The following is a 72,089-nucleotide window of genomic DNA, read 5'->3' as shown; positions in this document are numbered from 1 at the left end:
GCAGAAGGGATACAAAATGATTTAGATTTAGAGGATGATAGACATGCAGTATACGAAGGAATGAATAGTGACAGCGAAGAGGACTTCAAAGCCACTTATGAAGCTGGCAACGAAGACAAGGATGGTGATGTGGAAGTTGAGATAGCAGCGAAGAATGTAGTGGTTCATCCCTCGAGAAGTCAACCGATGAATGTGCCACCTTTTATGCATGAGTTGGATCTCAACGCCATGCACGCACAGGAATTTTCGGAATATGCAAACATAGGTACGTGATGACTGAATAATAAGGTTTTGTTAATTTAAACTTTGGATTGATTAATGAACGATGATTTCTGCTTTTTGTAGGCGTTGTTGATCCTGAGGACGGAGAGTTCCGGATTGAAATGGAATACAGTTCTAGAAAGTCGGTCGTCACAGCCATTAGAAGTTACACTATCTTTAGAGGAGTTGACTACGATGTGTATGAGTCTGAGCCACAGACGTTCTATGCAAAATGCAAGATGTATGGACTTGGGTGCGTCTGGCTTATCCGAGCTAGTTTGATACGGAAAAAAAGTTGTTGGGAGATCCGCAGATATAACGGTAAGCACACGTGCACAATGGGAATGATTTCATAGGATCATTCAAAGTTGGACTCGGATATCGTTACTGAGGTTATAACGCTATTGGTCGAGACTGACCCGTCCATCAGGGTGAAATCTATAATAGCGGAAGTCCAGTCAAGGTTCAACTATACCATCAGTTGCCGAAAGGCTTGGTTGGCAAAGCAGAAGTCCATAGCGAAAGTTTTCGGTGGTTGTGAGGATTCTTACCAAGCCTTGCCATGGTGGCTCTCGGTCATGGTTCAGAAGATTCCTGGTTCAGTTGTCCAAATAGAAACACGATTACTGTACAACGGGAATGAAGAGGCGCACGGTGTAAAAATACTTCATCGCGTATTCTGGAGTTTCAATCCATGCATAAGGGAATTCAGGCATTGCAAGCCCCTAGTTCAGGTTGACAGCACACACCTATACGAAAAATACAAAGGTGCACTTTTGGTCACTATTGCACAAGATGGGAACCAGAACATTGTGCCTATCGCTTTTGCCTTGGTGGAAGGGGAGACAGCTGATGCATGGCACTTCTTTCTCAGGAATCTGCGAATGCATGTTGTTAGAAAAGACGGTGTGGGTATGATCTCAGACTGGCATGAGTCAATCCGGGCAGTAGTAAATTGTTTCAGAGGCGACTGGAAACCTCCAAGAGCGTGGTGGATGTTTTGTATAAGGCACATCGGCAGCAACTTCCCGAGGGCATTCAAAGTCCCTCACTTGCAAAAGCTTGTTATCAACATAGGGTATTCAAGAACAGTGGAGGAGTACAACATCAACTATAAGAGGTTGGAAGAGCGAGGCGAGGCATATGCCAGGTGATGCGATGCCATTGGACTTAGACATTGGGTATTGGCTTTCGACGAGGGACATCGATGGGGCCATATGACGATGAACCTTGTCGAGTGCATTAACTCAGTGTTGAAGGGTGCCCGTAATCTATCTGTGTTGGCGCTGGTCCGAGCAACATATTATAGGTTAAATGAACTTTTTACGCGGAAGAGTGCCGAGACTCATGAACGCAAGCGTGCTGGATTTACTTACTGGATCCGCTCGAAATCGCGAAGCATCGGTAGATACTTCGCGTGGGCATATTCGGTCGACTTATCCATAAATAGGGTCAACTCTAACAAACAGAAGATCTGACATCTGACGTATCTCCTAATGGACTCCTCAGTGTCCAATGGCTCTGCGTCTCTGATACGTTGAACAACTGATTTCTGGTTCACGATCAAATATTGCGATGCTCTGGCTTTGTAGGAAGTCTTTACTGCTATCTGTCCATCCACTCACAGACTCTCCATCAATGGGTAGGCCAAATATATGAGCGACATCTTTCAATGTCACTGTAACCTCACCCACCGAAAATACAAAGGTGTGAGTTTCAGGCTTCCACCTTTCAACAAACACAGCTAGCATGGGGTGAAATCCTCGTATCACCCCAATCCTAGAGACGTGGTAAAATCCCGTGGCGCGACCATTAGATTCCACGTCTGTGGCGGATCCAGTTTACGCACCAACAAATTCTTATTAGGCTACATCAAAAAAATATATTTGTTAGTTTAAATAAATAATAATACTTACAAACAATACATCAACATCAATATAAATAATATGGCAATTAATATTCACCTTTTTATTTTAATATCTTATTTATTAAAGTATTTATTAATATTCAAATTGTTAGTTACACACACGGATAAATAATTGCATTCTAAGAAAAGTAATTAAAAAAATTATATATTAACATTTATTTATTTCTTTAACTATTATAAATAAATATTTACTGTCACACTTCTTTTTTTAAATAAATAAATATAAATATTTTTTTTCCAAAACTAAATAAAATTTTCAATAATATTTATTTGTCAAAATATTTAGTTTTTCATTATTTAACAACAATATATATTTTATATATATATATATATATATATATATATCTATTTATTATTATTAATATTTTTAAAATACATGTTCGCATAGTTTTCCTTAAAAAGATCAAAATATTTGTTTATTCATTACTTTAATCATAACAAAATTTTTATATATTCAAAAATAAAAATAAGACATAGGATACTAAAAAAAAATTATATCTAAAATAAGATATAATTATATTTTACAAATGAAAATTTTATTTTAACATATTCGTAAAATACAAAAAAAAAAAAAATTAATCCTCATATATGTTTATAACATACTAACGATGACAAAATTTAAAAAACTTTAGTACATAAAAAATTAAAATTTATCAACTTATATAAATTGAATACTCCAAATAATTGATAATATACTTCTCAGGCGTCGAATAATTATGTACCATTTTTTTTTAATTACTACAAATTTTTTTTCAATAATTTTTTTTCCTTCTAAACCACTACTCACACTACACTACACACTCCTACTTTTTTTCAAACTACCACGTTACACTCTTTTTTAACACTCAAACACTTCTTTTTTTGCTCTCTTGGTTAAATACCTTCACCACACTCTTTGTTTGCTTCAATTCAATGGAGGAGAGGGGAAGAAGACTAAATTTATAAAGGATGTTAGTGTTAGGGTGCTGGTTACCGGGATGGGGGTGTTCCCTGCATGCAAGCAAGCCTGCAATACGCCTCCCGCGTGATGCTGCTGCAGCCTTGGAACCTAGCAACAACCTGCACTGTTTCACGGGTTCCACAGCAACACGCCTCCTGCGTGTTGACTGTGCTCTGTCTCATTGCCACATCAACACGCTCCCTCCGTGTTGACTGTGCTCTGTTTTGTCGCCACATCAACACGCCCCTGCGTGTTGACTGTGCTTACGCCTCCGACGTGTTGACGGAGAGCTGTCACACTTTCAGGCACCACGTCCCCGGCGTATTGTATCTGACACCACCCTCCAGCAAAACACCTCCATCACCCATATTCGACCAATACACCAACAAGAATTTTATAAAAAAAATAATTTCTGTAAATTATATATATATAAAAATGTATAATAGCTAATTTAATAATTAATTTTTTGTGTACACATAAATTTTTTAAAATTAAATGTTTTACTTTAATAAATACATAATATATGAATTAAAAACTTAAATTCTATATATGTTTTATTGAAAAAAATTTAATTGTTAATATTAACTTGTGCTATTAAAATACATGTTAGTTAAATCTTTTTTATTATATATTCTTTTTCTTTAATTATTTATTTGCGATCATAAATTAATGCAGAAAAAATTACTCTTTCTTCATAGCGTATATGCGAATTTTTCTTAAAACAAAAAAAGAAAAATGGTAGGAAAAAAATTCTATTTAGAAAGGGATAACAATAAAATAGTATTGGATCTAAATGGATTTTTTCGTCAAAAGGAATCCTAATGACACTGTTCTTAGATATAAAGCAAGATTGGTGGCATAGATACAATCATCAAATTGAAGGAGTGGATTTTTATGAGGTCTTCCGTCCACTGATTAAAATAGCTTTTATTAGAGTAATTTTAACCTTAGCTATTTTTTCTAATTGGCCTATATATCAGTATGATTTTAACAATGCATTTTTGAATGAAAAATTAAACAAAACTATTTACCTTAAACAACCACCAGTCTTTGTGAATGACAATCCTCAAGTATGCAAATTAAATAAAGCTATATACAGTCTTTGCCAAGCACTTCAAGCTTGGTACATTACTTTATCATCAATCCTTGCACAATTTGGTTTTAAGAGTACTCGATCTAACCCCTATCTTTTTGTTCATCATTCATTGTCTTCTATATATATTTTTATGTATGTAGATGATGTTTTGGTTACAGGCAATGATCAAAAGCTAATAGCTCAGCTCATGCAAAAACTCAACAGTGTTTTCTCTCTAAAAAATCTACGAATATTCAACTACTTCTTGGATATTGAAGCAGTAAAGTTTTTCTTAGGAGCTTACCATCTATCCCAAAGCAAATACATCAAAGATCTCTTAGTGAGAGCAGAAATGAGTAATGCCAAACCTGCCCCAACATCAATGATCACATCAGAGAAGCTTTTTAATCATGGATATGAAGCATATGAAAATCCAACTCATTACCGTTCCATAATGGTTGCATTGTAATATTGCACTCTACCAAGACCTGAAATTGCTTTCTCAGTTAACAAACTGAGCTAATTCATGCAAACACCTCTGCTAGCTCATTGAAAATCAATGAAGCGTGTTTTTCGATATCTAGCTGGGACATTGGATCGGATCAAGGAATTATCTTTCATCCATGCACGGACTTAATAAGAATTTTCTCCTTTGCAGATGTGATTGGGCGTGAGACATTGATCACCGTAGCTTAACTTCTGGATATTATGTAGGGAGATAAAAAATACAGTCAGAACTTGTTTTATTTAGCATTCATTAATTATCGCAACAATTAATAAATATTAAATAAGATAAATTATGACTGTTTTATACTAATTTTTTTAGTTACCAAATATTTTCGTATGTATATTTAGGATCGAAAATTGTGTCTTGGACAAGTAGAAAACAGCATCGTGTCAGCCACTCTAGTGCAGAGGCAGAATTTTGCGCCCTGACTGATTAACTACTAAGATCAGATGGCTCAAAAATCTTCTAGTCAAATTGCATTTTAACCTCTCTGAAATTCCAACAATCTATTGTGATAAATCGTGCAGTTAATCTCTCAGCAAACCCAATTCTACGAACATTTTGAGATAAATATTCGCTTTGTTCGAAACTTAGTCACTCAACATAAATTTAATATTGTTCATATTCTTGGAGTAGACCAAGTTGCAGACATATATACTAAACTATTCTCTCTACTAATATTCTCTAAGTTTAAATCCAAAATCAAAGTGTTAGTCGAAATAATTATCTTCGAAAGATTAAGTTGATTCGAAACGTTAGTGAAGGGTCAAGAAGGAAGTAGAGTTCGAAATGACGCACGTGCAGGCATTAAATAGAAGTTACTTGACACAGATTCGACTTAGATACCTTGTTAAATCGAACAAGCATTCGAATGAGAAATCGAATAGTTGTTCGAATAGAGAATCGAGCGATTATGTAAGTAGAGAAGTTGAAGGCTTTCTCTAAATGAGGAGTTTATAGGTAACGTCTATGGGCAAAAAAGTGGAACAGCTACCTAAGAATTTGCATACAAGGCAGCGTCGTGTAATTAATGGTCGGTTACAGATATGGGTTATAAATATTAGTAAGTTTTAGGAAATAAGGGTTGGAACTTTTCTTCAGAAATACACTCAAGCATACTCACATCCCCAGAAAATTTCTGAGTCTACATTCGAGTTTGATTTTTGTATGGTTCCTTCCATTGTCTCTAATTTTCCATTTACAATTCCTGCAAACTTTACTTTTTCTTGTCAGATTTATCTTCAAAGCATTCTTTAATTTTATTGTCAGATTTACATTCAAAGTTTTCCTTACTTATTTGCCCAATTTACATTTCAGTACCATTAAGTTTTCTGTCAAAAGCCCTTTGATCAAATCGAAGGCATTTTAATCGTTTTCTTTATAATTCGGCACAAGTCATTTCGATTTCAGTCAAGTTTATTTTTCAAACCTTTTTCTTTTACACTTCTTTTATCCTTCTTGCACTTTTCGAACTTATTTCTTATTTTAATACTCGTCTAATTCGAGCACATTTGATGCACTTATAGAACTGGTACCCGCAAAAGAGGAGTATGTTTCGCTATCAGACCATTAGAATCAAACCACCATTGATTTGTTTAAAATTGACAAAACAAATTGGCACGCCCAGTGGGACAGTTTTAAACTGAAGTGTGTCAAAAGATTAATTTTTTGGTGTCATTTGGTGTATGCAATTGAGAAGTGGAAGGATCCTTCACATGGCTGATGAAGTGTTAAATGTGAATGGTGGTTGTCCACCAATGACAGTATACCAGTAACTATGCAATCTTCGGACGTTACTTCACATTCGGAAAGTTTTGGATGTAAATGAAAGCATAGTGGTTACTAGTGTTTAAACTGGAAGTGTTGGACGTAATATTCATCCACGTGGTAATTTACCACCAGTCCAACCTCCATTAACCACTAGACGGCCTCCTTATGGCCTTCCTCCTGGTTATACTCCACCAGTGAATGGTTTTGTTCCTCCTGTTCGCTTTGGGAGTGTAAGTGGAGTAAATAATTCTCAAAACTCACAACAACATTCTGAGTTCTCTCGTGATTATAATGTGGGCTCTACATCGAATACTTCTAATTCCATTTCGGTATTTCAACAATATGTAGAGGAAAGTCATCATAATTTAGTCAACTTATTGACTCAACAAATGACTACAATTCTAAATTTTATGATGACTGATCACGAATCGAAATTCGAACGTCTTGCTAGACAAGTCGAACGGATTGCTCGAATCGTTGATTATGATGAAGGTGAAAGGCATGAGACCATGGGGAATAATGAAGGATTTGAAAATATATTTCAAAATGAAAACAATGTTTTAAATAGAGAAAATCCTCAGATAATTTCCCGTGGTCAAAATGCAGATGATGTTCTAGCCCGATTACGTGCTAATCATGGTGGTGAACGTTATCAAGTCACAAGGATTCTAGAGGAAGTGCTCAATCGAGTTGGTTTTATGAACCGACCTCATTTTGTGTCTGCTTTCCCTCAAGTTGTTCAAATGGCTGAAGTGCCAAGAGGGGTAAAAAATTCAAAGATAATCACAAAATTTGCAGGGAAAATTGGAGAGTCAACCACTGAACATGTCGCTCAATATTTGGTCGAGATTGGGAATTTAGTTAATGATGAGAATTTGAAAATGAAGTTTTTTCCTTCTTCGTTAATGAAGAATATGTTTACTTGGTTTTCAAATCATAGACCAAATTTGATAACAACATGGAATCAGTTGGAAACTACTTTTCATGCTCAGTTTTACCAAGGAAAATTGAATGTAGCAGTTACTGATCTAGTTGCTTTGAAACGGGAAGATGGTGAAACCATTGATGACGATATGATACGTTTCAAAAATACTAGAAGTAGATGTTACGTGTCATTACCCGAAAGTGAAGTGGTAAAAATAGCAGTTATGGAGTTAGGATTTTATATGTGTCGAAAGCTACTTAATGTGCATATCCCTGACTTAGCCCATTTGGCTGAAAGGGTTCGTCAAGTCAAACTTATGAAAAAAGAAAAGGTGAAATATAGAAATGAACAGAAGTTAAAAAGTAAACCTTTTACTCGAAAGGAGAAGGTTGCTTATGTGACCATGGAGTCCTCAGAGGAGGAATTCGATCTCGAAGCAGAGGTTGATTTGGTTGAACTTAAGAAGGGTCCTCCATATGTTTGCTCCTTACTTAAAAAGCTCCCTAGTAATGAAAAGTCGAATGATTCAAAACTAAAGAGTGGGAAAAAATATAGTTTTAATATTTCGAAATCTTATCAGATTTTCAATGTGTTGCTTAAAGATAAACAATTAATTCTGCCTGAGGGTTGATAAACCCCATTTTTAGGGTTTATCTTATAGTGATTTTAGGGGATTTTATGACCTTTTACCCACATTTATTCAATGAAATAGCATGGTTTTGTGATTGTCTCCTAATTTGTACTTGAGTGTGAAAACATACTTTTTAGGCCCTTAATTGCCAATTTTGACTCATCTTTGATTCCACTAGATGCCTTGATATGTTTGTTAGTGATTTCAGGTTGATAAGGCTAGGGATGGATCAAAGGGATGTAGAGAAAAGCATGAAAAGTGGAGAAATCATGGAAAAGCAAGGATTTGGGATGAGATCAACAACGCGCACGCGCATCAGACGCGCACGTGTGGATTGTAAGGTCGCATGGCGACGCGTACGCGTACGTGAGGCGTACGCGTGGATAGTAATTTGTCAAGCGACGCGCACGTGTGACGTACGCGTACGCGTCGGTGCTCGCACGTGACTCACTTAAAGGCAATCCGCTGGGGGCGATTTCTGGGCTTCTCAGGCCTAAATCCAACTCATTTTTGATACTATTTAACCCATAGAATGAAGAGGGATCACACATTAAGTCTAGACACACTAGTTTCGTTTTTAGTTTAGTTTTGGAGGGAAAGTTAGTTTCGCTTCTCTCTTCTCTCTAGAATTAGGATTAGGTTAGATCTAGATTAGAATTTCTTAGATCTAGGTTAATTTCATGCTTAGATTTACTTTTCCTTTTGTAATTCTTCTTCTTCTACATCTCCTCTCTCTAGTTTAGCATTTAATTCTTGTAATTCTCTACTTTTATGTTGATGCACTTTGTTTCTTCTATTTCTCTTTTAATGCAATTTATGATTCATGTTCCTTTATTGTTGAATTGCTTAATTCATTTTACTTTTCTTTTATGCCTTCCATGTGTTTGATGAAATGCTTGGTTGGATTTTAGTATAGCTTTTTCCCCTCTTGGCCTAGGTAGAGTAATTAGTGACTCTTGAGTTGTCTAATTCCTTTGTTGATTGATAATTAGAAGTTGCTAATTGACTTGAATGCCACCAAAGCTAGTCTTTCATTATGATTAGGATAGGACTTGTGGAATCCACTTAACTAAGTGGGAGCAATGGACAATTGTGGTCACAATTGAGAAGGATAACTAGGATAGGACTTCCAATTCTCATACCTTGCCAAGAGCTTTGTTAGTTGTTAGTTTATTTCCTTTGCCATTTATACTTGTCTATTATCTCAAAAACCCCAAACATACTTCATAGCCAATAATAAGAATACTTTATTGCAATTCCTAGGGAGAACGACCCGAGGTCTAAATACCCCAGTTTATAAAATTAGGGGTTTGTACCTGTGACAAACAATCTTTTGTATGAAAGGATTATTTGTTGGTTTAGAAACTATACTTGCAACGAGATTTCATTTGTGAAATTCTAAACCGTCAAAAATCCACTCATCAAAATAGCGCCGTTGCCGGGGAATTGCAATGGTGTTATGTTATTGGTTATTGTATATATGTGAATATTGTGAATAGCTTGATTTTTGGATTTCTTGTTAGTTTTTGCTAGTTTTAGGACTTTGTTTCATTATTTCTTATTAGCTTTTGTTTCTTATTTTCTCTTTTCATTATGAATTCTCACTTTGGCTATGATTTTGGTTCTAACTATGTTGTAGGAAATGGAAGCTTCAATGAAGATGTGCATCAAGGATGGAACAATCAAAGGTGGCAGGAACCTTATGTATATGATCAATCTTCATGGCAACAACCCCCACCAATACACTATGAACAAGAGCCATTCTATGATGCATACTAATCAAATGGCTATGGTTAATCTCCTTGTGACTTTCAAGAACCACCGCCATATGCTTATAAGCCATACCCTCAACATAACCCTCAACCATACTCACAAGCCCCTTTTCACCAACCACCTTCGTATGACCCTACTCCGTACACACCATACCAACCAATTTTTGAGCCATATGAGCCACATATAGAGCCACCACCATTCCAACCTCAATACTTCCAAGAACCACCTCTTCCATACTATGACCAAGATGAGCCACCTCCAATGTACACGAATTTTCAACCTCAAGATAAATTCTATCTTCCACCACAACCCTCCATGAAAGAATATCAATGTTCATCTCTCAAGGAAACCATGGATAGGCTTCAAGCAACCGTCCGTCAAAAGTTAGATGCATGGGACTCATACCGTATGTCCATGGATGATTGTGGAAGAGCAACCGAAGGGGTAGTTGATGAGCAGATAATTTATACGCTTTTTGGCATTGTTTTTAGTATGTTTTTAGTAGAATCTGGTTACTTTTAGGGATGTTTTCATTAGTTTTTATGTTAAATTTACATTTCTGGAATTTACTATGAGTTTGTGTATTTTTCTGTGATTTCAGGTATTTTTTGGCTGAAATTGAGGGACTTGAGCAAAAATCAGATTCAAAGGTTGAAGAAGGACTGCTGATGCTGTTGGATTCTGACCTCCCTGCACTCAAAATGGATTTTCTAGAGCTACAGAACTCAAAATGGCGCGCTTCCAGATGCGTTGGAAAGTAGACATCTAGGGCTTTCCAGAAATATATAATAGTCCATACTTTGACCAAGTTTAGAGGACGCAAACTGGCGTTCAACGCCAGCTCTCTGCCCAATTCTGGCGTCCAGCGCCAGAAAAGGATCCAAAACCAGAGTTGAACGCCCAAACTAGCACAAAAGCTGGCGTTCAACTCCAAGAAGGACCTCTACACGTGCAACACTCAAGCTCAGCCCAAGCACACACCAAGTGGGCCCCGGAAGTGGATTTATGCATCAATTACTTATTTCTGTAAACCCTAGTGACTAGTTTATTATAAATAGGACATTTTACTATTGTATTAGACATCCTGAGTTTTATCTTCGGATCATCTTTGATCCTGGATTGTATTTTTGATCCTGTGATCACGTTTTGGGGGCTGGCCTCTCGGCCATGCCTGGACCTTCACTTATGTATTTTCAAACGGTAGAGTTTCTACACTCCATAGATTAAGGTGTGGAGCTCTGCTGTTCCTCAAAGATTAATACAAAGTACTACTGTTTCTATTCAATTCATCTTATTTTGCTTCTAAGATATTCATTCGCACTTCAACCTGAATGTGATGAACGTGACAATCATCATCATTCCCTATGAACGCGTGCCTGACAACCACTTCCGTTCTACATTAGATTGAATGAGTATCTCTTAGATCTCTTAATCAGAATCTTCGTGGTGTAAGCTAGAATGATGGCGGCATTCAAGAGAATCCGGAAAGTCTAAACCTTGTCTGTGGTATTCCGAGTAGGATTCAATGATTGAATGACTGTGATGATCTTCAAACTTGCGATTGCTGGGCGTAGTGACAGAACGCAAAAGGATAGTAAATCCTATTCCAGCATGATTGAGAACTGACAGATGAATAGCCGTACCGTGACAGGGTGCGTTGACCATTTTCACTGAGAGGATATGATGTAAACCGTTGACAAGGGTGATGCCTCCAGACGATTAGCCATGCCGTGACAGGGCATTTGGATCATTTTCCCGAGAGAAGACCGAAAGTAGCCATTGACAATGGTGATGCATTACATAAAGCCAGCCATAGAAAGGAGTAAGACTGATTGGATGAAGACAGCAGGAAAGCAGAGGTTCAGAGGAACGAATGCATCTCCATACGCTTATCTGAAATTCTCACCAAGGATTTACATAAGTATTTCTATCCTTCTTTTATTATTTAATTTCGAAAACTCCACAACCATTTTATATCCGCCTGACTGAGATTTACAAGGTGACCATAGCTTGCTTCATACCAACAATCTCCGTGGGATTCGACCCTTACTCACGCAAGGTATTACTTGGACGACCCAGTGCACTTGCTGGTCAGTTACACGGAATTGTGAACCAGGGTATTGGCACCATGTTTTTGGAGCCATTGCCAGGGAAAGAAAGAGTGATGAATTCTACATGACTAAAGTGTAATCACGATTCCGCGTACCAAGTTTTTGGCGCCGTTGCCGGGGATTGTTCGAGTTTGGACAACTGACGGTTCATCTTGTTGCTCAGATTAGGTAATTTTCTTTTTGTTTTCTTTTCAAAAATTTTTCAAAAATCTTTCAAAATTTTCTCACCTGTTTTCAAAAAAAAAAAAAAACTAAAAATAATGTTTTCAAAAATAAATTATTCTATGGCTTCAAAATTTTTAAGAATGAATTCTAGTGTTTCATGAAGCATGTTGAAGCCTATCTGGCTGTAAAGCCATACCCAAACTGCTTTGGGATTGGCCTTCAACTAATCACCTCAGTGGAGCCATGCCCAATCCTTCTGGATAGGGTATGTCAGGCATGTCATGTCTGAGTTACATACTAAAGCTTGGCTGGCTATTAAGCCATGCCTGACCCTTTGATTGGAGCTTTAGAGCATAAGATTCCTGGAATTCATATTAAAAATTTTGGAATCCTTATTTTTGTTTTTCAAATAATTTTCGAAAAAAAAAATACAAAAAATTATAAAATCATAAAAATCAAAAATATTTTCATGTTTATTGTTTGAGTCTTGAGTCATGTTATAAGTTTGGTGTCAATTGCATGTGCATCTTGCAGTTTTTCGAAAATTTCATGCATTCATAGTGTTCTTCATGATCTTCAAGATGTTCTTGGTAAGTCTTCTTGTTTGATCTTTGCATTTGCATGTTTTGTGTCTTTTCTTATTTTTCATATGCATTTTTGAATTCTTAGTGTCTAAGCATTAAAGAATTCTAAGTTTGGTGTCTTGCATGTTTTCTTTGCATTAAAATTTTTTTTTTTCAAAAATGTGTTCTTGGTGTTCATCTTGACATTCAAAGTGTTCTTGGTGTTCATCTTGACATTCATAGCATTCTTGCATGCATTCATTGTTTTAATCTAAAAATTTCATGCATTGCATCATTTTTCTTGTTTTTCTCTCTCATCATTAAAAAAATTCAAAAAAATCAAAAAAAAAAAAATATCTTTCCCTTTTTCTCCCATCAAATTCGAAAATTTGGATTGACTTTTTCAAAAAAATTTTTAAAATCAAGTTGTTTCTTATGAAGTCAAATCAAATTTTCAATTTGAAAATCTTATCTTTTTCAAAATCTTTTTCAAAAATCAAATCTTTTTCAAATTTCATAGTTATTTTCGAAAATTCCAAAAATATTTTTCAAAAATCCTTTTCTTATTTTTATCACAAATTTTCGAAAATAACAATAACAATTAATGTTTTGATTCAAAAATTTCAAGTTTGTTACTTGCTTGTTAAGAAAGATTCAAACTTTAAGTTCTAGAATCATATCTTGTAATTTCTTGTGAATCAAGTCATTAATTGTGATTTTAAAAATCAAATCTTTTTCAAAAAACTAATTTCTATCATATCTTTTCAAAAATATCCTCTTATCTTACCTTTTTCAAAAAATTGATTTCAAAATATCTTTTCTAACTTCCTAACTTCTTATCTTTTCAAAATTGATTTTCAAAATTTGTTTCAACTAACTAACTAACTTTTTGTTTGTTTCTTAACTTTTTCAAAACTACCTAACTAACTATCTCTCTCTCATTTTCGAAAATATCTTCCCTCTTTTTCAAAATTTCTTTTTAATTAACTGATTATTTTTATTTTTAAAATATTATTTTCAAAAATTACTAACCTTTTTCAAAAACCATTTTCGAAAATCACTAACCCTTTTTCAAAAATTATTTTCGAAAATTCTCCCTCTCCCATCTTATTCTATTTATTTATTCATCTACTAACATCTCATCTCACATCTCTGCTCTCCTCACAGTTGTGTTTCTTCCATTACATTACATTCTTTGTCTCCCTCTTTTCTTCCACCCACAAAGGGATCCCTATACTGTGGTATAAAGGATCTCTATTATTATTATTTTTCTGTGCCCTCTTCTTTGTCATATGAGTAGGAGCAAGGACAAGAATATTCTTGTTGAAGCAGATCCGGAACCTGAAAGGACCCTGAAGAGAAAATTAAGAGAAGCTAAATTACAACAAACCAGCAAGCACCTGTCAGAAATTTTCGAACAGGAAGAGGAGATGGCAGCCAAAAATAATAATAATGCAAGGAGGATGCTTGGTGACTTTACTGCACCTAATTCCAAATTACATGGAAGAAGCATCTCCATTCCTGCCATTGGAGCAAACAATTTTGAGCTGAAACCTCAACTAGTTTCTCTGATGCAGCAGAACTGCAAGTTTCATGGACTTCCATATGAAGATCCTTTTCAGTTCTTAAATGAATTCTTGCAGATCTGTGATACTGTTAAGACTAATAGAGTAGATCCTGAAGTCTACAGGCTCATGCTTTTCCCTTTTGCTGTAAGAGACAGAGCTAGAATATGGTTGGACTCTCAACCCAAAGACAGCCTGAACTCTTGGGATAAGCTGATCACGGCTTTCTTAGCTAAGTTCTTTCCTCCTCAAAAGCTGAGCAAGCTTAGAGCGGATGTTCAAACCTTCAGACAGAAAGAAGGTGAATCCCTCTATGAAGCTTGGGAAAGATACAAACAGTTGACCAAAAAGTGTCCTTCTGACATGCTTTCAGAATGGACCATCCTGAATATATTCTATGATGGTTTATCTGAGCTATCAAAGATGTCATTGGATACTTCTGCAGGTGGATCCATTCACCTAAAGAAAATGCCTGCAGAAGCTCAAGAACTCATTGACATGGTTGCTAATAACCAGTTCATGTACACTTCTGAGAGGAATCCTGTGAATAATGGGACGCCTATGAAGAAGGGAGTTCTTGAAGTTGATACTTTGAATGCCATATTGGCTCAGAACAAAATATTGACTCAGCAAGTCAATATGATTTCTCAGAGTCTGAATGGAATGCAAGTTGCATCCAACAGTACTCAAGAGGCATCTTCTGAAGAAGAAGCCTATGATCCTGAGAACCCTGCAATAGCAGAGGTAAATTACTTAGGTGAACCATATGGAAACACCTATAATCCATCATGGAGAAATCATCCAAATTTCTCATGGAAGGATCAAAAGCCTCAACAAGGCTTTAATAATGGTGGAAGAAACAGGTTTAACAATAATAAACCTTTTCCATCATCCACTCAGCAACAGACAGAGAACTCTGAACAAAATACTTCTAATTTAGCAAATTTAGTCTCTGATCTATCTAAGGCCACTGTAAGTTTCATGAATGAAACAAGGTCTTCCATTAGAAATTTGGAAGCACAAGTGGGCCAGCTGAGTAAAAGGATCACTAAAATCCCTCCTAGTACTCTCCCAAGCAATACAGAAGAGAATCCAAAAGGAGAGTGCAAGGCCATTGATATAAGCACCATGACCGAACCTGTAAGGGAAGGAGAGGACGTGAATCCCAAGAGGAAGACCTCCTGGGACGTCTAGTGGTCAATAAGGAGCTTCCCTCTGAGGAACCAAAGGAATCTAAGACTCATCTAGAGACCATAGAGATTCCATTGAACCTCCTTATGCCATTCATGAGCTCTGATGAGTATTCTTCTTCTGAAGAGAATGAGGATGTTACTGAAGAGCAAACTGCCAAGTTTCTTGGTGCAATCATGAAGCTGAATGCCAAATTATTTGGTATTGAAACTTGGGAAGATGAACCTCCCTTGTTCACCAATGAACTAAGTGATCTGGATCAACTGACATTGCCTCAGAAGAGACAGGATCCTGGAAAGTTCATAATACCTTGTACCATAGGCACCATGATCTTTAAGGCTCTGTGTGACCTTGGTTCAGGGATAAACCTCATGCCCCTCTCTGTAATAGAGAAACTGGGAATCTATGGGGTGCAAGCTGCTAAAATCTCATTAGAGATGACAGACAATTCAAGAAAACAGGCTTATGGACAAGTAGAGGACGTGTTAGTAAAGGTTGAAGGCCTTTACATCCCTGCTGATTTCATAGTCCTGGATACTGGAAAGGAAGAGGATGAATCCATCATCCTAGGAAGACTTTTCCTAGCCACAGCAAGAGCTGTGATTGATGTGGACAGAGGAGAATTAATCCTTCAACTGAATGAGGACAACCTTGTGTTTACAACTCAAGGATCTCTCTATGCATCCATGGAGAGGAAGCAGAAAAAGCTTCTTTCAAAGCAGAGTCAAACAAAGCCCCCACAGTCAAACTCTAAGTTTGGTGTTGGAGAGTCTCAACAATGCTCTGAACATCTGTGAGGCTCCATGAGAGCCCACTGTCAAGCTACTGACATTAAAGAAGCGCTTGTTGGGAGGCAACCCAATTTTTATTTATCTAACTATATTTTTCTTAGTTATATGTCTTTATAGGTTCATGATCATGTGGAGTCACAAAATAAACAAAAAATTTAAAAACGGAATCAAAAACAGCAGAAGAAAAATCACACCCTGGAGGAACATCTGCCTGGCGTTCAACGCCAGAACAGAGCATGGTTCTGGCACTGAACGCCCAAAATGGGCAGCATCTGGGCGCTGAACGCCCAGAACAAGCATGGTTCTGGCGTTCAACGCCAGAAATGGCAGCAAATGGGCGTTGAACGCCCAAAATGGGCACCATCCTGGCGCTGAACGCCCAGAGTTGTGTGCAAAGGCATTTTACATGCCCAATTTGGTGCAAGGTTGTAAATCCTTGAACACCTAAGGATCTGTGGACCCCACAGGATCATCTCAGGATCTGTGGACCCCACAGGATCCCCACCTACCTCCACTCACTCTCTTCTCTCTTCTCAATCATCCACTCTTCCCCATAAACCTACCTCATAAACTCCACCCACCTTCAAAATTCAAAATCAATTTCCCACCCAAACCCACCCTATATGGCCAAAACTTAACTCCCCATGCCCTATATAAATCCCTCAATTCTTCTTCATTTTCACACAACACAACCCTCATATACCCTTCTTGGCCGAAACACAACACCTTACCCCTTTCCTCCATATCTTCTTCTTCTTCCTCTATTCTTTCTTTTATTGCTCGAGGGCGAGCAATATTCTAAGTTTGGTGTGGTAAAAGCATAAACTTTTTGTTTTTCCATTACCATTGATGGCACCTATGACCGGAGAATCCTCTAGAAAAGGAAAAGGGAAGACAAAAGCTTCCACCTCCGAGTCATGGGAGATGGAAAGGTTCATCTCCAAAGCCCATCAAGACCACTTCTATGATGTTGTGGCAAAAAAAAAGGTGATCCCTGAGGTCCCTTTCAAACTCAAGAGGCGTATGAAGCTCATCACCATGAGATCCCGGAGATGCCTCAAATGCATTTTACTCCACAAAATTTTTGGGAGAACATCAACACCTCCCTAGAAGAATTAAGTTCCAACATGGGACAATTAAGGGTGGAACATCAAGAGCACTCCATCATCCTTCATGAAATTAGAGAAGATCAAAAAGCAATGAGGGAGGAGCAACAAAGACAAGGAAGAGACATAAAAGAGCTCAAGAACATCATTGGTTCCTCAAGAAGGAAACGCCACCATCACTAAGGTGGACTCATTCCTTGTTCTTACTTTCTCTGTTTTTCATTTTCTTATGTTATGTGCTTATCTATATTTGTGTCTTCATTACATGATCATTAGTAGTTAGTAACTATGTCTTAAAGTTATGAATGTCCTATGAATCCATCACCTCTCTTAAATGAAAAATGTTTTAATTCAAAAGAACAAGAAGTACATGAGTTTCGAATTTATCCTTGAACTTAGCATAATTATATTGATGTGGTGATAATGCTTCTTGTTTTCTGAATGTATGATTGAACAGTGCATATGTCTTTTGAAATTGTTGTTTAAGAATGTTAAATATGTTGGCTCTTGAAAGAATGATGACTAGGAGACATGTTATTTGATAATCTGAAAAATCATAAAAATGATTTTTGAAGTAAGAAAAAGCAGCAAAGAACAAAGCTTGCAGAAAAAAAAAAAAGAAAAAAAATAGGCGAAAAAAAAAGAAAGAAAAAGAGAAAAAGCAAGCAGAAAAAGCCAAAGCTCTTAAAACTAAGAGGCAAGAGCAAAAAGCCAATAACCCTTAAAACCAAAAGGCAAGGGCAAATAAAAAGGATCCCAAGGCTTTGAGCATCAGTGGATAGGAGGGCCTAAAGGAATAAAATCCTGGTCTAAGCGGCTAAACCAAGCTGTCCCTAACCATGTGCTTGTGGCGTGTAGGTGTCAAGTGAAAACTTGAGACTGAGCGGTTAAAGTCAAGGTCCAAAGCAAAAAAAGAGTGTGCTTAAGAACCCTGGACACCTCTAATTGGGAACTTTAGCAAAGCTGAGTCACAATCTGAAAAGGTTCACCCAATTATGTGTCTGTGGCATTTATGTATCCGGTGGTGATACTGGAAAACAAAGTGCTTAGGACCACGGCCAAGACTCATAAAATAGCTGTGTTCAAGAATCATCATACTGAACTAGGAGAATCAATAACACTATCTGAACTCTGAGTTCCTATAGAAGCCAATCATTCTGAACCTCAATGGATAAAGTGAGATGCCAAAACTATTCAAGATGCAAAAAGCTATAAGTCCTGCTCATTTGATTGGAGCTATGTTTCATTGATAGTTTGGAATTTATAGTATATTCTCTTCTTTTTATCCTATTTGATTTTCAGTTGCTTGGGGACAAGCAACAATTTAAGTTTGGTGTTGTGATGAGCGGATAATTTATACGCTTTTTGGCATTGTTTTTAGTATGTTTTTAGTAGAATCTGGTTACTTTTAGGGATGTTTTCATTAGTTCTTATGTTAAATTTACATTTCTGGACTTTACTATGAGTTTGTGTGTTTTTCTGTGATTTCAGGTATTTTCTGGCTGAAATTGAGGGACTTGAGCAAAAATCAGATTCAGAGGTTGAAGAAGGGCTGCTGATGCTGTTGGATTCTGACCTCCCTGCACTCAAAATGGATTTTCTAGAGCTACAGAACTCAAAATGGCGCGCTTCCAATTTCGTTGGAAAGTAGACATCCAGGGCTTTCCAGAAATATATAATGGTCCATACTTTGGCCAAGTTTACATGATGCAAACTGGCGTTCAACGCCAGCTCTCTGCCCAATTCTGGCGTCCAGCGCCAGAAAAGGATCCAAAACCAGAGTTGAACGCCCAAACTGGCACAAAAGCTGGCGTTCAACTCCAAGAAGGACCTCTACACGTGCAACACTCAAGCTCAGCCCAAGCACACACCAAGTGGGCCCCGGAAGTGGATTTATGCATCAATTACTTATTTCTGTAAACCCTAGTGACTAGTTTATAATAAATAGGACATTTTACTATTGTATTAGACATCCTGAGTTTTATCTTCGGATCATCTTTGATCCTGGATTGTATTTTTGATCCTGTGATCACGTTTTGGGGGCTGGCCTCTCGGCCATGCCTGGACCTTCACTTATGTATTTTCAAACGGTAGAGTTTCTACACTCCATAGATTAAGGTGTGGAGCTCTGCTGTTCCTCAAAGATTAATGCAAAGTACTACTGTTTCTATTCAATTCATCTTGTTTCGCTTCTAAGATATTTATTCGCACTTCAACCTGAATGTGATGAACGTGACAATCATCATCATTCCCTATGAACGCGTGCCTGACAACCACTTCCGTTCTACATTAGATTGAATGAGTATCTCTTAGATCTCTTAATCAGAATCTTCGTGGTGTAAGCTAGAATGATGGCGGCATTCAAGAGAATCCGAAAAGTCTAAACCTTGTCTGTGGTATTCCGAGTAGGATTCAATGATTGAATGACTGTGACGAGCTTCAAACTCGCGATTGCTGGGCGTAGTGACAGAACGCAAAAGGATAGTAAATCCTATTCCAGCATGATCGAGAACCGACAGATGAATAGCCGTGCCGTGACAGGGTGCGTTGACCATTTTCACTGAGAGGATATGATGTAAACCGTTGACAAGGGTGATGCCTCCAGACGATTAGCCGTGCCGTGACAGGGCATTTGGATCATTTTCCCGAGAGAAGACCGAAAGTAGCCATTGACAATGGTGATGCATTACATAAAGCTATCCATAGAAAGGAGTAAGACTGATTGGATGAAGACAGCAGGAAAGCAGAGGTTCAGAGGAACGAATGCATCTCCATACGCTTATCTGAAATTCTCACCAAGGATTTACATAAGTATTTCTATCCTTCTTTTATTATTTAATTTCGAAAACTCCACAACCATTTTATATCCGCCTGACTGAGATTTACAAGGTGACCATAGCTTGCTTCATACCAACAATCTCCGTGGGATTCGACCCTTACTCACGTAAGGTATTACTTGGACGACCCAGTGCACTTGCTGGTCAGTTACACGGAATTGTGAACCAGGGTATTGGCACCATGTTTTTGGAGCCATTGCCAGGGAAAGAAAGAGCGATGAATTCTACATAACTAAAGTGTAATCACGATTTCGCGTACCAGTAGTTTGAAGGGGGTTGTAGAATCTCAACTTGAGAACAATGGATTGGAGTGTGTTGGGAAACAAGTAGAACAATTGGAGAACATAGAACCACCACATCCTTACTATGATGAACCACCTTCATACTATGAACCCTTCCCCCAAGACAATGAGCCCTCTTATCCACCCCAACTTCCAATGGATGACATCTTTGGTGTTCTTCTTCAAGGGCAAGAGGAGATGAAAAGGGATGTACAATAATTCACGGCCGCCTTGGACGAAGTGGTAAACCGGTTAGCATCCCAATGCTTGGGAACCCAAAGTACTCCCATGGCTACATGTGAAGAATCCAATGAAGAGCATAGCAAGAGGGAGAGGTTGGATACTCCGGTGAGAAATGAGGGAAGTCACTTTGTATTGGAAAAATTGGAGGAAGCTACAATTGTTGAAGACAAGGAAGAAGTGGTTGAAGACTTAGGAGATGCGGAACCTCCATGGGAATCTAGAATTGATGAAAATCCCTCCAAGAAGATTGAATTTGATGCTAAGGAAGAATGTGCACAACCTCCAAGGCATATTCCATATGAAGAATTGGATGGGATAGAGCAAGAATTGAGTTCCCTTGCTGATGAAGATCAAGCATAAAGTCTTAGTGGTGAAAAATCCTTTGAGCATGAAGAATCTTCTCCCGTTGGATTTGAAAGCGTTGTGGAGGTAAATTTTTCTCACCCTCCCAATTATGACTTGAGTAAGGGAAAAGGCTTAGATAAAATTGTTGAACAAAGGATTACATTTGAGAAAACTTGTGAAGAGGTGAAAGTCCTTAGAAAGAGAAGGACGGGAGTTGGATATGCTTTGTCAAGACCCTTGGAAGCGTCTTTGCCTAGGTTGCCATCTACCCCTTCATTTGAGTGGGTGAAATTCATTTCTATTAGCTTTATTACCCCACTAAAATATGGCTTGCTTGAAACGGATGGCCAACTTAGGAAACTTTATGGGATGAAGCGTAAGCGAAAAATGTTTTGTGGTTGGCGTTGCAAATCAAGGCTCATTAGGGTTGACACATCAAACATGAAATATAAAGGTTGGAGTAGTGCTCAACTAGATGGGTCTAGGAGGATTGTTAGTCACTTTATTGAGAATTCACCTTACTTGCCGCCCGGATGGATTAATAATGATCAACTTCAAGACAGGTGTGAAAATAAAGTGTGGGATCCCGGACTACAAGAAGAGGATCGACTTTGGGAGCCCCAAGCTTGTGAAGAACCCCATCAAGACTTGGTCCAATCCATGAGAAATCTTGGGGTAGGAGAACCAAGCATTGGTGGGAGTTCCAAGAAGAATTCAAGCACAAGCCACCTTGAGAGGAGCTCCCCATAAGTCCAACTTAAGGACAATAAACAAAAGTGCTAGGTGGGAGACACCCCACCATGGTAAACTCTTTTCATTTTTTCTCTTTTGTAAATATTGGTAAAATAGGTTTAATTTCATGTTTTAATTGCTTTGTTGAGTATTTGGTAGTTTAGTATGTTAAATAAGGTTTTATGGTGTTTTGGTAGCTGTTTGGAGGTTTGGAATGCGTGGATTGGTGCAAAAACATAGCAAAATTTTGAAAAACAGGGCACCAACCCACGCGTACGCACACATCACGCGTACGCGTGCCCCAAGCATTCTCGCCCATCCACGCGCACGTGCAATGCACGCGTACGCGTGGATACCAGATTTCCACCTCCCAACCAAGGACCCGAGAGTTACGCCTGCACTGTGCTAACGTTGTGCCTGAGGCACAACTATCAACCCACACGTAAGCGTGATGGACGCGTGCGCGTCAACTCTCTGGTTTGCCATGCACGCATACGCGTGAGCCACGCGTACGCGTTGCGTCCATTTCACCACCACCCACGCGCACGCGTGATATACGCATACGCGTGGATGTCCTTCCTTCACTACACTTTTTTTCTTCTCATCTTTCCATTTCTTTCCTTTTTCTCTCCTCTTCTCTTCTCCTACCCATCATCCTACACTACCAAACACCATTTATAACCATTTAAGTAGTTAATTAGTTAGTGTAATTTTTATTTAAATTTATATTTTTCATTATAAGTGTTGAATTGTTAATCTTGTTTCCCAATAAATGTTGAGTATTAAAAAGGATGTTATCTTAACATCACTATGCTTATAATCTTTGTTGGATTCCTTGATTGAGGTCATATTTTGCTACTTGGTTTTGAGTTCTTCATGCTTACCTTTTGTGAACACCAAGTGATGAGAATTGCCTTCGAGCTTATAAATCCTTTTGAATTGCATGATTTGGCCACCATGCAATTTGAATCCCTCTCCGATTAGGCGAGTTCACTACAACAAATTCGGGCTGAGGCAACCCTTTAAAAACGTTGCCTATAATAAGGAAAAGTGTTGTCTTTGATCAAAAGCAACACTTTCCGACAAAACGCAATGCTTTTTGGGGGGTTGGCTATACGGCCGTTACCTTTGGTCTAAGACAACGCTTTTGTGTATCATAGGGAACCCTTTTTATGGCAACCTTCAAAAAGCGTTGCCTTTTCTACAAAAAAAAAGCAACTCCTCATAAGAGTTGCCTTAGAGGACCCAAACACAACGCTTTAGACAAAATTTTATGGCAACACATTTTACAAGTTGTATTTTCTAATACATAAAGCAACACTTGTCCAGGTTTTTTTATGTTGCCTTTTCATATACTTAAAGCAACACTTGTCCAGGTTTTTTAAATTGCCTTCTTCGTATACATAAAGCAACACTTATCCAAATTTTTTTAAGTTGCCTTTTTCATAGACCTAAAGCAACACTTATCTAAGTTTATTTGCAGTTGTCTTTTTCTAATACCTAAAGCAACACTTTATTGAGTTTTTCTTAGATTCTCTTTTTTTATATCTAAAGCAATATATTTTTTACCTTTGTTAATGACAATTGAAGGATATATAGCACACACTAATAATATTTAAAAATTTAAATTCAATTTATTTAATATAGGGAGAATAGGCTAATAATATATATTGCATGTATATAGAAAAGTGTTCCAAGTATCAATTAACATATACTTGCTAAGTTACCAAGTCAAATAAAAATTAAACATAAGCAAATAAAATACATGTTTTTCTCATGATGAACTTGAACAAAAAAAAAACTAATTTTTTCATTTGAAACCAAAAGGACTTTGTGCTTCACTATTGTGCCAAGAATCTCCTTTATCTCTTCAGAAAACTTCATCCAACTATAAGCAAGTTGTAGCCAAATCTAAATCGACAAAAAACAATATAGTCAAAACATCAGCTTAACAATAACAAGTATACTCAAGTGTTACAACAATTTAGCTATACCTAATCATGATTTGGTATATGAGTCGATGGAGATTGGTCCAGATTCTTAAAATATTAACATGTTTGAGAAAAATATGAATACATTTATTAAACATCCCTCTGAAAAGGAAACTAAGAAATCCTCGAAGATTATAGGATATGAAATAGAGGATTTCCATCTATTTTGTAGTGGGGTGTAAATTGTTTAGAGTTTAGTGGGAAAGGCTCCATGTATGTGATTTGTCTAATAGTTTATTGGATGGCAGTTCACAGCCGCTTGTTTATAGTGTCACCACAAATGGATGCCTCAGTAACATAAAAGAAATCAAAAGAAAACTCTTAGGAGAGACACTCACTGCTGAAGAGCCAAGAAATGGTTAGGTTTTCCTATCTGTATACTTTGTGTACACAAACATCCACAATAGTACGAAACTTATTTTTACCTTTTCAAAAACTATGGCCATAAAGATCTACTGAGCTATAATTCTAAAATTTCTCCAACCGTTCAGTTTTGGTGTATTTCCTTATCCTATTCAGTAATCAGTACTATGTATGTAAGTATGTTAAATGAAAGTAGTAAATTTCAGACAAACCTCGAGTTCAAATGGCATTGATAGCCCTCCGTTACTGTTCTTGGGGTTCAACCTGGGCAACAATGACTCCAGAAAAGCTTGCCCTCCTTTACTAATAAATATCAACAGAGGCAGAAGTTTGGCTTTAGTCCACTCAAATAACTTTATCCATGAAATGATGACAGTGATGTAACCATAATGTATTAATTTGGAATTAAGACATTACCGATTATATTCAAATATAAGTACACAATCTTTCATTGATATTGCTTGAAGGGAGCCCAGATTTAGAAGTATCGCATACTCATGAACCTAACTCAAGACAAAGAAACTGAAAATTAATTGATATAAAAGGCAAACTGCAGTGACATCTAAATTGACAAAAAAAATATAGTCAAAACATCAGCAATAATATGTTTGAGAATCTAAATTTCTCATTTGGAGGGTGTACATGATAAATAAATGTAACACTCAGATTCAAACATTTAAAACCAGGAATGAATATTACATACAAATATAAATCAATGTATCAAACATTTATGGAAAATGAAAAACATCAAACAGATCCAATCCCACAGGATAAAACAGAAAGCATAGTTATATCACTAAGATTATGCCTTGGAATTGGCATAGAACAATAATAGCACATGTTCAAGTAATCAACAAGTTAAAGCAATAGTCTAATCTTGGTACCTGAGTCCACCAAGATAAAACTTTGCATATCTTGTTATTAGAGACCTCCATATACTTGGAGAAGGCAGGGACGAGATATAACACAACATTAACTGCATTACTTGTTAAGTATATGGCTGCCGCAACCATATAGGATGTAAAGCACCATTCCTCAACCAAGGTTCCATACTTAGTAGAATAACAAGTATATTTTCTTCTTGAATTAGCATAGCAAACAGGAACAACAATAGTCCATATAAGAAATGCAGAAGTAATGAAGATGCTGATTATGTCTTCCAATACTATGACATCAAATAACTGAAAGGGGGATCCCAAGTCATGGCAAGTAATGATTATGATGGTCTGCAACCAGTACATAACTGAATTTTAGACTATCCATTACAAGGGAAAAGAACAAAGCTTGTTAAAGACAGGAATGAAAGAAAAGGTGTACATGAAAAAGGAAGCCACTGTAGTAGAGAGCGAATATAGCCGCAAAAATCTTCCCTCTTGTGAGCTCACCCGTGGCTCCTATGACAGCACTGCAAACGGAGGGTCCACCTTATCTATCACAAAAATCATGGCAAATAAACTGAGCAAATGACATTTTTTTAAGCTTTAAGAGCCACAAAGATGCGAGTTTCTCCTCATTTTTGTCGATAATAAGGTCTCTCTTAATTTTTCAATTCTTTTTGGTTGATATTCTGCATTTACCATGATTTATTTATTTTTATTGATTTCTATAACTGCTGTATGTGAATTCAGATCAGGATCTATACGTTTTGCAGCTGTACAAGTTTTGTTCACACACACACACACATAGGATAATGAACTAAGACAATCTTGTTTATTGTTGATTCATTTGATTGAGAAAATTCTTATGATTCAATTTTATTGTGGAATCAGAATAATCAATTTTCTTACAATTATAACAAGATATAAGATACAAAAAAACACTCGATTACAATGTCAGTTTATACATTACCTTACTCTTCATAGATATTGATACCAGTTTATTACGGTCCTCTTCCATCTTCTACATTCTAGTTAAAAAGTTGATATTCAGTGGAAGGCAGACAGGCAGAGTGCATTATCGCACTTCAAGGTCAAAGGTCTCGAGCCTCCACCTAATATCTTAAGTTTTCTAGAGTGTTGGTGACTAATACAAAGAAACAGTAGAGAGAGGGAAAGGCTGGCTCATTACTTGTGAAGGTTTTGAGCCCTTTGATCATAGCTGGTAGATCCAATTTGTCATTATCTATATTCATGGTGATTGCTTTTTCTTTTGAAAAGGTGTGAATTTGTCTTCATTATTTTATTGTCATTATGAATTATCCTAATTTTTCTATATTTGTATAGGGGTTAACATTAAATTGTATAATAACAAATACATCAAAGACAGGAGAAAATTACTGAATAAGTAGTTCATTTTTCCAAAGAGATGAATTATAAGTCTCTGTTTTGAGAGGGAATATATATTTTGCTAACAAGATCTCAATTTTGCCGGCATAATCATCAAGAAAAAGCAGCTCGAAAGGAAAACAAAATAATTTCAAGAGTATTGCTATAAGTTTTGTCATGCTATTACTTCTTTTAGGCAACACTTTCTTATTAGAAACACATGTGAGCATCCAAAATTGTTTGGAAGGAGCCATACACTAAAATACTAAATTTTAGTTTTTTCAGAGAACAGCAAATTAGAGAACAGCAACTCATGTTTTTTCAGAGAACAGCAAATCAGACAATTGCAAAATAATTTACTAGCTAAAAATTAAAATCTAACTAAACTGTAATGAATTAATTCAAAGAACATGAAAATCATTTTTCTCAAATACCTGGAAACAGAGGAATAGAGGAAGAATAAGAAGGAGAAGAGAAGGGATAGGGGTTTCTTGCGATTGAGCACCGCGCCCGTCGAGGAGAGCACCGTGCTGTCGCCGTACGTAGAGGAGTGCACCGCGATTGAGCGCTGCTGTCGTTGTTAGGAAGGGGAGAAAGGGTGCGTTGTTGCAGTGACTATGTTAGGGCTTGTGGAGAGCACCACACCGTCGCTCGTCGAAGATAGCACCGCACCGTCGCCGTATGTGGAGGAGTGCACCGCGATTGAAGGCTGTTGTCGCCGTTAGGAAGGGGAGAAAGGGTGCGTTGTTACAGTGGCTATGTTAGGGATTGTAGAGAGCATCGCGCCATCGCCCGTCGAGGAGAGCACTGCGTCGTCGCTGTACGTGGAGGAGTGCACAGCGATTGAACGCTGCTGACCTGCTGTCGCCGTTAGGAGGGGAGAAAGGGCATGGTGTGTGCCTTGTTGCAGGGGAGAATGGCTATGTTAGGGCTCTTGTGGGCGTGAAGTGGAAGTGGAAGTGTGGAACTACTGAAGCACATCTGTTTTTTTATGTTTAAGTTATTTTTTCATTGAAAAAATTTTATTGGTATGAATATGATTAAAAGTTTCTCTCTAAAATTTTTAACCATAAATAATTTTAGGCAATTCTTTATAAATGTTATTTGTTCAATTTTTTTTACAACTCTTATAAAATGTTGTATTTTATTTAAAAATGTTGTCTTAAAGTTTTTATTTTGTAACATTTTGTAAATGTTGCTTTAGATATCAAAGACAACTCTTTTTATGGGTGGCCGAAAATTTTGTTATCTTTGCCTTACTCAAAGGCAACTCGTTAAAAATGTTGTCTTTACCTATCTAAAGAAACTTTTGTTAAATGTTGCTTCGAATAAGGGTTACCTTAGGCCAAAAATGTTGTAGTGGTTCTTGATGGATGTTGTGCACCTATTTTAATGCATTGTATTTCATGATCCTATGCATCCATATGTTTTTGGCTTGAATACTTTCATGCTTCTTTATTGCTTATTTGGTTGTCTTAACCCACAAGTTATCTATAGGGCACCACCCCAATTGATTGAGAAAATTTTTGTGGAACTTGCTTGAATCATATATATTTTGTGAAGCATGTTTTTGAGCTAAGAACACAAGCTTGGAGTTTCGAGCCTAATAGTGTGGTTACATCTTATAACCACTTATCTCCCTTCTTGTGTACATTATTCTCTTTCTATGATTGTAATCCTTGATTTGTTTGATTCTTTATGTCCATTATTTTGTATAGACATGCATTTATATGATTGAGGCCATCATTTCATTTAGCTCACTCGTCCAAATAGCCTTACCTTTTATCTTCCATTGATAGCCAATTTGAGCCTACGATTAACCCACTTGTTCTTAATATTAGCACATTACAAGCCTTTAAGCGAAAAACAATAAATGTCATTTATTTGGATCTTTGATTGGCTTAGGCTAGTGTGTGTGTGTCATTCAAGTGTGGGAAATCTTGGGACATTGGTTGAGTAAAAGGGTAGTTTTGTATTTTTGTTGAAAATATTGGGAATTGGGTACATGCTCATGTATTGATTAAATGTATAGACCTTATGCATTGATGTTCTTGTATATAGTTGGAAAGAAATGAAAAATGAGAAAAAGAAAAGAAAAATAATATGGAAAAAAAAAGAAAAAAATAGAAAAAAAAGAAAGAAAAAAAGGAAAAAGAAAGAAATAAAAAGGGGACAAAATGCCACAAAGTAAAGTTCAATAAAGATCAATGCATATGAGTGTGATCAATGAAAAGGAAATGCATGAGTATGTGAAAAAGTGAAGAATGGGTAGTTAGGTTAGCTTTAATTTGTATAGGTTGCTATATAGGTTAGGTGGGAAGTCTAAGCTTATCAAAGATTTAAATTTCAAGTCCACTTGACCAAATATGCATCCTACCTTGACCCTAGCCCCATTACAACCTATGAAAAGATCTCATGATATATGTATGTATGCATGAAATAACTGTTTAGATGAAAAACAAATCTTAGAAAGTATGATTAGGGGAGAATTGAGTGAATCAACCCTAAACACTTGAGCGACTAGAGTGCAAACACTTCCGGTGAGGGTTTGATGCTCAATTACATGTTTTCACCTACAATCATCATCACTTTTCTTGCAAGTTTGTTTAATCTTTAATACTCAATTCAATTGTGGTTTGGCTTGGTTGATTAATACCTTTAGCCCTTGTGCTTATATTGATATTCTTGGGAGTTGATTTGTTTTGGCCAAGCAATTGCATTCATGTAGATAGTTGCATATAGGTAGATTGCATCTAGTTAGTTTACATTGAATAAATGTTGATACCCTTTGCTTTCTCTTAGTTTTAGCATGACGACATGCTTGGTTTAAGTGTAGGGAGGTTGATAAACCCCATTTAGGGTTTATCTTGTAGTGATTTTAAGGGATTTTATGACCTTTTACCCACATTTATTCAATTAAATAGCATGGTTTCGTGATTGTCTCCTAATTTGTGCTTGAGTGTGAAAACATGCTTTTTAGGCCCTTAATTGCCAATTTTGACTCACCTTTGATTCCACTAGATGCCTTGATATGTTTGTTAGTGATTTCAGGTTGATAAGGCTAGGGATGGATCAAAGGGATGGAGAGAAAAGCATGCAAAGTGGAGAAATCATGGAAAAGCAAGGATTTGGGATGAGATCAACGACGCGCACGCGCAGCAAACACGCACGCGTGGATTGTAAGGTTGAATGGAGACGCATACGCGTACGTGTCGCATACGCCTGGATAGCAATTTGTCAAGCGACGCGCACGCGTGATGTACGCGTACGCGTCGGTGCTCGCACGTGACTCACTTAAAGGCAATCCGCTGGGGGCAATTTCTGGGCTTCTCAGGCCTAAATCCAACTCATTTCTGATGCTATTTAACCCATGGAATGAAGAGGGATCACACATTAAGTCTAGACACACTAGTTTAGTTTTTAGTTTAGTTTTGGAGAGAAAGTTAGTTTCTAGAGAGAGAAGCTCTCTCTTCTCTCTAGAATTAGGATTAGGTTAGATCTAGATTAGAATTTCTTAGATCTAGGTTAATTTCATGCTTAGATTTACTTTTCCTTTTATAATTCTTCTTCTTCTACATCTTCTCTCTCTAGTTTAGCATTTAATTCTTGTAATTCTCTACTTTTATGTTGATGTACTTTGTTTTTTCTATTTCTCTTTTAATGCAACTTATGATTCATGTTCCTTTATTGTTGAATTGCTTAATTCATTTTACTTTCCTTTTATGCCTTCCATGTGTTTGATGAAATGCTAGGTTGGATTTTAGTATAGCTTTTTCCCCTCTTGGCCTAGGTAGAGTAATTAATGACTCTTGAGTTGTCTAATTCCTTTGTTGATTGATAATTAGAAGTTGCTAATTAACTTGAATGCCACCAAAGCTAGTCTTTCATTATGATTAGGCTAGGACTTGTGGAATCAAGTTAATTCATCCACTTGGCTTTCCTCCATGGCTAGAGGTTAACTAAGTGGGAGCAATGGACAATTGTGGTCACAATTGAGAAGGATAACTAGGATAGGACTTCCAATTCTCATACCTTGCCAAGAGCTTTGTTAGTTGTTAGTTTATTTCCTTTGCCATTTATACTTCTTGGCTATTATCTCGAAAACCCCAAACATACTTCATAGCCAATAATAAGAACACTTTATTGCAATTCCTAGGGAGAACGACCCGAGGTCTAAATACTTCGGTTTATAAAATTAGGGGTTTGTACCTGTGACAAACAATCTTTTGTATGAAAGGATTATTTATTGGTTTAGAAACTATACTTGCAACGAGATTTCATTTGTGAAATTCTAAACCGTCAAAAATCCACTCATAAAGGGTAGAACTTTACTTTTGGTAAAAGTTTTGAAAGTAAAACCTTATTGTAAGTTTCACCAAGCAACCAGTCATTCGACTAATAGCTGTGGTCGTTTCAGGGACTTAATTCAGGAGGCTATAATGGAAGGGCGTTTGAAGTTCGATGATGGGAAGAAAGAAATGAAAGTTGATGTTGATCCTTTCAATGCTGATGCTGGTTTTGTTGAACCACAATTTGGAGTAAATGTGGTTGGTATGTCTTATGTTTTTGATGTGGCTCTAGGTGATTTCGAGTCACAAGTTCGATCAGTATATCCTCGAGTAGGGGGTGGTTTACTGGATTTCTTAGTTCAGCAAAAGATCAAAGATCATGACGTATCTCTATGTCCTCGATGTACTGCTGTATTTGATGCGAAGGCTGCAGAAATTAAAAAAAAAAGGATGAAAAAAGAGTTGGCTCATAGGGAGGAGTAGGCTCGTCAAAGACAACCTGTTAGACGAGTGGAAGAAGAAAGTTCAAGGGCTCCTCAGCAGAATGCTGTTCCACCATTGAGTCGTTCTCAAGCTATAGGTGTCTAGTAGATTCGGAATTGTCAAGAATTCCAGAATCGAGACGCTCATTATCGGCGAAATCCACAATGGGGACATCGAGAGCCTCCTCGAAACCAATATCTTTATCAATGCGGTCGAGCCAGGGGGTACCCGAGGGGAAAAGGAATAAGGAGTTTTGATAAATCATTATTTTATGGTTTATCTTGTGCTCAATTGAGAGGTTTTTATCAAGTCCTTGCCCACTTATTCATATAAATTGCATGGTTTTTACATTTTCCTTCCTGATTTTGTGCTATAATTGAAAACATGCTTCTTTGGCCTTATATTTGCTAATATTAATCCTCTCTTATTACCATTCGATGCCTTGATATATGTGTTAAGTGATTTCAGAGATTACAGGGCAGAAATGGCTTAGAGGATGGAAAGGAAGCATGCAAAAGTGGAAGGAATACAAGAAATTGAAGGAACTGCAAAGCTGTCAGCATGACCCTCTCGTACTAAATCGATCATAACTTGAGCTACAAAAGTCCAAATGATACGGTTCTAGTTGCGTTGGAAAGCTAACGTCCGGGGCTTGGATTTGATATATAATTTGTCATAGTGGCCATACATATAGGTGACGCAAACGCGTGCTCCACGCAGACGCGTCGCAGTGACGAAAATCAGCATGGCAGATTTTGCCCCCAGCGATTTCTGAGCTATTTCTGGCCCAGTTTTCGGCTCAAAAAACACAGATTAGAGGCTATAAAGTGGAGGAATCCATTCATTCATCAATCAAGCTCTAATATACACAATTTTAGGATTAGATGTAGTTTTAGAGAGAGAGATTCTCTCATCTCTCTTAGGATTAGGATTTAGGATTTCTATTATGTTTAAGATACTTCTCTTCAATTACAGGTTCAATGTCCCTTTTATTTATTTTTCCAATTTAATTTATGAATTCCCATGTTAGATTTGATTTCTTTTATTTAATATAATTTGAGGTATTTCAGATTTAAGATTTCTTTCTTTTATTTATGTTACTGTTGCTTCCCATCTGAAGGCATTTTTATTCAAGTAGATTTTCTCTCTTTTTACTTTGGTTAAGTAATTGGAGACACTTGAGTTATCAAACTCAGCTGTTGATTGAAATTGGAATTCTTTGCTGGTTAATTTGTACTCCAATAACTCTAGTCTTTCCATAGAAGTTGACTAGGACTTGAGGATCAAATTAATTAGTCCACTTGACTCTCTTTTGAGTAGCAAGGGTTAATTAAAGTGAGAGCAGAATCCAATTCTCATCACATCTGATAAGGATAACTAGGATATGACTTCAATTTTTCATACCTTGCCAAGAGATTTTATTAATTATTAATTTATTTTTCTTGTTATTTAAATTACTTGTTCCCTATTTCAAAAACCCAAAAATATACAATTTTCCATAACCAATAATAAATCATACCTCCTTGCAATTCCTTGAGAAGACGACCCGAGGTTTCAATACTTCGGTTATCAATTTTATTGGGTTTTGTTACTTGTGACAACCAAACTTTTGTACGAAAGGATTCTCTGTTGGTTTAGAAACTATACTTACAACGCAATTAATTTTATAAAATTTCTTTACTAAACAGAAATTCGACCGTCAATTTTACCGCAAAATAAGAAGCCTCAGGTTGACAAAGGCAAGGGGGCAACACCTTCGGTGCACTCCCGAATAGTTTTTTCCTCTGATGGGGAAACATGCCCGAAGAGTATTCCTTCCCCTACAAAATTGGAGAAGGGCAAGGAAATAGTTCATACTCCAGGGGTGATAAAGGCAAAGAGGCCGATTTCGATGAAAAATATTTCGAGGAAGGAGATGATGAAATGGTTGGAACTATTTCGATTATTCTAACTGAGTATTTAGGTAAGTATGAAGGGGATCCAGAAGAGGACTATGACATGGATGCTGAAGAGGCTTTTTCTTTCATCCGATATGAGGATGAACTAGGATATTTCTTGCGGCCTACTGAGAAGCAAAAGTCTCATCTTCACCCACTTCATATTACTACCACTTTGAGTGGGATTATGGTGAATAAAGTTTTGATTGATGGTGGAGCAGCAATAAGTCTCTTACCAGATTATAAGCTGATGAAGGTTGGTAAGCATCCTGATGACTTGGTCCCCACCAATATTGCTGTAACAGACTTTAGTGGCTCTTCTACTCCTGCAAAAGGTCTGGTTACTTTGGGAGCAAAATTGGGGTCATCTGAACGGAATACTGTGTTTGTGGTGGTGCCATCAAAAGCAAGTTACAATGCTTTTCTGGGTCGAGATTGGATTCATGGAGTTGGAGTTGTACCATCTACTGTGCATCAAAGTGTCCTCCTTTGGACAGAGGATGGTGATAAACCACTATTTTATGGTTTATAATGTGTTTAATTGTGTGGTTTTATCATGATTTTTACCCACTTATTCATATGATTAGCATGCATTTATATTTCCTTCCTAAAATTATTACATGATTAAAAACCTGCTTCCTAGAGACTTTTAATTACGCATTTTAATTCTCCTTTATTCCATTCGATGCCGTGATCTGTGTGTTAAGTGTTTCAGGCTTTATAGGGCATGAATGAATTGGAGATTGGAAAGGAAGCTTGCAAAAAATGGAAGGAACACAAGAAATTGAGGAGATGACCAGCGAGAAGTGACGCGGCCGCATGGCTCACGCGACCGCGCGAAAGAGAGAAAATCGCAGTGAGGCGGCCGCATGGCTCACGCGACCGTGCAGATTGGAATAGCACAAATGACGCGGAGGCGTGGACGACGCGCCCGCATGGCAAAGCAAAACGCCGAATGACGCGTCCGCATGAATGACGCGATCGCGTGACGTGCGCGATCTGCATAATCTGTAGAATTCGTTGGGGGCAATTTTGGGCCCCGTTTTGACCCAGTTTTTGGCCCAGAAAAGTAGGCTAGAGCTAGAGAACATGCAGAAACGAAAAAAACATTCACTCTACACAATTTTTAGTTTTTAGATCTAGTTTTACTCCTCCTCTAGGTTTTCTCTCTACACATTCGTAGTTCTTAGGATTTTAATCTCTATTGTTCTTTGCATTGGGATATTGAGAAGAGTTATTACCTCATCAAGACTTCGTCATTATAGTTCGTTTTCTTTACTTGGCTTTACTCTTCCATGTCCTTTAATTTACTCAATCTTACTATTGGATTATTTTAGAATTTATTAATACAAGAGTTACTTTTATTTTTAATTGATTCCTTTGAGTTTTATTTATCATGTCTTTCTTTAATTCTCTTTTCTATGTTATGAATTCCACATTCACAATGAGCGAGTAGTTCCCTAACTTGATGGGGAGTTGATTGAAAGGAACCCTTGAGTTGGAATGCTCAAAAGAGAAATTGTAATTGGGTTTATTGTTGGATTGCTCTCTAGTCACTAACGCCAGTCCTTCCAAGTAAGCGGATTGGGACTTGTGAATAGAAACAGCATTCCAACTTGTTTGACTTTTCCTTACCTAGTAAGGGATAACTAAACAGAACAACCTTCAATTATCGATTAATCTTGAGAGTACTGCAACAAGAATAGGGCTTCCAACTAATCTACTCCCAGTCAATGCTTTTATTTAAATTACTTAATTTCTCTAATTTAATTTCCTGCTTATTCAACTCAAACTCTTTTTGAAAACATCTGATTAATAAAATAGCACACCTTTCTGCAACTCGTTGGGAGACGACCTGGGATTCATACTCCCAGTATTTTAATTTTAATTTTTGTGACAACCCTTCTAAATTGATAAGTGGATTCCTAGTTGGTTAAGAACTATACTTGCAACGCATATCTTATAACAACTCTTAACTCGCCAATTTCCGCCACGTCAATTTTTGGCGCCGTTGCCGGGGAGTTACAATAGAGTGCTAAAGTTATTGATTGGATTTTATTTATTTGCATTTTATTTTATTTTGCTACTATGAGCTGCTTGTTTCTTTCGTTAGATGATGCGTTCACTTCTTGATCCAAGCTTGCCAGTATTCTATCCTGAGATTGAAAGAACTATTTCACGAATAAGGCAAGCTCGGCGTCGGTTAGTCCTCTCAGAGGGCGGATCTGAAACATCATTTGAGGAAGAAACCAGCCCCCGTTCTACTGATTCGGTTGATTTACGTATAGGTGACATGGCAGCACCTAGGAGAGTTACTATCCAGGAGGCTGGAGCCCCTGATTTTACAATGCAACCGTTTCAAGCGCATCACCCAGCGGTGGCTACAGACTTTGAAATAAAGACCGCACTGCTCAATTTGATGCCCAAGTTTCATGGCTTACCTGCTCAAGAGCCTATCAAGCAACTGAGAGATTTTCAAGCAGCCTGTTCTACTGTCAGGCGTGATAGTGCGGATGAAACTTCTATTTTGCTAAAAGCCTTCCCGTTCTCTCTTGAGGGAAAGGCGAGAGAGTGGTACTACACTCAACCCGCAGCAACTGTATCCAACTGGGATACACTTAGAAGAAAATTCTTGGAAAAATTCTTTCCAGCTGAAGTTACTGCTAAACTGAGGAAAGATATTTCCATGATTATTCAGGATGAATCCGAGACTCTCTATGAATACTGGGAGCACTTCAATAATCTTCTGGAAGGTTTCCCCCACCATATGATTGACAAGATAGTGTTACTCGGTTACGTCACACAGGGCATGAGGCCCCAAGATAAGACCACATTGGAAAATGCTAGCAATGGGTCTATGAAAAAGTACAAGACCACTGATGAGGCATGACAATTGATCAGCGACTTAGCTGAATCTACTCGGAATCACAGGCAAAACCAAGGCCGTGCAAAAGCCGTTGCAGAAGTATCCTCTAGCAGAAAGACTGCTGCTTTAACTCAGAGTATCTGTGAAATGACCAACTTGCTGAAGCAGATACAATTGAACGAACAACAAGTTCAGCAAGCTCAACCTTCTCCAACACAGCAAAACCAACAGTTAGTCCCACAAAGAGTTTGCGGAATCTGTGCTGATTATAGCCATTATACTGATGAATTTTCGTAGCTCCAGCAGGAAGACAACACCGTGGCAGCCACTCATAACTTCTATGACCGCCTGACGTTAGAATTTTTACCAGTAAAGAGATTCATAGAACAGTTGTGTTGTAGATATAGTCTCTAAACCGACAAAAATCCCTTCGTACAAACGTTTTGGGTGTCACAAGTAACAAACCCCTTTAGAAATTGTTAACCGAGTATTCAAACTTCGGGTCATCTTCTCAAGGAACTGCGAGGAAGTATGTTCTTATTATTGGCTATAAAGGTTGTAATCGGGGTTTAGAAGATGAGAAGCAAGTAATTTAAATAACAAGTAAAGTAAATGGCAATTAAAATAAATAAATACTGTAAAGCAGACTTTTGGCAAGGTAAGAGAAATTAGAGGTCCAACATAGTTATCTCTCTCAACTATAATGAAAGTTGAATCTAAACTCCACTTGGTCAACCTTTACTGGGGCAAAGGAAAGTTAGGGGACTAATTAAATTGACCTTTTGAATCCTATTTATTTCCTAAGAAAAGGTTGGGATTACTTAAGTTCAGTTCAATTAGCAAGATAACGATTATCAGTTATGTTGAGTTTAATAACTGTTGAGTTATTGAATTCTTAACCAGGACCAAAAGGGGAAAAAGTAAAATTGCTGGAATAATAAAAATATCCTTGGATGGGAAGCAATGGTAACTTAAATCAAAGAGAACAATTATAAACTGAAAATACCTCAATTATCATTAATTCCAATAACAATCTGTAACATGGGAGAAATTCATAAATTCAATTATAAAGATAAATAGCCAACTCAGATACTGAAATAAATAAATAAAGTGAAAGGGAAGTTTAAAACAAAGAAATATAAAACCTGGATTGAGAGTCACTCTTAAAACAAGAAGAAATCCTAAATCCTAAGAAAGAGAGAGAGAGAGAGAAGATCTCCCTCTCAACTAAATCTAAATCATTGAAAACTAAAAATATGCGAGCTCTCTTTGAATGGATGCATTCCCACACTTTATAACCTCTGGTCTATGCTGTCTGTACTTGGATCTGGGCCAAAAAGGGCTTCATAATTCGCTGGGGGCGTATTCTGTAATTTCTGGTGTGTGGCCTCTGTCACGCGTCCGCGTGGGTCACGCGGTCGCGTCATTTGGAGCTTTTCCTTGCCACGCGGTCGCGTCAGTCATGCGACCGCATCATGTGCGTTCTACTTAAGGCGCACGGTCGCGTCAGTCATGCGGCCGCGTCGCTGCTGATTCGTGCTTGGCACGCGATCGCGTCATCCATGCGATCGCGTGGATACCAGTTTCCTTAAAGCTCCGTTTTGATTTCTCCTTCCATTTTTGTATGTTTCCTTTTCCATCCTTTAAGTCATTCTGCCTTAGGAAATCTGAAACTACTCAACACACTAATCACGGCATTGAATGGAAATAAAGGCAATTAAATTAATTGATTTTAAAGCTTAGGAAACATGTTTTTCATTTACATCACATAATGAGGAAGGGAAAGTAAAACCATGCAATTAATGTGAATAAGTAGGTGAGGGATTGTATAAATCACTCAAATTAAGCACAAAAGAACTCATGAAATATGGGTTTATCAACCTCCCCACACTTAAACACTAGTATGTCCTCATGCTAAATCCAAGGTAAATAATTAAGGTTAAAGTGATGGAATGTCATGCAATGCAACCTAATTTAAATGCAACTACCTAAATGGATGATGCATCATGCAACTCTAATTTATTCACTTATATATAAAGCTTACATGTATTCAAGTTAATTCTCATTCTCAAGGAGTCATGTAGCTATATATATATATATATATATATATATATATATATATATATATATATATATATATATATATATATATATATATATATATATATATAGCTATCCCTTAAATAATAAAGCATTTTAGCAAATGAGATGGGAAAGAAAACATTGTACAAACTTGCAAAACAATTAGTAAATATAAGCACATATATATGTTGATGAGTTATAGAACCCTCATTGGATTTTGTGTTTACTCTCTAGTCACTCAGTGTTTATTGGGTTTATTCACTCTATTGTTCTTTTTATTCTTGCTTTCTATAGCTTTGTTCTTCATCTAACCAATCAACAATTATAGAATATAGTCATACCAAAAAGTCATGAGGTCTTTAATTGAGGTTGTAGTGGGGCCAAGGTAAAGGTAAGGATTTATGTATAGGGCTAAGTGAGCTAACAAGTGAATCCTTAATTAGACTAAGATCTCACCTAACATACATATTTAGCAAGATAAAACTTCTTTACCTATTCTCTCATATTATCCCACTTATTGTTACATGCTCATGTTTCACTCTTTATTTTTATCCCATGTGCATTGTTTTTATTTTGCATTGGGGAATTTCTTTTGTATCCCCTTTTATTTAAATGCTGAAAAATAACTTTTTTTTTAATGCACATGGTAATTAAATCACTTAGATTTTCTCATGAGCATGCTTCCCAAATTTGTTTTATTTCTTTTAACTTTTCTACCTTTTGTTTCTTTTATCAATGTTCCCAAAAGGTTTCCCACATTTAACTCTATTCATGATTTTCTATCTTAAGCTAACCAAGGATTCACTTGGGGTTTTCTTTTGTTTTTCTGCTTAAGGCTAGTAATTTGGCTAAATAGAATAAAGGGGTTTTAAAAGGCTCAAGGGGGCTAACAAGGATGATGTAGAAGGTAGGCTAATTTGGGGTAAGTGAGCTAAAATCAAATGATGGCCTCAATCATTCTCTTGGTATGTATCTATTCTATACTCTATAATTGGACATATAGATTAAAGCAAAGTAAAGAACATCAGAATAAAAAGAAATGAAACACACAGAAATGAAATTATAGTTTGAATGCAACCATACAATTAAGCTCAAGACTCATAGGCTGTGTGTTCTCTAACTCAAGCATCATATATCATTTATATTTTGTATGCAGGTTTAGTTAAAAATTCCCATTATTCTCATAAAAACATTATTTAGGGTAGCTTTTAAAGTTTTAATGTTCTTCCTTGATGAAATGTTGTCAGCTTAACTACATCATGTAATGCTATATATAAGGTTTGTGGATTTAAATCTGATATGTTCAATTTCCTAGTTTACCTCCTTTTTAGATTTTTCAATTTAAACTATACTATCTTATGCTAAAAAGGGTAAACTATACTAATTAATCCATTAATAAATCAGAATTGCAAACTAAACTAATAACTAAGATAAACTAAATGGCTAAAATATGAACTAAAGATGCAAAATGCAGAAAATAGAGTAAAAATACATAAAAGCAATGTATAAGTACTCAGAAAATAACAGTAAAAAAAATACAGAAAAAATATCCAAAATAAAAGAAAAAAGTATGTAGTGGTTCACCGAAATAAACGCCAGAGATGGCGACCTCCCCACACTTAAAAGGAAGCATCGTCCCTAATGCTCAATCAAGCCGGGTGTGAAGGAGTGTCATCACTGGGAGGGATGGTAGTTGGAGTCTCAGTGGTGGTGGGCTGAGGGTCTGGCTGCTGTGGAGGCGGTGCTGACTGGATCGGGATCTCAAGGTCTGCAGCCTCAATCTGATGTGGGACCGCTGCCTGTGGTGCGGCTGGTGCTGCCTCCTGGGGATGAGTCTCTGCCTCGGGCGCATCCGCCTCCTCCTCAGATGCCTCGGATGGTGTGTCAGGCTCGGAGGGGATGTCACCGGATTGTATCATCAGCTTTAGGTGCTCATAGCGCCGCTTGTTGCGACGCTCCATCTGGTCAAGTCGTCGAAACAAGCGGTGCACCAGATGATAGATGGGCTCTGTGGCAGGTGGAGGTGCAGTGGTAGGTGGTGCAGCAGTGGAGGAAGAGGGTCCAGCAGACTGTGGGGCTGTCTCATCAGTAGCAGTTAATGGTGGTGGTCTGTGGCCCAGGGCTAAGAAATTCCGGCTGTGCGGAATAATCTTCCTGTAATCCGCCGCTGGTGGTCTCTCGTCGGCATCCTCCCATGGCACGTCAGCTCGACGGCCAAGCTGTGTAACCAGATACGGAAAAGGGAGGGTGCCTCGGACGTGGACCCTGGCCATATAGTGCCGAATGAAATGTGGCAGATAAAGGTCCTTACCCTCCAGCACACACCAAAGGAGGGTGATCATAGCAGTCGGGATCTCCGTCTCGTGAGTACTCGGCATCACATAATTACTCAAGATCTGATGCCATAACCGAGCCTCATCATTTAAGTACGCTCTCTTGATCCCTCTAGGCATGGTGGTGTCCTGACCCATCTCCCAAGGAACTGTCGGGTCGAGAGCTATCCGTGCCTTCACGGCATCCCAATCAAACTGCATCTGACGCATGTCCTCCTCAGCCTTTGAATAACCATCAGGCTGATCGGACTTGGCTGGGGGCCGGAGAATGTCCTCTAAGGCCTCTTCGGTGACCAGAATTTGTTTTCCTCTCAGGGTCACTGCATCTAGGATGGTGAGGTAGTAGTTGCAGTAGAATTCCCGGACCCAAGATGCGTTGACCTCTGTCAGTGTTCTCTCCAGAAAGAACCCGCCCCTTTGCTTGATTTGCTCAGTGGTGTACTACTGGAGGGCTGCTGGAATCTTCAGAGTTCATTCCAGGTATAAATTTCTGGAGTTTGCAAAAGCCGGGTACTTCAGTTCATAGTACCGATTTGCAAATTTTATAGGATCATTCACAGGGAGCAGCTGGTCAGCTTTCTCCTGCTGTGTGAAGTTCTTCTCCCGCCATGAAGAATCGTGCATTAGAGCAATGATGGACTGGGAGGAATCTCCTCTCTTGCCCTTGCCAGTAGCCTTGCCTTTTCCTTTCCTTTGTGAGGCAGACATCCTGAAAAACAGAAAACCAGGATATGGTAAAAATAGGAAAGCAAATAGGCAATTAAACAAAGGAAACTCAAAGCGGCAAAGGTGAAATAGAATAAGGAAAATGAGTAAATGAAAGGTGATTGAATTTATGTTAAATGGAAAAAATAATCAATATGCCATGGTTAGAAAGTTAGAGGAAAGTGAAAATAATCAGAAAAGAGATCAAAAGGGTTAGTATGGTTAGATTTTGAAAAAGAAATTAGTAAATTAAAATTAGTGGGTTAGTAAAGTGCGGGTTAAAGTAAGTGGCATAGAAAAATTCCATATAACAAGGATTCACAGGTAAGAATAGAAGTACTCATAATCGAACAAGGAAAACAGGGTGATGCTGATTCGAATAAAAATAAAGAAAGCAAAAATTGGAATCAGTGAATCACAAATGTAGTTTATGAACCAGGAATTCAAAGAGGATAAGGAAGTCTGCCATAGCATTCATGAAATGGTTTAGGTAAAGCAGAGCAAAACAAAGTTCAGAAATGCCAAACCAAAACATGAATGAAAACAATTTTAAAAAATTTGGGCAGCATTCCGGCTAAAATTGGATTGTCCCGAAAAATAAATAGCAATCATAGCAGTTCATATGAATTAAAAACTTGCTACAGTTACCAGTAATGAATAGAAACAGGAAAATTTAGAGTAACAAGCAGCAATTGCGAGAAATCACAGCATATGAACGAGGTCACAGGAACAGCAGAATTGCAGTAATGATTAAAACATAAACAGGAACAGTGCAAGTAAACAGACCTAGATCCACTAACCACAGCCTAAGCTACCTAACAACCTAAAAATTCCACTACAACATGCATATCTATCTATCCTAATTATGAGCAGAAACGGAAAAAATTACAGAAAAATGATGAACGGATAAAGGGAGTGCGTGTTGCGGAACCTGGTAGGCGAAAGAAGCAGAATGGGGGTAGAAACGGCTGGGTGGGGGCGGCGGTGGTGTCCGGCGCGGTGGCGGGGCACGGCGGCGCGGTGGCGGCTGAGGGGGGGAAAGGGATAGGGTCTTAGGGTTAGGGATAGAGGAAGGGAGGTTGTGGGTGGGTGGCGGAGAGGGGGGGCACGGTTGAATGGCCGGCGGTGGTGGGCGGTGGTTGCGGTGGGCAATGGTGGAGAGGGGAGGAGAGAGGAAGAAAGGAGAAGAAGAGAGGGGAGGGGGTTGCGGCGGCGGTGGCTTGAACGGTGGTGGCGTCTGGGTGGCGGTGCGGTGGCGGCTGGGTGGTGCTGGGTGGTGGCTGGAGGGGGAAGAAGCAGAGAGGGAGAAGAGGGTTGGGGGTGGGGGCTGCGCGACTGATAGGGTTTGCGGGCTGGGGGGTTATATTTTCGAATCCACGCGGCCGCGTGGGGCACGCGGTCGCGTGGTTGGGATGAAAATGGGAGTGACGCGATCGCGTGGAGCGCGTGATCGCATGAGAGGGGGGAAAGAGGGGTGACGCGATCGCGTCGCTGGAATTTGTGCTAAATGCACGACTCCAGCGCCGTTTTAGCGCAACTCTCTGTCTATTTTTGGGGTGATGTGCAATCCATGCGACGCGATCGCGTCGCTCACGCGGTCGCGTGGGATTGATATTGTGTAAGTGACGCGATCGCATGGGGCATACGACCGCGTGGGCCAATTTGTGCAAAACGCACAAGGGCCGCATGATTCCAGCCTAACTTTCTGTTCGTTGGATTCTTACGCCGATATATATATCACGCGACCGCGTGGGTCACGCGGTCGCGCGGGTGGTGTTTTTCACAGTAGGACGCGATCGCATGGGGGATGCGGTCGCGTCGTGCACCCTTTTTTTTTATGCATGAAAAATGCAGAATGCAATGATTAACATGAATGCTATGCATGATTCCAGGTTTAATAAATTAAAATGAAAAAGGAAAAATGAAAGCAATTAACAAGAAATAAATTGAAAAAGAAGCGACCATACCATGGTGGGTTGTCTCCCACCTAGCACTTTTAGTTAAAGTCCTTAAGTTGAACATTGGAGGAGTATCCTGTTATGGTGGCTTATGTTTAAATTCGTCTAAAAATCTCCACCAGTGCTTGGAATGCCAATGGGCTCCGGGGTCCCAAACCAAGCATGCAAAGCTTCTGAGCAGCTCCAAACAGATTTTCAGGCTCCCGGGACTACGAATGTCAGGATAGAGTCCAGGATTCCAAGCCTTGCTTTTAAATCCGCCTCCGTCTTGATCTACATGTTTCCATCCGGGCGGTTTAAAAAGTAGAATCTCACCGTGGTGACCAAACGTTCTCCGTGATCCATGCAATTTAGCATGATACCAATCCGTGTACTTCGAGGTGAAGCGTGGAACCTTATTGAACCTTGTGCACCAGCTCTGAGTACGAGCCATTTCCCTCTTACTCTTAAAGCCGCAGAGAGCTCTAAGCTGGCCATCTGTTTCAAGCAAACACTATTCAAGTGAATAAGTAACGCTATAAGTTAAGGATTGTACCCACTTGAACCTTGTATTAGCTAGTAATGGCCTTGGGATAGGTGTTTTTGGTGGTTCTGCAAGTTCCGTTTCCTTGTGCTCTTCTGTGAATTCCTCCACTTCTTTGCAAAGATCTTCAATTGTATCTGTGTCCTGGTCAAAGTCTTCTGTGTCTTCCTCATCACTTGAGTCATAGATTGGAGGTTGAGAAAAATCTACCTCTGCATCATCTTCATATTCACTTGGGGAAGATTCTTCGATCTCAGAGAATTCACTTGCGGATGCAAGTTCATCACCAAGAGAGCTAGACTTGTGACTATCATTATTAAGGGAATTTGCTTCTTGAATTATTCCGTTTGATTCTTCATAAATGACTTGCCTTGGAGAAATATCCTCCTTAGCATCAATTGTAGCATCCTGGACGGAGTTTTCCTCAATTCTGGATTCCCATGGAAGTTCAGCATCTCCTAGGTCTTCAACCAACTCTTCTTCTTGAACAAAGACAACTTCTTCTAATTGTTCTAGTACAAATTCATGCTCTGTCTTGTCCACTGGAGTTTCTGGTATCTCCTTCATGCTACGCTCTTCATTGGGCTGTCCACATGGAGCTGTGGCTGATCCTTGTGTATTTAAGCGCCTAGAAGCCCATTGAATTATCACTTGCTCCAGTTGTTGAATGGTTGTGTGAAATTTTCTTACTGTTTCCTTTAGGCGATCCTCTGCTTCTCGGGTTACTGGACTTGGACATGATACAAAGGAAAGTGGTGGTGATTGGGAACGATTGGACTGGTATTGGGGTAAGGAAGGATCATATGGTGGCGAATGGTGAAGAGAAGCTTGTGAGTGTGGTGGTTCGAGGTTATGTTGAAAGGATGGTTTATATGCACAGGGTGGGGCTTGTTGGTAGTTACAAGGTTGTCCACCATGTCTTTCAGCTGGGTATGCACTGTAAAATGGTCTTTGTCCAGGATATCTCGGAGGGTGTTGCTGCCAAAAGGGTTGATTAGATCCTCTTGGTTCCATCCATCCTTGATTGGTCTGACCTTGATGCACATTCCTGCTGTAACTTCTATTTTATTTAACAATATTGGAACCAAACTCAAAGCGAGAGGGGTGAGAGTTCATAGTAGCAAATAAAAATAAAAAGGAAAAGCAAAAATAAATAAACAAGCAAAAGAAAAATATTTACAATAACCAATAATAAGGCACACGTTAGCAGTTCCCCGGCAATGGCGCCATTTTGACGTTAGGATTTTTACCAGTAAAGAGATTCATAGAACAGTTGCATTGTAGATATAGTCTCTAAACCGACAAAAATCCCTTCGTACAAACGTTTTGGGTGTCACAAGTAACAAACCCCTTTAGAAATTGTTAACCGAGTATTCAAACCTCGGGTCGTCTTCTCAAGGAACTGCGAGGAAGTATGTTCTTATTATTGGCTATAAAGGTTGTAATCGGGGTTTAGAAGATGAGAAGCAAGTAATTTAAATAACAAGTAAAGTAAATGGCAATTAAAATAAATAAATACTGTAAAGCAGACTTTTGGCAAGGTAAGAGAAATTAGAGGTCCAACGTAGTTATGTCTCTCAACTATAATGAAAGTTGAATCTAAAATCCACTTGGTCAACCTTTACTGGGGCAAAGGAAAGTCAGGGGACTAATTAAATTGACCTTTTGAATCCTATTTATTTCCTAAGAAAAGGTTGGGATTACTTAAGTTCAGTTCAATTAGCAAGATAACGATTATCAGTTATGTTGAGTTTAATAACTGTTGAGTTACTGAATTCTTAACCAGGACCAAAAGGGGAAAAAGTAAAATTGCTGGAATAATAAAAATATCCTTGGATGGGAAGCAATGGTAACTTAAATCAAAGAGAACAATCATAAACTGAAAATACCTCAATTATCATTAATTCCAATAACAGTTTGTAACATGGGAGAAATTCATAAATTCAATTATAAAGGTAAATAGCCAACTCAGATACTGAAATAAATAAATAAAGTGAAAGGGAAGTTTAAAACAAAGAAATATAAAACCTGGATTGAGAGTCACTCTTAAAACAAGAAGAAATCCTAAATCCTAAGAAAGAGAGAGAGAGAAGATCTCCCTCTCAACTAAATCTAAATCATTGAAAACTAAAAATATGCGAGCTCTCTTTGAATGGATGCATTTCCACACTTTATAATCTCTGGTCTATGCTGTCTATACTTGGATCTGGGCCAAAAAGGGCTTCAGAATTCGTTGGGGGCGTATTCTGTAATTTCTGGTGCGTGGCCTCTGTCACGCGTCCGCGTGGGTCACGCGGTCGCGTCATTTGGAGCTTTTCCTTGCAACGCGGTCGCGTCAGTCATGCGACCGCGTCATGTGCGTTCTACTTAAGGCGGGCGGTCGCGTCAGTCATGCGGCCGCGTCGCTGCTGATTCGTGCTTGGCACGCGATCGCGTCATCCATGCGATCGCGTGGATACCAGTTTCCTTAAAGCTCCGTTTTGCTTTCTCCTTCCATTTTTGTATGTTTCCTTTTCCATCCTTTAAGTCATTCTGCCTTAGGAAATCTGAAACTACTCAACACACTAATCACGGCATCGAATGGAAATAAAGACAATTAAATTAATTGATTTTAAAGCTTAGGAAACATGTTTTTCATTTACATCACATAATGAGGAAGGGAAAGTAAAACCATGCAATTAATGTGAATAAGTAGGTGAGGGATTGTATAAATCACTCAAATTAAGCACAAAAGAACTCATGAAATATGGGTTTATCACCGCCCCAACCAAGGGTACAATCAAGGTGGCAATTACAACCATGGATGGTAGGACAATTCTAACCAGAATTGGAGGGACAACAACAAAAGAGGAGGTAGAGACAATCAGGAAAATCAGAGGTGGAATAATAACAACAACAGGCAGCAGAACAAGTACCAGCCTTACAGAGCACCTCACCTGAGGCAATCCCAAGGACCACAGAATACCCAACAGCAGACCTCTTAAAATACTTATCCTTCTTCATCTACTAATGATGACTTGTTACAATCTATTGATCGAAGACAACAGACCATGGAAAATAACATTAATGCCACTCTAAATGGTCTGAACGCTACTTTGCAAGCTCTTGTCTCACAGATTGGATCAATGAATAACTCCAATAACCAGCCTTTGAGCTCCAGTGAAATTTCCTCTCAACCATTACCTAATCCCAAGGGTAGCATTAATGCCATCACCCTAAGGTCCGGAACCACACTGCAGGAGAGGAACTATGAGGAGCCAAGCCCACCAGAACACACCTCAGTTGAAGAGGTAGTGGAAATAGAAGATGTTGAAGAGGAAGAAGACATACAGGACATAGCTGAAAAAGAAGAAGTTCAACCACAGGAGGAAGCATCAAAAGGCGCAGACACTGCAGAAGACACCACTCCTATTCCATTTCCACAACTTGCAAGGAAACCCAGGAAGCAGCTGGAACCTGATCCAAAAATGGTAGAGATATTCAAAAAGATTGAGGTAACTGTTCCTCTATTTGATGTTATTCAACAGGTACCAAAATATGCAAAGTTTCTAAAAGATTTATGTATACATAAAGACAAAATTAATGAATTAGAAACTATTCCTTTAGGTAGTTCCATATCTGCTTTAATGGGAGGTTTACCTAAAAAGTGTAGTGACCCAGGTCCTTGTATGGTTAATTGTACTATTGGTGGTGTGATAATTTCTGACTGCATGTGTGATTTAGGAGCATGTGTGAGTATAATGCCTTTGTCTATATATGATATTTTGAGGCTCCCTCCCTTAAAAAGGTCGAAAGCTCGTTTTGTGTTAGCAGATAAAAGCATTATTACAGTGGTTGGAGTTGCTGAAGATGTATTAGTGGGCATTAAGGGGCTCACATTCCCCACTGATTTTTATATCCTAGAGATGCCCCAAAATGACTCAGACAAGCTGGTGCACGAAATTGTGATCTCTGGTAATGGCTCCAAAGACTTGGTGCTCTAATCTTAATTCATGATTTGTCACAACTTCGATACAACTAACCAGCAAGTGCATTGGGTCGTCCAAGTAATACCTTACGTGAGTAAGGGTCGAATCCCACGGAGATTGTTGGTATGAAGCAAGCTATGGTCACCTTGTAAATCTCAGTCAGGCGGATATAAAATAGTAATGGGGTTTTCGAAAATAAATAATAGAATAGGGATAGAGGTACTTATGTAAATCATTGGTGAGAATTTCAGATAAGCGTATGGAGATGCTTTTCGTTCTTCTGAACCTCTGCTTTCCTGCTGCCTTCATCCAATCAGTCTCACTCCTTTCTATGGCTGGCTTTATGTAAGGATGTCACCGGTGCCAATGGCTACTTTCGATCTCTCTCGGGAAAATGGTCCAAATGCTCTGTCACAGCACGGCTAATCGTCTGGAGGCATCACCCTTGTCGTTGGTTGCATCCTATTCCTCTCTGTGAAAATGGTCTGATGCGCTGTCACTGCATGGCTAATCATCTTGGAGGTTCTCGATCATACTGGAATAGGATTTACTATCCTTTTGCGTCTATCACTACGCCCAGTACTCGCGAGTTTGAAGTTCGTCACAGTCATCCAATCCCAGAGTCCTACTCGAAATACCACGGACAAGGTTTAGACTTTCCGGACTCTCATGAATGCCGCCATCAATCTAGCTTATACCACGAAGATTCTAATTAAGAGATCTAAGAGATACTCATTCAATCTAATGTAGAACGGAAGTGGTTGTCAAGCACGCGTTCATAGGGAATGATGATGATTGTCACGTTCATCACATTCAGGTTGAAGTGCGAATGGATATCTTAGAAGCGAAATAAGATGAATTGAATAGAAAACAGTAGTACTTTGCATTAATCTTTGAGGAACAGCAGAGCTCCACACCTTAATCTATGGAGTGTAGAAACTCTACCGTTGAAAATACATAAGTGAAAGGTCCAGGCATGGCCAAGAGGCCAGCCCCCATGATCTAAGAACCAGGCGTCCAAAGATGACTAATACAATAGTAAAAAGTCCTATTTATAATAAACTAGCTTCTAGGGTTTACAGAAGTAAGTAATTGATGTATAAATCCACTTCCGGGGCCCACTTGGTGTGTGCCTGGGCTGAGCTTGAATGTTACACGTGCAGAGGTCATTCTTGGAGTTGAACGCCAGCTTTTGTGCCAGTTTGGGCGTTGAACTCCACTTTGCAGCTTGTTTCTGGCGCTGGACGCCAGAATTGGGCAGAGAACTGGCGTTGAATGCCAGTTTGCGTCATCTAAACTTGGGCAAAGTATAGACTATTATATATTGTTGGAAATCCCTAGATGTCTACTTTCCAACGCAATTTGAAGCGCGCTATTTTGAGTTCTGTAGCTCCCGAAAATCCATTTTGAATGCAGGGAGGTCAGAATCCAACAGCATCAGCAGTCCTTCTTCAACCTCTGAATCTGATTTTTGCTCAAGTCCCTCAATTTCAGCCAGAAAATACCTGAAATCATAGAAAAACACACAAACTCATAGTAAAGTCCAGAAATGTGAATTTAACATAAAAACTAATGAAAACATCCCTAAAAGTAACTAGATTCTACTAAAAACATACTAAAAACAATGCCAAAAAGCGTATAAATTATCCGCTCATCACAACACCAAACTTAAATTGTTGCTTGTCCCCAAGCAACTGAAAATCAAATAGGATAAAAAGAAGAGAATATACTATAAATTCCAAACTATCAATGAAACATAGCTCCAATCAGATGAGCGGGACTTGTAGCTTTTTGCCTCTTGAATAGTTTTGGCATCTCACTTTATCCATTGAAGTTCAGAATGATTGGCTTCTATAGGAACTCAGAGTTCAAATAGTGTTATTGACTCTCCTAGTTCAGTATGATGATTCTTGAACACAGCTATTTTATGAGTCTTGGCCGTGGCCCTAAGCACTTTGTTTTCCAGTATTACCACCGGATACATAAATGCCACAGACACATAATTGGGTGAACCTTTTCATATTGTGACTCAGCTTTGCTAAAGTCCCCAATTAGAGGTGTCTAGGGTTCTTAAGCACACTCTTTTTTTTGCTTTAAACCTTGACTTTAACCGCTCAGTCTCAAGTTTTCACTTGACACCTACACGCCACAAGCACATGGTTAGGGACAGCTTGGTTTAGCCGCTTAGACAAGGATTTTATTCCGTTAGGCCCTCCTATCTACTGATGCTCAAAGCCTTGGGATCCTTTTTATTTACCCTTGCCTTTTGGTTTTAAGGGTTATTGGCTTTTTGCTCTTGCCTCTTGGTTTTAAGAGCTTTTGGCTTTTTCTGCTTGCTTTTTTCTTTTTCTTTCTAATTTTTTTTTCGCCTATTTTTTTTTCTTTTTTTTTCTGCAAGCTTTGTTCTTTGCTGCTTTTTCTTGCTTCAAGAATCATTTTTATGATTTTTCAGATTATCAAATAACATGTCTCCTAGTCATCATTCTTTCAAGAGCCAACATATTTAACATTCTTAAACAACAACTTCAAAAGACATATGCACTGTTCAAGCATTCATTCAGAAAATAAGAAGCATTGTCACCACATCAATATAATTTAGCTAAGTTCAAGGATAAATTCAAAACTCATGTACTTCTTGTTCTTTTGAATTAAAACATTTTTCATTTAAGAGAGGTGATGGATTCATAGGACATTCATAACTTTAAGACATAATTACTAACTACAAATGATCATGTAATGAAGACACAAACATAGATAAGCACTTAACATAGAAAACGAAAATAGAGAAAGTAAGAACAAGGAATGAGTCCACCTTAGTGATGGTGGCGTTTCCTTCTTGAGGAACCAATGATGTCCTTGAGCTCTTCTATGTTTCTTCCTTGTCTTTGTTGCTCCTCCTTCATTGCTTTTTGATCTTCTCTAATTTCATGAAGGATGATGGAGTGCTCTTGATATTCCACCCTTGAGTGTCCCATATTGGAACTTAATTCTCCTAGGGAGTTGTTGATTTGCTCCCAAAAATTCTGTGGAGGAAATTACATCCCTTGAGGTATCTCAGGGATTTCTTGCTGATGAGCTTCTTCATGTGCCTGTTGAGATCCATGAATGTGCTCTCTTGTTTGCTCCATCTTTTTCTTAGTGATGGGCTTGTGAGATGAATCTTTCCATCTCCCATGACTCGGAGGTGGAAGCTTTTGTCTTCCCTTTCTCTTTTCTAGAGGATTCTCCGGTCTTAGGTGCCATTAATGGTTATGGAAAAACAAAAAGCTATGCTTTTACCCCACCAAACTTAGAAGGTTGCTCGCCCTCGAGCAAAAGAAGAAAGAATAGAAGAAGAAGAAGAAGAAGAAGAAGAAGAAGAAGAAGAAGATATGGAGGAGATGGAGGGATGTGTGGATGGATGTGAGTGGTAAATGGAAAACAGAAGGGGTGATCATGAATGGATAAAGAGAGGGTGAGGTGGGTAGGGATCCTGTGAGGTCCACAGATCCTGAGGTATCAAGGATTTACATCCCTGCACCCATTGGGCATGCAAAATGCCCTTGCACACAACTCTGGGCGTTCAGCGCCAGGTTGGTGCCCATTTTGGGCGTTCAATGCCCATCTGTTGCCCATTTCTGGCGTTGAACGCCAGAACCATGCTTGTTCTGGGCGTTCAGTGCCAGCTCTTCTCTAGGGTACAATTCTGGCGTTCAGCGCCCAGATGCTGCCCATTTTGGGCGTTCAGCGCCCAGACACTGCCCATTTTGGGCGTTCAGCGCCAGAACTATGCTCTGTTCTGGCGTTGAACGCCAGACAGGTGCTTCCTCCAGGGTGTGATTTTTCTTCCGCTGTTTTTGATTCTGTTTCTAAATTTTTCGTTTATATTGTGACTCCACATGATCATAAACCTAAGAAAACATGAAAAACAAAAATAAAATTAGATAAATAAACATTGAGTTGCCTCCCAACAAGCGCTTTTTTAATGTCAATAGCTTGACAGTGGGCTCTCATGGAGCCTCACAGATGTGCAGAGCTTTGTTGAGACCTCCCAACACCAAACTTAGAGTTTGGTTATGGCCTCCCAACACCAAACTTAGAGTTTGACTGTGGGGGCTTTGGTTGACTCTGTTTTGAGAGAAGCTTTTTCTGCTTCCTCTCCATGGATGCAGAGTGAGATCCTTGAGTTGTAAACACAAGGTTGTCCTTATTTAATTGAAGGATCAATTCTCTTCTGTCCACATCAATCACAGCTCTTGCTGTGGCTAGGAAAGGCCTTCCTAGGATGATGGATTCATCCTCTTCCTTTCCAGTGTCTAGGACTATGAAATCAGTAGGGATGTAAAGGCCTTCAACCTTTACTAACACGTCCTCTACTTGTCCATAAGCCTGTTTTCTTGAATTGTCTGCCATCTCTAATGAGATTTTAGCAGCTTGCACCCCATAGATTCCCAGTTTCTCTATTACAGAGAGGGGCATGAGGTTTATCCCTGAACCAAGGTCACACAGAGCCTTAAAGATCATTGTGCCTATGGTACAAGGTATTATGAACTTTCCAGGATCCTGTCTTTTCTGAGGCAATGTCAGTTGATCCAGATCACTTAGTTCATTGGTGAACAAGGGAGGTTCATCTTCCCAAGTCTCAATACCAAATAATTTGGCATTTAGCTTCATGATTGCACCAAGGAACTTGGCAGCTTGCTCTTCAGTAACATCCTCATTCTCTTCAGAAGAAAAATATTCTTCAGAGTTCATGAATGGTGTAAGGAGGTTCAATGGAATCTCTATGGTCTCTAGATGAGTCTCAGATTCCTTTGGTTCCTCAGAGGGAAACTCCTTATTGATCACTGGATGTCCCAGGAGGTCTTCCTCCTTGGGATTCACGTCCTCCTCTCCCTCTTTGGGTTTGGCCATTTTGGTTATGTCAATGGCCTTGCACTCTCCTTTTAGATTCTCTTCTGTATTGCTTGGGAGAGTACTAGGAGGGATTTCAGTGATCCTTTTACTCAGCTGGCCCACTTGTGCTTCCAAATTTCTAATGGAAGACCTTGTTTCATTTATGAAACTCATAGTTGCCTTAGATAGATCAGAGACTAAATTTGCTAAGCTAGATGGATTCTGCTCAGAATTCTCTGTCTGTTGCTGAGCGGATGATGGAAAAGGTTTACTATTGTTAAATCTATTTCTTCCACCATTATTAAAGCCTTGTTGAGGCTTTTGATCCTTCCATGAGAAATTTGGATGATTTCTCCATGATGAGTTTTAGGTGTTTCCATAAGGTTTACCTAAGTAATTCACCTCTGCTATTACAGGGTTCTTAGGATCATAAGTTTCTTCTTCAGAAGATGCCTCTTGAGTACTGTTGGGTGCAGCTTGCAATCCATTCAGACTCTAAGAAATCATATTGACTTGCTGAGTCAATATTTTGTTCTGAGCCAATATGGCATTTAGAGTATCAATTTCAAGAACTCCCTTCTTCATAGTCGTCCCATTACTCACAAGATTCCTTTCAGAAGTGTACATGAACTGGTTATTAGCAACCATGTCAATGAGTTCTTGAGCTTCTGCAGGCGTTTTCTTTAGGTGAATGGATCCACCTGCAGAAGTATCCAATAACATCTTTGATAGCTCAGATAAACCATCATAGAATAAATCCAGGATGGTCCATTCTGAAAGCATGTCAGAAGGACACTTTTTGGTCAGCTGCTTGTATCTTTCCCAAGCTTCATAGAGGGATTCACCTTCTTTCTGTCTGAAGGTTTGAACATCCGCTCTAAGCTTGCTCAGCTTTTGAGGAGGAAAGAACTTGGCTAAGAAAGCCGTGACCAGCTTATCCCAAGAGTTCAGGCTGTCTTTGGGTTGAGAGTCCAACCATATTCTAGCTCTGTCTCTTACAGCAAAAGGGAAAAGCATGACCCTGTAGACTTCAGGATCGACTCCATTAGTCTTAACAGTATCACAGATCTGCAAGAATTCAGTTAAGAACTGAAAAGGATCTTCAGATGGAAGTCCATGAAACTTGCAGTTCTACTGCATCAGAGAAACTAGCTGAGGTTTCAGCTCAAAATTGTTTGCTCCAATGGTAGGAATGGAGATGCTTCTTCCATGTAAATTGGAATTAGGTGCAGCAAAGTCACCAAGCATTCTCCTTGCATTATTGTTGTTGGGTTCGGCTGCCATCTCCTTTACTTGTTCGAAATTTTCAATAAGGTTGTCTCTGGATTGTTGTAATTTAGCTTCTCTTAATTTTCTCTTCAGAGTCCTTTCAGGTTCTGGATCAGCTTCAACAAGAATGCCTTTTTCTTTGTTCCTACTCATAAGAAAGAGAAGAGAACAAGAAAGGAAGAGGAATCCTCTATGTCACAGTAAAGAGGTTCCTTGTTGTTAGTAGAAGAAGAAAAGGAATAGGGGTGAAGAAGAATGGAGAATCCAAACACAAAGGTAAGGACAGGAGCAGTGATTTGAGATGAGGAGATGTTAGTAGTTGAATAAATAATTAGAAGGAGATGAGAGTGAAGGATTTTCGAAAATAATTTTTGAAAAAGGGTTAGTGATTTTCAAAAATTAAAATAAAAAATTAATTAGTTAATTAAAAAGAAATTTTGAAAAAGAGGGAAGGGATTTTCGAAAATTAGAGAGAGAGAGAGTTAGTTAGGTAGTTTTGAAAAAGATAGGAAACAAACAAAAAGTTAGTTAGTTAGTTGAAACAAATTTTGAAAAGATAAGAAGTTAGGAAGTTAGAAAAGATATTTTGAAATCAAATTTTTGAAAAAGATATTTTTGAAAAGATATGATTGAAATTAGTTTTTGAAAAAGATTTGATTTTTAAAATCACAATTAATGACTTGATTCACAAGAAATCACAAGATATGATTCTAGAACTTAAAGTTTGAATCTTTCTTAACAAGCAAGTAACAAACTTGAAATTTTTGAATCAAAACATTAATTGGTGATGTTATTTTCGAAAATTAAGAGATAAAGATAAGAAAAAGATTTTTGAAAAATATTTTTAAAATTTTTGAAAATAACTAAGAAAAATGAAAAAGATTTGATTTTTGAAAAAGATGAGATTTTTAAATTGAAAATTTGATTTGACTCATAAAAACAACTAGATTTTTAAAAATTTTTTGAAAAAGTCAAATCTAATTTTTGAAATTTTAAGAGAGAAAAAGGGAAGGATATTTTTTTGATTTTTGAATTTTTTTTATGATGAGAGAGAAAAACATGAAAATGATGCAATGCATGAGAATTTTAGATCAAAACATGTGATGAATGCAAGAATGCTATGAATGTCAAGATGAACACCAAGAACACCTTGAATGTCAAGATGAACACCAAGAACATATTTTTGAAAAATTTTTAACGCAAGGAAAACATGCAAGACACCAAACTTAGAATTCTTTAATGCTTAGACACTAAGAATTCAAGAATGCATATGAAAAACAAAAAAAGACACAAAACATGCAAATGCAAAGATCAAACAAGAAGACTTACCAAGAACAACTTGAAGATCATGAAGAACCCTATGAATGTATGAAATTTTCGAAAAATGCAAGATGCACATGCAATTGACACCAAACTTATAACATGACACATGACTCAAACAAGAAACACAAAAAATATTTTTGATTTTATGATTTTATGATTTTTTTGTATTTTCTTTTAATTTTTTTTCGAAAATCATTTTGAAAAAGAAAAATAAGGATTCCAAAATTTTTAATATGAATTCCAGGAATCTTATGCTCTTTAAACTAAAGCTCCAATCAAAGGGTCAGGCATGGCTTAATAGCCAGCCAAGCTTTAGTATGTAACTCAGACATGACACGCCTAACATGCCCTACAGTCGGGGCTTTACAGCCAGCCAGGCTTCAACATGCTTTATGAAACACTAGAATTCATATTTAAAAAATTCTGAAGAAAAATATATTTTTGAAAACATTTTTATTTTTTTTTCGAAAACAAGAGAAAAAATTTTTGAAAGAAATTCTTTTTTTTTTGAAAAATTTTTGAAAAAGGAAACGAAAAGAAAGTTACCTAATCTGAGCAACAAGATGAACCGTCAGTTGTCCAAACTCAAACTATCCCCGGCAACGGCGCCAAAAACTTGGTGCACGAAATTGTGATCTCTGGTAATGGCTCCAAAGACTTGGTGCTCTAATCCTAATTCATGATTTGTCACAACTTCGATACAACTAACCAGCAAGTGCACTGGGTTGTCCAAGTAATACCTTACGTGAGTAAGGGTCGAATCCCACGGAGATTGTTGGTATGAAGCAAGCTATGGTCACCTTGTAAATCTCAGTCAGGCGGATATAAAATAGTAATGGCGTTTTCGAAAATAAATAATAGAATAGGGATAGAGGTACTTATGTAAATCATTGGTGAGAATTTCAGATAAGCGTATGGAGATGCTTTTCGTTCCTCTGAACCTCTACTTTCCTGCTGCCTTCATCCAATCAGTCTCACTCCTTTCTATGGCTGGCTTTATGTAAGGATGTCACCGGTGCCAATGGCTACTTTCGATCTCTCTCGGGAAAATGGTCCAAATGCTCTGTCACAGCACGGCTAATCGTCTGGAGGCATCACCCTTGTCGTTGGTTTGCATCCTATTCCTCTCTGTGAAAATGGTCTGATGCGCTGTCACTGCATGGCTAATCATCTTGGAGGTTCTCGATCATACTGGAATAGGATTTACTATCCTTTTGCGTTTGTCACTACGCCCAGTACTCGCGAGTTTGAAGTTCGTCACAGTAATCCAATCCCAGAGTCCTACTCAGAATACCACGGACAAGGTTTAGACTTTCCGGACTCTCATGAATGGCGCCATCAATCTAACTTATACCACGAAGATTCTGATTAAGAGATCTAAGAGATACTCATTCAATCTAATGTAGAACGGAAGTGGTTGTCAAGCACGCGTTCATAGGGAATGATGATGATTGTCACGTTCATCACATTCAGGTTGAAATGCGAATGGATATTTTAGAAGCGAAATAAGATGAATTGAATAGAAAATAGTAGTACTTTACATTAATCTTTGAGGAACAGCAGAGCTCCACACCTTAATCTATGGAGTGTAGAAACTCTACCGTTGAAAATACATAAGTGAAAGGTCCAGGCATGGCCAAGAGGCCAGCCCCCATGATCTAAGAACCAGGCGTCCAAAGATGACTAATACAATAGTAAAAAGTCCTATTTATAATAAACTAGCTTCTAGGGTTTACAGAAGTAAGTAATTGATGTATAAATCCACTTCCGGGGCCCACTTGGTGTGTGCTTGGGCTGAGCTTGAATGTTACACGTGCAGAGGTCATTCTTGGAGTTGAACGCCAGCTTTTGTGCCAGTTTGGGCGTTGAACTCCACTTTGCAGCTTGTTTCTGGCGCTGGACGCCAGAATTGGGCAGAGAACTGGTGTTGAACGCCAATTTGCGTCATCTAAACTTGGGCAAAGTATAAACTATTATATATTTCTGGAAAGCCCTGGATGTCTACTTTCCAACGCATTTGGAAGCGCGCCATTTTGAGTTCTGTAGCTCTAAAATCCATTTTGAGTGCAGGGAGGTCAGAATCCAACAGCATCAGCAGTCCTTCTTCAACCTCTGAATCTGATTTTTGCTCAAGTCCCTCAATTTCAACCAGAAAATACCTAAAATCACAGAAAAAAACACAAAATCATAGTAAAGTCCTGAAATGTGAATTTAACATAGAAACTAATGAAAACATCCCTAAAAGTAACTAGATTCTACTAAAAACATACTAAAAACAATGCCAAAAAGCGTATAAATTATCCGCTCATCACAAGCCATTATCAATCCTACTCGGAAGACCATTCCTGAAGACCTCAAAGTTTAAATTAGATGCTTTTTCAGGTACATACTCTTTTGAAATAGATGGCCGAGTAGTGATCTTCAATCTGAATGGAGTTATGAAGCATCCTCCGGAGGATCATTCTATCCTCCAGTGTGACATTATAGATGAAACCGTGGCTGAAGTTCACCAGGAGGAATTTGAGGAGAAGTACGTAGGACAAGGTCCAAGTGTGGGGACATTCTCAGAGGACAATGACAGTGCTTTACCATTGTTGCCAGCTCCAGACAATCCAGAGCCTGACCATGAGCAGAAGTTAGAGTTGAAACCCCTTCCTCCACACCTCAAATATGCTTACCTTGAGGACAAGCAAAAGTGTCCAGTTATCATTGCAAGGGAACTCACTTCTCAACAAGAAGAGCAGTTACTTAGTGTGCTGAGGAGGCACAAGAAGGCAATTGGGTGGGGTTTGGCATATATAGTAGGCATCAACCCTCAAGTATGTGAGCATAGAATATTTTTAGAAGAGGGAGCAAGACCTGTCCGTCAACTCCAGAGAAGACTGAACCCCACTATCTTAGAGGTTGTCAAGAAGGAAGTGACCAGACTACTGGAGGCAGATATCATCTATCCCATCTCAGACAGTGAATGGGTGAGCCCAGTACAAGTGGTGCCCAAGAAGTCTGGAGTCACTACAGTGAAGAATGAGCATGGAGAGCTCATAGCAACCAGAGTACAGAACTCTTGGAGGGTCTGCATTGATTACAGACGTCTCAACCAAGAACCTCGTAAAGATCACTATCCTCTTCCATTCATTGATCAAATGCTAGATCGCTTGTCAGGTAAATCACATTATTATTTTTTAGATGGTTACACAGGTTATTTCTAGATTCATATAGCTCCTGAGGATCAGGAAAAGACCACTTTTACATGTCCTTTTGGGACTTATGCTTACAAGAGAATGCCCTTTGGCTTGTGCAATGCACCAGCTACTTTCCAGAGGTGCATGATGAGTCTTTTCTTTGATCTTATTGAGGACTGTATGGAAGTTTTTATGGATGATTTTAGTGTATATGGCGATTCCTTTAGCCTTTGCTTAGATGGATTATCTAGAGTATTAGATAGATGTGCCAGTACAAACCTGGTATTAAATTTTGAAAAATGTCACTTTATGGTTAAACAAGCTCCAATTGTGAGATGACCAGACTGGAGCCAGCCATTCAAAATAATGTGCGACGCTTCCAACCATGCAGTAGGAGCAGAATTGGCTCAGCGTGAAGGTAAGGACCCTTTTGTTATTGCTTATGCGTCTAAAACTCTAGATGCCACATAGTCCAATTACACGACTACTGAGAAAGAGCTTCTTACTATTGTTTTTGCTCTGGATAAATTCCGAGCCTATTTACTTGGTACGAAGGTAGTAGTGTACTCAGACCACGCAGCTCTAAAGTATTTATTAGCTAAAAAAGAGTCCAAACCAAGGCTTATACGTTGGATACTGCTATTACAAGAATTTGATTTAGAAATTAAGGATAGGAGTGGTAACCAGAATTTAGTGGCAGACCACTTGAGTCGCCTTGAGCACATTACAGATGACCCCACTCCTATAGCTGATAATTTTCCATTTGATAACCTGCAAGCAGTATCTGAGGTAGTCCCTTGGTATGCACCTGTAGCTAATTATCTAGTTAGCCGCACCTTTCCTCCAAACTTTTCTAACCATCAAAGGGATAAGCTGAAAAGCGAGTCTAAATATTATATATGGGATGACCCATATTTATGGAGATGTGGCACTGACCAGGTAATTAGACGGTGTGTGCCTCAATCAGATTCCAGTCCATCATAGAGGCCTGTCACTCATCTGAGAGTGGAGGACATTTTGGCCCTCAAAGAACAGCTAGAAAAATCTTAGACTGTGGATTCTGGTGGCCTACACTTTTTAGAGACGCTGCTGAGTTTTGTAAATCTTGTTTTCCATGCCAAAAATTTGGTAATATATCCAGGAGGGATGAGATGCCTCAACAAATTATGCTTTTCTGTGAAATTTTTTATGTTTAGGGCATTGACTTCATGGGTCCATTTCCAAATTCTAATGGTTATTTTTATATATTGTTAGCTGTGGATTACGTTTCCAAATGGGTGGAAGCAATTCCTACCCGCACTGATGATGCTAACACTGTTGTTTCCTTTGTGAGAAACCACATTATTTGTCGCTTTGGATCACCACGAGCAATCGTGAGCGATCAAGGCACCCATTTTTGTAATAGGAGACTAACAGGATTAATGAAGAAGCATGGGATCATTCATAAGGTTGCAACAGCATACCATCCTCAGACTAATGGGCAAGCTGAGGTGTCAAACAGAGAGATAAAGCGTATCTTGCAAAAGATAGTCAAATCTCATAGAAGAGACTGGAGCACCAGGCTACAAGATGCACTCTGGGTATACAGAACAGCATACAAAACACCCATTGGGATGAGTCTTTTCCGCTTAGTTTATGGAAAAGCTTGTCATCTCCCTGTTGAAGTAGAGCACAAAGCCTTTTGGGCAGTAAAGGAGTGCAACATGGGAATTGAGAAAGCCGGAGCTGAAAGGAAATTGCACATGCAAGAGTTGGAAAGCCTTCGCCTGGAAGCTTATGAGAACTCAAGACTATACAAGGAGAAGATGAAGGCTGTACATGATCAGCACATCAAGAGAAAAGAGTTCCAACCTGGGGACTTAGTCCTCCTTTACAAATCTCTACTGAGGCTCATGCCAGGCAAGTTGAGATCAAGATGGGAAGGTCCATACAGAGTAGAGAAGGCCGAACCATACGGAGTTTATCACCTAAGCCATCCTTCAAGCTCTGAACTTATCAAAGTTAATGGACATCGTTTAAAGCTGTACCATGGAGAGAGGATGCAGAAAAATAAGGAGCTCGAGATCTTCCTCTTGGAAGATCCCCACATAGCCGAAGACTAAGCTAGTGGAGCGTCCAACTTATGGACGTTAAAGCAAAGTGCTAGGTGGGAGACAACCCACCATGGTATGATCGTTCTTTTCTTTATTTTTAATTTTCCTATTCAATAACTCTTCTCTTTATTAGTACATTTTGTGCATCTGCATTTACATACTTTTATATAAAAAAAATTAAATATTTTTCACGCGACGCGACCACATCATTGACGCGTCCGCGTCGCAAGGAGATGGGAGAAAATAATAAACGAACAGAGAGTCACGCAGGAGCGTGGCTGGAGGCGTGCTGGTGCACGAAATTGTGATCTCTGGTAATGGCTCCAAAGACTTGGTGCTCTAATCTTAATTCATGATTTGTCACAACTTCGATAAAACTAACCAGCAAGTGCACTGGGTCGTCCAAGTAATACCTTACGTGAGTAAGGGTCAAATCCCACGGAGATTGTTGGTATGAAGCAAGCTATGGTCACCTTGTAAATCTCAGTCAGGCGGATATAAAATAGTAATGGGGTTTTTGAAAATAAATAATAGAATAGGGATAGAGGTACTTATGTAAATCATTGGTGAGAATTTCAGATAAGTGTATGGAGATGCTTTTCGTTCCTCTGAACCTCTGCTTTCCTGCTGCCTTCATCCAATCAGTCTCACTCCTTTCTATGGCTGGCTTTATGTAAGGATGTCACCGATGCCAATGGCTACTTTCGATCTCTCTCGGGAAAATGGTCCAAATGCTCTGTCACAGCACGGCTAATCGTCTGGAGGCATCACCCTTGTCGTTGGTTGCATCCTATTCTTCTCTGTGAAAATGCTCCGATGCGCTGTCACTGCATGGCTAATCATCTTGGAGGTTCTCGATCATACTGGAATAGGATTAACTATCCTTTTGCGTCTGTCACTACGCCCAGTACTCGCGAGTTTGAAGTTTGTCACAGTCATCCAATCCCAGAGTCCTACTCAGAATACCACGGACAAGGTTTAGACTTTCCGGAATCTCATGAATGCCGTCATCAATCTAGCTTATACCACGAAGATTCTGATTAAGAGATCTAAGAGATACTCATTCAATCTAATGTAGAACAGAAGTGGTTGTCAAGCACACGTTCATAGGGAATGATGATGATTGTCACGTTCATCACATTCAGGTTGAAGTGCGAATGGATATCTTAGAAGCGAAATAAGATGAATTGAATAGAAAACAGTAGTACTTTGCATTAATCTTTGAGGAACAGCAGAGCTCCACACCTTAATCTATGGAGTGTAGAAACTCTACCGTTGAAAATACATAAGTGAAAGGTCCAGGCATGGCCAAGAGGCCATCCCCCATGATCTAAGAACCAGGCGTCCAAAGATGACTAATACAATAGTAAAAAGTCCTATTTATAATAAACTAGCTTCTAGGGTTTACAGAAGTAAGTAATTGATGCATAAATCCACTTCCGGGGCCCACTTGGTGTGTGCTTGGGCTGAGCTTGAATGTTACACGTGCAGAGCTCATTCTTGGAGTTGAACGCCAGCTTTTGTGTCAGTTTGGGCGTTGAACTCCACTTTGCAGCTTGTTTCTGGCGTTGGACGCCAGAATTGGGCAGAGAACTGGCGTTGAACGCCAGTTTGTGTCATCTAAACTTGGGAAAAGTATGAACTATTATATATTGATGGAAAGCCCTGGATGTCTACTTTCCAACGCAATTGAAAGCGCGCCATTTTGAGTTCTGTAGCTCCAGAAAATCCATTTTGAGTGCAGGGAAGTCAGAATCCAACAGCATCAGCAGTCCTTCTTCATCCTCTGAATATGATTTTTGTTCAAGTCCCTCAATTTCAGCCAGAAAATACCTGAAATCACAGAAAAACACACAAACTCATAGTAAAGTCCAGAAATGTGAATTTAACATAAAAAATAATGAAAACATCCCTAAAAGTAACCAGATTCTACTAAGAACATACTAAAAACAATGCCAAAAAGCGTATAAATTATCCGCTCATCACAACACCAAACTTAAATTGTTGCTTGTCCCCAAGCAACTGAAAATCAAATAGGATAAAAAGAAGAGAATATACTATAAATTCCAAACTATCAATGAAACATAGCTCCAATCAGATGAGCGGGACTTGTAGCTTTTTGCCTCTTGAATAGTTTTGGCATCTCACTTTATCCATTGAAGTTCAGAATGATTGGCTTCTATAGGAACTCAGAGTTCAGATAGTGTTATTGACTCTCCTAGTTCAGTATGATGATTCTTGAACACAGCTATTTTATGAGTCTTGGCCGTGGCCCTAAGCACTTTGTTTTCCAGTATTACCACCGGATACATAAATGCCACAGACACATAATTGGGTGAACCTTTTCAGATTGTGACTCAGCTTTGCTAAAGTCCCCAATTAGAGGTGTCCAAAGTTCTTAAGCACACTCTTTTTTTGCTTTGGACCTTGACTTTAACCGCTCAGTCTCAAGTTTTCACTTGACACCTACACGCCACAAGCACATGGTTAGGGACAGCTTGGTTTAGCCGCTTAGACCAGGATTTTATTCCTTTAGGCCCTCCTATCCACTGATGCTCAAAGCCTTGGGATCCTTTTTATTTGCCCTTGCCTTTTGGTTTTAAGAGCTTTGGCTTTTTGCTCTTGCCTCTTGGTTTTAAGAGCTTTGGCTTTTTCTGCTTGCTTTTTCTTTTTCTTTCTATTTTTTTTCGCTTAATTTTTTTTCTGCAAGCTTTGTTCTTTGCTGCTTTTTCTTGCTTCAAGAATCATTTTTATGATTTTTCAGATTATCAAATAACATGTCTCCTAGTCATCATTCTTTCAAGAGCCAACATATTTAACATTCTCAAACAACAACTTCAAAAGACATATGCACTGTTCAAGCATTCATTCAGAAAACAAGGAGCATTGTCACCACATCAATATAATCAAACTATGTTCAAGGATAAATTCGAAACTCATGTACTTCTTGTTCTTTTGAATTAAAACATTTTTCATTTAAGAGCGGTGATGGATTCATAGGACATTCATATCTTTAAGACAAAGTTACTAACTACTAATGATCATGTAATGAAGACACAAACATGGATAAGCACATAACATAGAAAATGAAAAACAGAAGAAATAAGAACAAGGAATGAATCCACCTTAGTGATGGTGGCATTTCCTTCTTGAGGAACCAATGATATCCTTGAGCTCTTCTATGTCTCTTCCTTGTCTTTGTTGCTCCTCCCTCATTGCTTTTTGATCTTCTCTTATTTCATGAAGGATGATGGAGTGCTCTTGATGTTCCACCCTTAAGTGTCCCATATTGGAACTTAATTCTCCTAGGGAGTAGTTGATTTGCTCCCAAAAATTCTGTGGAGGAAAGTGCATCCCTTGAGGTATCTCAGGGATTTCTCGCTGATGAACTTCTTCATGTGCCTGTTGAGATCCATGAATGTGCTCTCTTGTTTGCTCCATCTTTTTCTTAGTGATGGGCTTGTGAGATGAATCTTTCCATCTCCCATAACTCGGAGGTGGAAGCTTTTGTCTTCCCTTTCTCTTTTCTAGAGGATTCTCCGGTCTTAGGTGCCATTAATGGTTATGGAAAAACAAAAAGCTATGCTTTTACCACACCAAACTTAGAAGGTTGCTCGCCCTCGAGCAAAAGAAGAAAGAATAGAAGAAGAAGAAGAAGAAGAAGAAGAAGAAGAAGAAGAAGAAGAAGAAGAAGAAGAAGAAGAAGAAGAAGAAGAAGAAGAAGAAGAATAAGAAGATATGGAGGAGATGGAGGGATGTGTGGATGGATGTGAGTGGTAAATGGAAAACAGAAGGGGTGATCATGAATGGATAAAGAGAGGGTGAGGTGGGTAGGGATCCTGTGAGGTCCACAGATCTTGAGGTGATCCTGTGGTGTTCACAGATCCTCAGGTGTCAAGGATTTACATCCCTGCACCCATTGGGCATGCAAAATGCCCTTGCACACAACTCTAGGCGTTCAGCGCCAGGTTGGTGCCTATTTTGGGCGTTCAACGCCCATTTGTTGCCCATTTCTGGCGTTGAACACCAGAACCATGCTTATTCTGGGCGTTCAGCGCCAGACACTACCCATTTTGGGCGTTCAGCGCCAGAACCATGCTCTGTTCTGGCGTTGAACGCCAGACAGGTGCTTCCTCCAGGGTGTGATTTTTCTTCTGCTGTTTTTGATTCTGTTTCTAAATTTTTCGTTTATTTTGTGACTCCACATGATCATGAACCTAAGAAAACATGAAAAACAAAAACAAAATTAGATAAATAAACATTGGGTTTCCTCCCAACAAGCGCTTCTTTAATGTCAATAGCTTGACAGTGGGCTCTCATGGAGCCTCACAAATGTGCAGAGCTTTGTTGAGACCTCCCAACACCAAACTTAGAGTTTGGATATGGGGGTTTGACACCAAACTTAGAGTTTGGTTGTGGCCTCCCAACACCAAACTTAGAGTTTGACTGTGGGGGCTTTGTTTGACTCTGCTTTGAGAGAAGATTTTTATGCTTCCTCTCCATGGATGCAGAGAGAGATCCTTGAGTAGTAAACACAGAGTTGTCCTTATTTAATTGAAGGATCAATTCTCCTCTGTCCACATCAATCACAGCTCTTGCTGTGGCCAGGAAAGGTCCTTCTAGGATGATGGATTCATCCTCTTCCTTTCCAGTATCCAGGACTATGAAATCAGCAGGCATGTAAAGGCCTTCAACCTTTACTAACACGTCCTCTACTTGTCCATAAGCCTATTTTCTTGAATTGTCTGCCATCTCTAATGAGATTTTAGCAGCTTGCACCCCATAGATTCCCAGTTTCTCTATTACAGAGAGGGGCATGAAGTTTATCCCTGAACCAAGGTCACACAGAGCCTTTTCAAAGAGCATGGTGCCTATGGTACAAGGTATTATAAACTTTCCAGGATCCTGTTTCTTCTGAGGCAATGTCAGTTGATCCAGATCACTTAGTTCATTGGTGAACAAGGGAGGTTCATCTTCCCAAGTCTCATTACCAAATAATTTGGCATTCAGCTTCATGATTACACCAAGGAACTTGGCAACTTGCTCTTCAGTGACATCCTCATTCTCTTCAGAAGAGGAATACTCATCAGAGCTCATGAAGGGCATAAGGAGGTTCAATGGAATCTCTGTGGTCTCTAGATGAGTCTCAGATTCCTTTGGTTCCTTAGAGGAAAGCTCCTTATTGATCACTGGACGTCCCAGGAGGTCTTCCTCCTTGGGATTCACGTCCTCCTCTCCCTCTTTGGGTTCGGCCATTTTGGTTATGTCAATGGCCTTGCACTCTCCTTTTGGATTCTCTTCTGTATTGCTTGGGAGTGTACTAGGAGGGATTTCAGTGATCCTTTTACTCAGCTGGCCCACTTGTGCTTCCAAATTTCTAATGGAAGACCTTGTTTCATTTATGAAACTCACAGTGGCCTTAGATAGATCAGAGACTAAATTTGCTAAGCTAGATGGATTCTGCTCAGAATTCTCTGTCTGTTGCTGAGTGGATGATGGAAAAGGTTTACTATTGTTAAACCTATTTCTTCCACCATTATTAAAGCCTTGTTGAGGCTTTTGATCCTTCCATGAGAAATTTGGATGATTTCTCCATGATGAGTTATAGGTGTTTCCATAAGGTTCACCTAAGTAATTCACCTCTGCTATTGCAGGGTTCTCAGGATCATAAGTTTCTTCTTCAGAAGATGCCTCTTGAGTACTGTTGGGTGCAGCTTGCAATCCATTCAGACTCTGAAAAATCATATTGACTTGCTGAGTCAATATTTTGTTCTGAGCCAATATGGCATTCAGAGTATCAATTTCAAGAACTCCCTTCTTCATAATCGTCCCATTACTCACAGGATTCCTTTCAGAAGTGTACATGAACTGGTTATTAGCAACCATGTCAATGAGTTCTTGAGCTTCTGCAGGCGTTTTCTTTAGGTGAATGGATCCACCTGCAGAAGTATCCAATGACATCTTTGATAGCTCAGATAAACCATCATAGAATATATCCAGGATAGTCCATTCTGAAAGCATGTCAGAAGGACACTTTTTGGTCAGCTGCTTGTATCTTTCCCAAGCTTCATAGAGGATTCACCTTCTTTCTGTCTGAAGGTTTGAACATCCGCTCTAAGCTTGCTCAGCTTTTGAGGAGGAAAGAACTTGGCTAAGAAAGCCGTGACCAGCTTATCCCAACAGTTCAGGCTGTCTTTGGGTTGAGAGTCCAACCATATTCTAGCTCTGTCTCTTACAGCAAAAGGGAAAATCATGAGCCTGTAGACTTCAGGATCGACTCCATTAGTCTTAACAGTATCACATATCTGCAAGAATTTATTTAAGAACTGAAAAGGATCTTCAGATGGAAGTCCATGAAACTTGCAGTTCTGCTGCATCAGAGAAACTAGCTGAGGTTTCAACTCAAAATTGTTTGCTCCAATGGCAGGAATGGAGATGCTTCTTCCATGTAAATTGGAATTAGGTGCAGTAAAGTCACCAAGCATTCTCCTTGCATTATTGTTGTTGGGTTCGGCTGCCATCTCCTTTACTTGTTCGAAATTTTCAATAAGGTTGTCTCTGGATTGTTGTAATTTAGCTTCTCTTAGTTTCCTCTTCAGAGTCCTTTCAGATTCTGGATCAGCTTCAACAAGAATGCCTTTTTCTTTGTCCCTACTCATAAGAAAGAGAAGAGAAAGAGAAAAGAAAAGGAATCCTCTATTGTCACAGTAAAGAGGTTCCTTATTGTTAGTAGAAGAAGAAAAGGAATAGGGGTGAGGAAGAATGAAGAATCCAAACACAAGGGTAAGGATAGGAGCAGTGATGTGAGATGAAGAGAAGTGTTAGTAGATGAATAAATAATTAGAATGAGATGAGGGAGAAGGATTTTTGAAAAAAAAATTTTTTTTTTTTTGAAAAAGGGTTAGTGATTTTCAAAAATAGTTTTTGAAAGGGTTAGTAATTTTCGAAAATTAAAATCAAAAATTAAAATAATTAGTTAATTAAAAGAAATTTTGAAAAAGAGGGAAGATATTTTCGAAAATTAGAGAGAGAAAGTTAGTTAGGTGGTTTTGAAAAAGATAAGAAACAAACAAAAAGTTAGTTAGTTAGTTGAAACAAATTTGAAAATTAATTTTGGAAAGATAAGAAGTTAGGAGGTTAGAAAAGATATTTTGAAATCAAATTTTTGAAAAAGATAAGATAAGAAGATATTTTTGAAAAGATATGATTGAAATTAGTTTTTGGAAAAGATTTGATTTTTAAAATCACAATTAATGACTTGATTCACAAGAAATCACAAGATATGATTCTAGAACTTAAAGTTTGAATCTTTCTTAACAAGCAAGTAACAAACTTGAAACTTTTTGAATCAAAACATTAATTGGTGATGTTATTTTCGAAAATTAAGAGATAAAGATAAGAAAAAGATTTTTGAAAAATATTTTTAAAATTTTCGAAAATAACTAAGAAAAATGAAAAAGATTTGATTTTTTTTGAAAAAGATTTTGAAAAAGATGAGATTTTTAAATTGAAAATTTGATTTGACTCGTAAAAACAACTAGATTTTTAAAATTTTTTGAAAAAGTCAAATCTAATTTTCAAAATTTTAAGAGAGAAAAAGGGAAAGATATTTTTTTGATTTTTGAATTTTTTTATGATGAGAGAGAAAAACATGAAAATGATGCAATGCATGAGAATTTTAGATCAAAACATGTGATGCATGCAAGAATGCTATGAATGTCAAGATGAACACCAAGAACACTATGAAGATCATGATGAACATCAAGAACATATTTTTGAAAAATTTTTAATGCAAAGAAAATATGCGGGACACCAAACTTAGAAATCTTTGATGCTTAGGCACTAAGAATTCAAGAATGCAGATGAAAAACAAGAAAAGACACAAAACATGCAAATGCAAAGATCAAACAAGAAGACTTACCAAGAACAATTTGAAGATCATGAAGAACACTATGAATGCATGATTTTTTTTTCGAAAAATGCAAGATGCACATGCAATTTACACCAAACTTATAACATGACACATGACTCAAACAAGAAACACAAAAATATTTTTGATTTTTATGATTTTCTAAATTTTTTTGGATTTTTATTTTATATTTTTCGAAAATTAGTGTAAAAAGAAAAATAAGGATTCCAAAATTTTTAATATGAATTCCAGGAATCTTATGCTCTTTAGTCTAAAGCTCCAATCAAAGGGTCAGGCATGGCTTAATAGCCAGCCAAGCTTTAGTATGTAACTCAAAAATGACACGCCTGACATGCCCTACAGACATGGCTTCACAGCCAGCCAGGCTTCAACATGCTTCATGAAACACTAGAATTCGTTCTTAAAAATTCTGAAGAAAAATATATTTTTGAAAATATTTATTTTTTATTTTCGAAAACAAAAGAAAAGTTTTTGAAAGATTTTTGAAAACTTTTTGAAAATAAAATAAGAAGAAAATTACCTAATCTGAGCAACAGGATGAACCGTCAGTTGTCCAAACTCGAACAATCCCCGGCAACGGCGCCAAAAACTTGGTGCACGAAATTGTGATCTCTGGTAATGGCTCCAAAGACTTGGTGCTCTAATCTTAATTCATGATTTGTCACAACTTCGATACAACTAACCAGCAAGTGCACTGGGTCGTCCAAGTAATACCTTACGTGAGTAAGGTCGAATCCCACGGAGATTGTTGGTATGAAGCAAGCTATAGTCACCTTGTAAATCTCAGTCAGGCGGATATAAAATAGTAATGGGGTTTTCGAAAATAAATAATAGAATAGGGATAGAGGTACTTATGTAAATCATTGGTGAGAATTTTAGATAAGCGTATGAAGATGCTTTTCGTTCCTCTGAACCTCTGCTTTTCTGCTGCCTTCATCCAATCAGTCTCACTCCTTTCTATGGCTGGCTTTATGTAAGGATGTCACCGGTGCCAATGGCTACTTTCGATCTCTCTCGGGAAAATGGTCCAAATACTCTGTCACAGCACGGCTAATCGTCTGGAGGCATCACCCTTGTCGTTGGTTGCATCCTATTCCTCTCTGTGAAAATGGTCCGATGCGCTGTCACTGCATGGCTAATCATCTTGGAGGTTCTCGATCATACTGGAATAGGATTTACTATCCTTTTGCGTCTGTCACTACGCCCAGTACTTGCGAGTTTGAAGTTCGTCACAGTCATCCAATCCCAGAGTCCTACTCGGAATACCACGGACAAGGTTTAGACTTTCCGGACTCTCATGAATGCTGCCATCAATCTAGCTTATACCACGAAGATTCTGATTAAGAGATCTAAGAGATACTCATTCAATCTAATGTAGAATGAAAGTGGTTGTCAAGCACGCGTTCATAGGGAATGATGATGATTGTCACGTTCATCACATTCAGGTTGAAGTGCGAATGGATATCTTAGAAGCGAAATAAGATGAATTGAATAGAAAACAGTAGTACTTTGCATTAATCTTTGAGGAACAGCAGAGCTCCACACCTTAATCTATGGAGTGTAGAAACTCTACCGTTGAAAATACATAAGTGAAAGGTCCAGGCATGGCCAAGAGGCCATCCCCCATGATCTAAGAACCAGGCGTCCAAAGATGACTAATACAATAGTAAAAAGTCCTATTTATAATAAACTAGCTTCTAGGGTTTACAGAAGTAAGTAATTGATGAATAAATCCACTTCCGGGGCCCACTTGGTGTGTGCTTGGGCTGAGCTTGAATGTTACACGTGCAGAGGTCATTCTTGGAGTTGAACGCCAGCTTTTGTGCCAGTTTGGGCGTTGAACTCCACTTTGCAGCTTGTTTCTGGCGCTGGACGCCAGAATTGGGCAGAGAACTGGCGTTGAACGCCAGTTTGCGTCGTCTAAACTTGGGCAAAGTATGGACTATTATATATTGCTGGAAAGCCCTGGATGTCTACTTTCCAACGCAATTGGAAGCGCGCCATTTGAGTTCTGTAGCTCCAGAAAATCCATTTTGAGTGCAGGGAGGTCAGAATCCAACAGCATCAGCAGTCCTTCTTCATCCTCTGAATCTGATTTTTGCTCAAGTCCCTCAATTTCAGCCAGAAAATACCTGAAATCACAGAAAAACACACAAACTCATAGTAAAGTCCAGAAATGTGAATTTAACATAAAAACTAATGAAAACATCCCTAAAAGTAACAAAATTCTACTAAGAACATACTAAAAACAATGCCAAAAAGCGTATAAATTATCCGCTCATCACGTGCCAATGGCACAAATTATCTCACGCGACCGCGTCGAGTGGGAACATTGGCCTCCCACACGACCGCGTCACTCACGCGGCCGCATGCCTCGGAATTCGACGTGAAAAGGGTGCACGACCGAAAGTTGTGCTAGAGTGGTGCTGGATTGGTGCTGAACGCACAATCCTTCCCACACGATCGCGTCACCCAATATTTGGCAATTAATGATTTTGAACAGAGAGTTGTGCGAGTGCGAGGCTGCCCTCGCGCCAGTAGCATAAAACGGGTCACGCGACCGCGTGACCGACGCGACCGTGTCAATCAGTTTCAGCGCAAGTGGCGCGATCACGTGCCCCACGCGACCGCGTCACTTGCGCCACACAGCTTTTCTAATTTACCAACTATCTTATCTTTTTCTCCCCAAATCCTATTTTCTCTTTTTCCTCCTTATTCCTTATTTCTTCCTTCTTCCCTCTTCCTTCTTTCTCACTTTTTACACTTTCACTCTCTCTCTCTCACCCCCATTAACAAGGTTTTTCTTTTCTTCTTTCCTCCCCTTAATTTTCTATTATTCTTCTTATTTTTATATGTTATCTTCTTTTCTTTTCTTTTTACTTTCATTATCCATATTTTCTTTTTTCTTTCTTTTCCCTTTTTACTTGGTGTTAGAAATTAATTTGAATCATTATTTCTCATTATATGCTTGTGGATTGTTCTAAATTTGTTTGGAAATTATATATTACTTTTTAAAGGGTTGCTTGCATGTTCAATTTAATACTTTCTATACCCTAATTCTCATGCATGCTATGTGTTTGTGAAAAAGTCCATATAGCATTATGCACTTTTCTACGTTACTCTACTATTCAATGCTTGCTTTTCACAAATTTCCTTTACTATTGTATTCATTGAAATTAATTGTCAATACAAATGTGATGGTTTGTTACGAGTGATGCTTGATCTATGCTACTCATGCCATTGCCAGCATGCCAAAAAACACCTTGCATTCACCTGTCATCATATGCACTAACTATTTTCCATTGATGACTTTTCACATGTAGTCATGACCATGTGTTAACATCATTTACCTTTTACTGTGCATTCATAACCACCCTTTTCCGTTCTCTTCCTTACTCTATCTCTTTGAATTTAATTTACTTTCTCTTCCCTTTTTCAGAATGGCCACCAAGAAGGGCAAAGAGAAAGCTACTCCCAAATCAACAGCAAGGAGAGGAACAAAGAGAGCCCTAGTGGCAGAACCCTCTTCAACTGCGGTAAAGCCCTCAACAAAGAGACTTAAGAGGATTATAAAGGTTGATGATAAAGAAAAAGCCTTCCCAGCAAAGGACACTGCGCGATTTTCCAATCGCTATTGTGAGCAGATGTTCCCCATCCTGGCAGAAAGGAGTTACAACAATGAATACCTTCTTCTCCTCCCAAACCATATTGCCACATTTGTTGAACCGCAAATTGCACAAAGACAATGGGGTTTCCTACAGAGACAGCCGAGGCAGGTCAATCTTTCTTGGGTAGTCAAGTTCTACTCCAACTTTCACCTGCCAACCCTGTAGTCTGTCTTTGTCCGTCAGAAGCAAGTCCCCATTACAGAAGAGGCCATTCAAAAAGCTTTAGGTCTTCCCCCTATTCCAGAAG

At 38.5% G+C, this 72,089-nt stretch overlaps 1 protein-coding gene and 2 non-coding genes across 5 annotated transcripts; 1 reads left to right on the top strand and 2 right to left on the bottom strand.

The window, feature by feature from the left end:
• Positions 1-14,475: 14,475 nt before the first annotated feature.
• LOC112781388 (small nucleolar RNA R71) lies at positions 14,476-14,583 on the bottom strand. The gene has a single exon (XR_003192166.1). It is a non-coding gene; the product is annotated as a small nucleolar RNA R71 (small nucleolar RNA).
• Positions 14,584-23,395: 8,812 nt separating this feature from the next.
• LOC112778971 (putative callose synthase 8) lies at positions 23,396-27,324 on the bottom strand. Of its 3 annotated transcripts, XR_011877149.1 has the most exons (5): positions 26,793-27,324; positions 25,412-25,523; positions 24,512-24,597; positions 24,307-24,397; positions 23,396-23,651 (listed from the first exon to the last, which is right to left on the bottom strand). XR_011877149.1 is itself a non-coding variant. In XM_072227053.1 (4 exons), the coding sequence occupies exons 1-4, from the start codon at positions 25,333-25,335 to the stop codon at positions 23,472-23,474; spliced, it is 714 nt and encodes a 237-aa protein (XP_072083154.1). In that variant the 5' UTR covers positions 25,336-25,398; the 3' UTR covers positions 23,396-23,471. The 3 variants fall into 3 exon arrangements, 1 of the variants encoding a protein (XP_072083154.1); XR_011877150.1 differs by lacking the exons at positions 25,412-25,523; positions 26,793-27,324 and adding an exon at positions 25,080-25,224; XM_072227053.1 differs by lacking the exons at positions 25,412-25,523; positions 26,793-27,324 and adding an exon at positions 24,979-25,398.
• Positions 27,325-53,154: 25,830 nt separating this feature from the next.
• On the top strand, positions 53,155-53,262 carry LOC112781740 (small nucleolar RNA R71). The gene has a single exon (XR_003192499.1). It is a non-coding gene; the product is annotated as a small nucleolar RNA R71 (small nucleolar RNA).
• Positions 53,263-72,089: the final 18,827 nt, after the last annotated feature.

The sequence above is a fragment of the Arachis hypogaea genome, chromosome 19, assembly GCF_003086295.3.
Source record: "Arachis hypogaea cultivar Tifrunner chromosome 19, arahy.Tifrunner.gnm2.J5K5, whole genome shotgun sequence".
NCBI lineage: Eukaryota > Viridiplantae > Streptophyta > Magnoliopsida > Fabales > Fabaceae > Arachis > Arachis hypogaea.
The sequence above is the reverse complement of the archived record's forward strand: the minus strand, read 5'-3'. Positions and strand labels throughout refer to the sequence as shown.

Bases quoted from the DNA above. Each gene is read 5' to 3' on its own strand.
- LOC112778971 (XM_072227053.1), bottom strand. From the start codon at position 25,335: ATGTACTGGTTGCAGACCATCATAATCATTACTTGCCATGACTTGGGA. The intron at 24,598-24,978 runs GTACCAAGATTA...GTCTTGAGTTAG, and splicing joins TTTTATCTTGGTGGACTCAG to GTTCATGAGTATGCGATACT. The intron at 23,652-24,306 runs GTTTGTCTGAAA...TTGTCGATTTAG, and splicing joins CAATGCCATTTGAACTCGAG to ATTTGGCTACAACTTGCTTA.